At 39.2% G+C, this 72,089-nt stretch overlaps 2 long non-coding RNA genes across 2 annotated transcripts; both read left to right on the top strand.

Annotated features, from left to right (window-relative positions):
* The first annotated feature begins 12,340 nt into the window (after window positions 1-12,340).
* On the top strand, window positions 12,341-13,761 carry LOC110921834. Its single transcript, XR_002582679.1, has 3 exons — window positions 12,341-12,419; window positions 12,790-12,878; window positions 13,524-13,761. It is a non-coding gene; the product is annotated as an uncharacterized LOC110921834 (long non-coding RNA).
* Window positions 13,762-16,875: 3,114 nt separating this feature from the next.
* On the top strand, window positions 16,876-19,739 carry LOC110922175. The gene is made up of 3 exons (XR_004887373.1): window positions 16,876-17,195; window positions 18,309-18,397; window positions 19,502-19,739. It is a non-coding gene; the product is annotated as an uncharacterized LOC110922175 (long non-coding RNA).
* The last annotated feature ends 52,350 nt before the right edge of the window (window positions 19,740-72,089 follow it).

Genomic DNA, 72,089 nt, shown 5'->3' with positions numbered 1-72,089 from the left:
TAATTTTGCACTAGCCCTAAAATTTTCAGAATGATCGGAATCAGGATCAGGGCCCCTAAAACTCGAGGGGGGTAAACCCTAGTTGATAATTATCTTAATATAAACGTTGCTATGCTCTGATTTGTTGAAAATGTTGATTCACCAAGGCTAGTCCCGAGCCTAGGCAGCCTATAACTAGACTGCTTAGCTTACGGACCGTAAAGGGTAAGCCTTACGGACCGTAAGCCTACCGGACAGCCTTACGGACCGTAAGGAATAGGGCATACGGTCCGTAAGCGAAGCGAAATTCTGGCTATAAATAGCCGACCTTGGCACTTGAACTGTGGTGTTAAAACGTTACACAAAGCTTCTGTGAACGTCGAATTCTAGCTGTTATACTACAATTAAACACACACGATCACGAGGTGCTGCCGCAATCAGGGTAATAACTCGATCGCTATTACGATTCAACGTCCGATCGATTATAACTATCCAACGATTGTCCGAGTGCTGCTCAAATTGAGCTTGTACTTTGTTATTCATTGTGATTTCGACTTGAATGTTTGAGTGCTGTTCGAATTCGGACTATGCTCTGTCATTCGTTGTGAATCCATTGAATTGTTAAGTATCGCACTTGATAATAGTTGTGAGGGTTTAATCTCGTGAATTGACGTAACTGCTGAATTAGTTACTAATCCCGTTTGTGTGTGCATTGTTATTTAAATTAGGTTAAAAGGCTAATCAGTAAAGCTTATACTCTGCTCGTAAATCTGCAATGTGAGTCATTCTCTTTTTATCAACTGTTTTACAAAACTCCAAAGTTATTTTCAAAGTTATAGTTACAGTGATTAAGTCTATGTAATCACCAAAGTACAGCCGGTATGTGGGGTTTTGTATACATTACTTATTTCCCGTCACACTTGGACAACGAGTTAGCCAAGGGGTGATCTGACCACAGTCACAGACACCATTTGGACAACGAGATAGCCAATGGGTAGTCGAGTGACAAATACTGTGGGTAGTTGGTTTGATATCAGAAACATTGTAATTCCCCTTAATACTGTAGATTATAACAAATGTGTCGTTTTCAGTAAACTGAATGATTCACTCAGTATTTCCCCGCTGACAAAACCTTTTTCAAACATGTTTCAGGTGATCTGGTATGAGCAAAGAAAAGTGCCGTGGAGCACTCCCAGCTTAGAAAAGTGGCTCAATAAATGAACATGTTTTGAAAATAAAGATTTCCCTGAGAAATCACAGTATTGTAAATTTCGGGAATTTATCCCTAAATTATGAAACGAGCAGTTTAAATTATTAAGAGATCCTGTTTTAAAAAGACTTCCACTGTCGCCTAAATTAAATACCACGGGATTCCTGTCCCTCGGCTCCTGAAACGGGTCAAACCGGGTCGGGGGCCGTGACAGGAAAAGGTGGTATCAGAGCCACTGTTTTAAGCTTACTGATTAAGCTCATTGTTCTAATTAAATTAAGTTTATTGAGAAGTTTTATTTGTTATTCTGTGAATATATGCTTATTAACTGATTAATTGTTAAAATTACAGTATGGGTAAACAAAAGATTTCTGCTATCTATCGCAAATTAGATAGTACACCTAAAGAACAGGGAACCTCTTCCTCCAAATTTCCCACCAAATTAGAAGAGGGAATCTTTGTCCGTAAGGCCAATTATGAAAACCCACTTACACCGGAGAAAAGGAATTCAATCCTTAGAAAAGGTCAAGAGAAAAAGAAACCCTGAACCAAGAGAGTGAGGTTTAACCCAGAAATTCAGGAAATTAATAATAATCCACCAGGGGAAATTAACTTAGATGAAAAATGGGCAAATCTGTATCTACTCGCTACTGTAGCAGAAAATGCAAATCTTTAAACTTTAAACCTAGAAATATTTACTTCCTAGTAAATAAATAAATAAGATCTGAATGTGTTCTGTTTGCTGTATGTTGTACAAATTGGTATGCAATAAAAATGTTTATTTGTTAAGCTTTGTTCCAAAGTTTTAACTTAGCATTTTGTGCATTTTGCATATATGCCGTACAGCATGAATGAGACGTCGGAAGCATTTCAGAATCCTAACCTCTATCCTGTGCCGATTGAAGTCTCCCACAACTTCACTGGTTACATTGCTGACATAGAGGAACCTCTAGAATTCCAAGCTCCACCGCTGGAAAAAGCCAAACCTAAAAAGAAGAGAAGATATGTAGGGTGGCGAAAAGTGCGTAGAAGGAAACCTAGGAGACTCCCTAAAATAGAAAATCCTGTGAGTGTGAGCAAGGGAAAAGAAATAGAAACCGGAGAAAGTAACAAGCCAGCAGAAATAGGGATAGACCTAAAACAAAATGGAATAGAGATCGGAGAAAGCTCTAAACAGTCTGAGGAAACCACATTCCAGGACGAAATAGATCGCCTACTGGATAATTGTGATGTTTTAGAGCCTATCAACGATAATCTCTTCTCTTATCCTGCTACAGCCCAATTCCCAATAAACCTAGGACCAGCTATTCCAGACCCACTAGTTCACACCCGACCATTAGGCCAAATGGAGGAATGGTGGACCAATGACTGGCAATTCCAAAATATAGTTAATAGTCCCTATAGTTTTCTCCCACAGTTTAATCCAGAACCTATCCCTAATCCGCCAATGAGCTATGAAAATTTAGCTGAGCTACGTCAGTTTGGTGAAGAACTGATAGGCACCGGGAATAGGATCCGAGAAATGGGGGGAGCAGATTTCTTGGAAGTACGACGAGAGGGAACGTCGTTACTGAAACTGCCAGTAGACCAAAAGATAGGAAGGGTTGGAAAAGTTTGTTTGTATTATAACTAATATAGTAAAACTGATTCTGTAAAATGGGCAATAAAACACTGTAAGATAAAAAGTGTGTATTGAAGCAGGTATAATATATGAAACAAAACAGAAGTCGAGGCATCGACAATTTTGACTATGTTTGCATGTTATGCTGATCTATGTGTTTTTTGTGTATGTATCTGTAATTTTGATATTAATAATTAGACACTAATAATTTCTAATTAGCAGATGGAAAACGCCAATAGTGAACCAGTTAATGAAATAAATCAGTCTGAGCAAAATCAGGAAGATCAATATATAACTAGACAAGATATTGAACACTTTATTGCTCAAGGGATAGCTAATGCTATTCCAGAAATTGTGGCTGCTGTTCAGAAACCTGCCGAACCACAATTAATTCCTAGTAAACGTATCCCGGAAGATAACGACAGTAACAGCATAAACGGAGGCGGCAATCATGACGATCATGATCCGCAACAGGCCCCACTCCCTAAGAAAATGAAAGCTGCAACGCCTGGTTGCACTTACAAAGAATTTCTTGCCTGTAAACCCACAGAATTTGCAGGTAATGAAGGGGCAACTGCAACACTGCGTTGGTTAGAGAAAACCGAGGCAGTAATTGCAATTAGTAAATGTGCTGAAGAAGATCAAGTGATGTATGCATCAAACTTGTTCAAAGAAGGGGCGTTAGAATGGTGGAACACGGTGCTACAAGCAAAAGGAAGAAGGGTGGCTTATGCAATGAATTGGGAAGAATTTAAGAGTCTCGTCGAAAGAAAATTCTGTCCCGAATACGAGAAGGAACAAATGGCAAACAAGTTCCTGAGTCATCGTATGTTAGGTGTAGACTGTCGAGGATATACTTCGACATTCTTCGAATATGCGAGAGTGGTACCTTCCCTGGCTTCGCCAGAACCGGTACTTATTTCCCATTATATTTGGGGATTAATTGGAGAAATCCGTAACATCGTTAAAGCTGCGAGACCACGCACGATTGACGATGCTGTGGAATTAGCTAATACCTTAACCGATGAATTAGTCCGCACCAGAGAAGAAGATCGCAAGAAGGAATTGGCTCAGAAGATTACCCAAGGATTCCGCGTAGGTAATAATAGCAATAAATTCAAGAAAAGAGGAACCGGGCAATACTCGTCACCTCCTTTCTGTAGAAATTGCAAAAAAAAAAAAACACTATGGACAGTGCAATATATTTTGCAACTTCTGCAAGGCGAAAGGACATCGGGAAGAAGACCGCAGAAGGAAAACAAGAATCTGTTATAACTGCGGAGAAACAGGGCATATTAAACCTGAATGTCCTAAGTTAGCCCAACCAGCAGACAATAAAACTAAAACGGCCGATGGAATGACTAAGAAAAATGCGCGTGCATTCCAGCTGACTACTCAAGAAGCCGAACTCATACCAGACGTGATAGCGGGTACATTCTTAGTACATAACGTCTATGCAAAAATATTATTTGATTCTGGTGCAAACCAAAGTTTCATTAATACTGCATTCTGCCAAGCTCTTAACTTACCTCTAACTCACCTTAGGCAGATTTATACAGTTGAAACGGCAGATGGAAATTCTGTCAACATAGATAAGGTTTTGCAAGAAGTAAAAATAGAATTGTTAGGTCATAAGTTTTCTGCAAACCTATTACCTATGAATTTAGCCGGATTCGATGTAGTGTTCGGAATGGATTGGTTAATAACCAACCATGCTCGAATCCTGTGTGATAAGAATTCTGTAGAAATCCATACTCCCACAGGAGAAGTAATTCTAATTATAGGAGATAAACCTCGGAAGCCACTGAAATTCATTTCAGTATTGAAATTAGCTAGTTATTCAAGGAAACAAGAAATGGTGTATATGATTTCTGTAATCATTAACACTAAAAGTAAAGAACTCCAGGACATCCCTATAGTTTCAGAATACCCAGATGTTTTTCCTGAAGAATTACCTGGTTTACCACCTGATAGGGAAGTAGAGTTTAGAATTCATTTAATTCCAGGTACTGCACCAATAGCTAAGACACCTTACCGATTAGCACCTACTGAAATGCTAGAATTGAAAAAGCAATTAGATGAATTACTAAGCAAAGGATTCATACAACCTAGTTCATCCCCTTGGGGTGCACCAGTGTTGTTTGTAAAGAAGAAAGATGGATCAATGAGAATGTGTATCGATTATAGGGAATTGAATAAGGTTACAATTAAGAACCGATACCCATTACCTAGGATTGATGATCTTTTTGATCAATTGCAAGGAGCTAGGTATTTCTCTAAAATAGATTTAAGATCTGGATATCACCAGTTGAAAGTACAAGAGGGGGACATACCTAAAACTGCTTTCAGAACTAGGTATGGTCATTATGAGTTTACAGTCATGCCCTTTGGATTAACAAATGCTCCAGCTGCATTTATGGACATGATGAATAGGATCTGTAAACCATACTTGGATAAATTTGTGATCGTTTTCATTGACGATATACTCATTTATTCCAAAAGTCAAGAGGAACATTGTAAGCACTTGCATACTCTCTTAACTTTGTTAAGAAAGGAAAAGCTTTATGCCAAATTCTCAAAGTGCGAATTCTGGCTACAAGAAGTGCAATTTTTAGGTCATATGGTGAATCACGAAGGAATTCACATAGATCCTGCTAAAATAGAAGCAATCACGAATTGGAAAGCTCCACGAACAGCTATGGAAGTTAGAAGTTTTCTAGGCTTAGCTGGATATTATAGACGATTTATTAAAGATTTTTCTAGGATAGCTGTACCTTTAACTAAGCTAACCTGTAGAACCGTTAAGTTTGAATGGGGATCTAGACAAGAGGAAGCTTTTAGGATTCTAAAGCACAAATTGACAAATGCTCCAATTTTAGCTTTACCCAAAGGAACCGAGGATTTTGAAGTATACTGTGATGCTTCAAAATTAGGATATGGATGTGTGTTGATGCAACGAAAAAAGGTAATTGTGTATGCCTCTAGGCAATTGAAAAAGCACGAAGAAAATTATACAACTCATGATCTAGAGTTGGGAGCCATAATTTTTGCCCTTAAGATTTGGAGACATTATCTGTACGGAAGTAAGTTTACTATCTATACAGATCATAAGAGTTTAAGGTATATATTTGGGCAAAAAGAGCTAAATATGAGGCAAAGAAGGTGGATGGAAATCTTAAGTGATTACGACTGTGATATTCAGTATCACGAAGGAAAAGCGAACGTAGTCGCAGACGCCTTAAGTCGTAAGTATCATGAAAAGCAAAAGCGAGTCCGTGCTCTTAGATTAAATCTACAATTAGATTTAATGGAACAAATAAAGGAAGTTCAAGGAACGACAATCAAGGACGATGCCGAAGGAATGAAAGGTTATCTAAAAGAATTAGAACAAGGAAAATATGGAATTTGGAGATCCCACAAGAAACGAGTTTGGGTACCTAAGCAAGGAGAATTAAGAAATAAGATTTTAGAAGAATCTCATAAATCTAGGTATACTGTACATCCAGGAAATAATAAGATGTACCAAGATTTAAGAAATAATTTTTGGTGGATAGGAATGAAAAAGGATATAGCTGAATACGTATCTAAGTGTTTAACCTGTTCACACGTTAAAGCCGAACATCAGAAACCTTCAGGACTACTACAACAGTTAGAAATGCCTGTATGGAAATGGGAACTCATAACAATGGATTTTGTTACTAAGTTACCCAGAACCAGAAAAGGTAATGATGCTATTTGGGTAATTGTGGATCGATTAACCAAATCAGCTCATTTTCTACCAATAAAGGAAACCTTTAGCATGGAAAGGTTAGCCAAGTTGTATGTAGATGAAGTAGTATCCTTACATGGAGTCCCACTCTTCATTGTATCGGATAGAGATAGTCGTTTTACTTCCCGTTTCTTGACAAGTTTCCAAGAAGCAATGGGAACCTGACTTAATTTAAGTACCGCATATCATCCTCAAACGGACGGACAAAGTGAAAGGACGATACAAACCCTGGAAGACATGCTCCGAGCATGTGTAATTGACTTTGGTGGTAATTGGGATAGCCATTTACCATTAATTGAATTCTCCTATAACAATAGTTATCATTCAAGCATCGAAGCTGCTCCATTCGAAGCACTGTATGGACGCAAGTGCAGAACTCCAGTATGTTGGGCAGAGATAGGAGAAAGTCAATTATCGGGTCCAGAGATTGTGCAAGAAACTACTGACAAGATATCGCAAATCAAGGAAAGACTGAAGACTGCGAGAGATCGTCAGAAGAGTTATGCTGACAATCGCCGTAAGCCATTAGAATTCCAAGTCGGAGACAAAGTACTTTTGAAAGTATCTCCTTGGAAAGGAGTAGTACGATTCGGTAAGAAAGGAAAACTGAGTCCCAGATATGTTGGACCATTCCCAGTGATCCAACGAATAGGACCGGTAGCTTATCGTTTACAACTAGCAGAAGAATTAGCTGGAGTACATGATGTGTTTCATGTATCCAATCTCAAGAAATGTCTATCAGACGAATCCCTGGTAGTACCTCTTCAAGATATAGAGGTAAATGAAAAGCTGAAATTCGTAGAGAAACCACTACAAATAGAAGATCGAAAAATCAAGTTTCTCAAACACAAACGACTAGTGCTAGTAAAAGTCAAATGGGAATCCAAGAGAGGACCAGAATATACTTGGGAACTGGAATCAGAGATGAAGCAAAAGTATCCTCATCTGTTTCAGTAAATCTCGAGGACGAGATTTTTCTCAAGGTGGGGAGGATGTAACAACTGCCATTAAAATCAATAATTAGGACGATAATTAGTTAATAAGGAAACCCTAATTAAGACACCCAAGTAATTTTGCACTAGCCCTAAAATTTTCAGAATGATCGGAATCAGGATCAGGGCCCCTAAAACTCGAGGGGGGTAAACCCTAGTTGATAATTATCTTAATATAACCGTTGCTATGCTCTGATTTGTTGAAAATGTTGATTCACCAAGGCTAGTCCCGAGCCTAGGCAGCCTATAACTAGACTGCTTAGCTTACGGACCGTAAAGGGTAAGCCTTACGGACCGTAAGCCTACCGGACAGCCTTACGGACCGTAAGGAATAGGGCATACGGTCCGTAAGCGAAGCGAAATTCTGGCTATAAATAGCCGACCTTGGCACTTGAACTGTGGTGTTAAAACGTTACACAAAGCTTCTGTGAACGTCGAATTCTAGCTGTTATACTACAATTAAACACACACGATCACGAGGTGCTGCCGCAATCAGGGTAATAACTCGATCGCTATTACGATTCAACGTCCGATCGATTATAACTATCCAACGATTGTCCGAGTGCTGCTCAAATTGAGCTTGTACTTGTTATTCATTATGATTTCGACTTGAATGTTTGAGTGTTGTTCGAATTCGGACTATGCTCTGTCATTCGTTGTGAATCCATTGAATTGTTAAGTATCGCACTTGATAATAGTTGTGAGGGTTTAATCTCGTGAATTGACGTAACTGCTGAATTAGTTACTAATCCCGTTTGTGTGTGCATTGTTATTTAAATTAGGTTAAAAGGCTAATCAGTAAAGCTTATACTCTGCTCGTAAATCTGCAATGTGAGTCATTCTCTTTTTATCAACTGTTTTACAAAACTCCAAAGTTATTTTCAAAGTTATAGTTACAGTGATTAAGTCTATGTAATCACCAAAGTACAGCCGGTATGTGGGGTTTTGTATACATTACTTATTTCCCGTCACACTTGGACAACGAGTTAGCCAAGGGGTGATCTGACCACAGTCACAGACACCATTTGGACAACGAGATAGCCAATGGGTAGTCGAGTGACAAATACTGTGGGTAGTTGGTTTGATATCAGAAACATTGTAATTCCCCTTAATACTGTAGATTATAACAAATGTGTCGTTTTCAGTAAACTGAATGATTCACTCAGTATTTCCCCGCTGACAAAACCTTTTTCAAACATGTTTCAGGTGATCTGGTATGAGCAAAGAAAAGTGCCGTGGAGCACTCCCAGCTTAGAAAAGTGGCTCAATAAATGAACATGTTTTGAAAATAAAAATTTCCCTGAGAAATCACAGTATTGTAAATTTCGGGAATTTATCCCTAAATTATGAAACGAGCAGTTTAAATTATTAAGAGATCCTGTTTTAAAAAGACTTCCGCTGTCGCCTAAATTAAATACCACGGGATTCCTGTCCCACGGCTCCTGAAATGGGTCAAACCGGGTCGGGGGCCGTGACAGGAAAAGGTGGTATCAGAGCCACTGTTTTAAGCTTACTGATTAAGCTCATTGTTCTAATTAAATTAAGTTTATTGAGAAGTTTTATTTGTTATTCTGTGAATATATGCTTATTAACTGATTAATTGTTAAAATTACAGTATGGGTAAACAAAAGATTTCTGCTATCTATCGCAAATTAGATAGTACACCTAAAGAACAGGGAACCTCTTCCTCCAAATTTCCCACCAAATTAGAAGAGGGAATCTTTGTCCGTAAGGCCAATTATGAAAACCCACTTACACCGGAGAAAAGGAATTCAATCCTTAGAAAAGGTCAAGAGAAAAAGAAACCCCGAAACAAGAGAGTGAGGTTTAACCCAGAAATTCAAGAAATTAATAATAATCCACCGGGGGAAATTAACTTAGATGAAAAATGGGCAAATCTGTATCTACTCGCTACTGTAGCAGAAAATGCAAATCTTTAAACTTTAAACCTAGAAATATTTACTTCCTAGTAAATAAATAAATAAGATCTGAATGTGTTCTGTTTGCTGTATGTTGTACAAATTGGTATGCAATAAAAATGTTTATTTGTTAAGCTTTGTTCCAAAGTTTTAACTTAGCATTTTGTGCATTTTGCATATATGCCGTACAGCATGAATGAGATGTCGGAAGCATTTCAGAATCTTAACCTCTATCCTGTGCCGATTGAAGTCTCCCACAACTTCACTGGTTACATTGCTGACATAGAGGAACCTCTGGAATTCCAAGCTCCACCGCTGGAAAAAGCCAAACCTAAAAAGAAGAGAAGATATGTAGGGTGGCGACAAGTAGGATCCTCAAAACAAGAAAAGCAAGGATCCTCTTTCAAAAGCAACAAATTCAAATCCTACAATAGAACTGACAACCAGAACGTGCATGCTGTTGACCAAGAAGAGGATGATGAGGAATATCCTCCGATTTCTTAATACTGTTTTTCCGTTGATAACCATGAACTAATCCTTGCAATGCAGAATCTAGGAGAGAAAGCCAGATGGCCCAGAAAAAATGACAAACCAGCCGCAGCTAAAGACAAATCAAAATGGTGTGCATACCACGAGGATTTTGGGCATTTAACAGAAGAATGCATCGCATTAAGAAAGGAAATTGGATATCTGTTGAGCAAGGGGCATTTAAAAGAGTTGTTGGGAAGAAAAAAGCAAAGGACTCAGGATCCTGAAAGGATCCCTGAAAAAGCTCCAGCCCCTCCGGCAGACGCACAAGTGATAAACTTTATTTCCGGAGGATCAGACATTTGTGGTACATCCTTTTCAGCAGCTAAGAGGCATGCAAAGGAAGCTAAAATGGATAATGGAGAAAGACCTATTCGAACATCAAGTGTCTCGGAAGGAAAAATCATAACCTTTGATGAGGATGATAGAATTAACATCCAGGATCCTCATCATGATAGCTTAGTTATCACTCTCTTTATTTCTAACCATTTTGTCCGCAGGATCCTTATTGACGGAGGAAGTTCAGTAAACATTATCCAACTTGATGTTCTGAAGAAAATGGGTATTCCTGAATCAGACATCACACCAAGATCCTCCGTGCTTGTAGGATTTAGTGGTGAAACTAAGAAAACCCTGGGGGACATCAAACTCCCAATTTACGTGTAACACCCCGAAAACGGGTTTGGTAATCATACTCCGTTAATACTAAAGGACGGGTAAAGTGCCGTTAGTAGTAAAAATAACCCGGTAATTTATTTGGATTTAAATAAGAAATCCTAATATTAAATACAAACGAATCAAAGTTTTAAAAAAATTGAGTCTATAAGAGCCCGAGTTAACGGGACTTAAAATAAAAACGGGTTATAACTCCCGAGACCCACCAAGTAACTAGGAATATTAACCTAGTTAGTTGGCGTCTTGACATAATAGAACAAATATGGCTAAAATAACCAAACTATATGATTAACAAAAGTGGAGGGGCCTATGTTGTTAAAATTGAAACTTATATTATTAGTTTTAATTAAAAACAATACCAAACACCCCCATTTGGATGTCTGGTCGATCAAGAACAGGAGAGGGCGACCTCCCTCATCCTCAAAACCCTAAAATTCACTAAACCCACAAATTGAAGGCTCAATCCAAGTTGAAATCAAAATCTGAACAAGGAATGGTGATCACATCGTCAAAAGGAGTCATAAGGTATGTGAATTTCATGAGAAATCTCTAGTTGAATTTCTGGGTGATCTTAGAAAATTCGAAATTGATGGTTGCATGTTGTTATATGGATAGAATAGGAACATAGTAGTGTCTAGGAGTAAACCCTAGACAAGTATATGTTGAAATCATGCTTAGCTCAAGTTTTTGTTGATACCAAATTCATGTATGAGATGTTTTTAGGGTTTTGATTGCAAAATAATAGTGTTATGATGTCAAGAACAAGCTTAAACTGAAAGCTAAATTCAAACGATTCTTGATCAAAATTTACAGCCGATTTGTATTGGCTGTAACCTGGAAAAAACCTGATAAAATCATGTGTTTCTTGAGTCTAAAATGTAATTCCAGGAAATATCTTTAAAACCCCACTGGAATCGCATTTTTTCGACGAAAATTGAGCGTTTTATGAATTTTTCCGTATCAAAGGTTCAAGCTGCGTTTTCTGGCAGAATTTGCAGCCCATTACGAATGTCATAACTCAATTTAGGAATTGAGTTATGATCTCAAATTTGTACTGTAGAAAGTGCTAAGTGATTAGAAAAATCTCCAATTGGAATTTCGTCAATCGGATAAACGAGGAATTTTAAATGAATTTTTCCGTAAGCTGCAGTCAGAAGTGACGAATCTGATTGCAGCTAGTTAATGAACTTTTACGAATTTTTGGTAAAGAGTTAGATCTTGAAATTTTAACACAAGGTCTAACCCTCCGAGTGGTACACCACATAAAAAAATCATAATTTTTGAAGACTTGCAAACAGGTTAAACAGGTCAACAAAAACAGCCTATTTTCAGTGATACAAAACTTGATTGTTGATGTTATAAATTATGCCCACAATATTCATATGTCGAAACTATGAATGAAACACTTAATTTCCTAATTGATTCAATTAGGGGTGATACGTGATAATACGGAATCTAATCACAATGTAGATTTTAGTTAATTTCACGTATCATATGATTAGAGGTAGTTAACTAGTAGAAAGTTAAAATTAACCAATGACGAAGTCGAATAATGATTTCAACATAGAAAATACGTAAGGTGGAATAGTCGTATTAGTTAATGACTAATCTAACCACCTTGTGAATGATGATGTTAGTTTGATGCTAAACGAGCTAGGTGGAAGCTTGAGGACGAAGCGGGTCAAACAAATCAATAAGGAAAAGTAACGCATAGTTTGGATGCGAGGTAAGTAAAGCTTACACCTTTATCGTAGGATATGTATTTATTTATAGATTATAAATACGACCAGGTTATATTCAAATTATGATTTTGACACGAAAAGATACGGGTCGGAACGTATCAAAAGACGAAAAACCATGTTTAATGGTAAAAATGGGTGAAATGGTAATTTGGTCATGGGATGACATAAATAAAAATGAGTTTTTGAATGGCTACTTTCTAAGTAAGCTTAAACGAATAAAAAGGGTAAAATGGTGATCTAGTCAAATATAAGCGCGAAATGTTTGGTCGTTTAGACCAAACGGGTCAAATGGTAATGTTGATACCATTTAACAGTTAACGACTAATAAGTGTTTGTGGAGCTTTATGCACACAGGATAAATCGGCCTATGAATTAGCGATGCTATGAATTAGCGATTATTGAGACAAGGTATTAAAACGGGTCAATATGTTGATCCGAACCAGGTACGCATATTGTGGGTTATAGATAAGTATACAGTAGATTGTGCATAACCAAGGGGAAAGATTTAAACTTAAAAAGTTTAAATCTTCGAAATAGGTCAAAAGAATTATGTGCATAGATTGGGTACTAGCCGCGTAATTCATAAAATTTACAAACCCGAATTAAAGAGTTTGAGATAAACATGTTGATGTATGCTTAATGGTTAATTAGAAACAAGCTTGTGGTTTAAAAACTCGAACAGGTCAAAAGTCTTTAAAAATGAATTTTAAAGCCAAGGGCTCGAAGCCTATTAATTTGTGAATTCAGATGTTAAGTTTGAAAGCTACCGTAAGTTAAGGTAGCCACCGTAACTTACGGTAGCGAATAAATTGTTACGACAGTTTTCTACTGCCTTACGGCAGACCAGTTTTGCCCAGTGGCTACCGTAACTTACGGTGGCTACCGTAAGTTACGGTAGAGCCCAGTCACTTTTGCTGAATTTTGCATATCATAGTTAATCGAATCCGTTTTTGAGCATAGTTTCGATTACGGCACGCGACGGGTGTAAAACCTGCAAATCCTTGTTATTGTAATTGTTTGATACAGGGGACTTGTATTAACTTGTAAATAAACTATCAAAACTAACTTTTTGTTGGTTTTGATTCTAGGTGAATGTTATATGCTTCCGCATGAAGATCAAGCCACAAGCAAGAACCGAACACACCTCTCAATGAAGCTTCCGCATTCGATCTAGTTTTCTTTTAATAAAAGTGGATTATGTAAACACTTTTAACGATGTTTTGGATGTTGTAAACATGTTTAAATACTTATGATGTAAAAGTTTTTGTTAAGTGGCATTTTTCATATAAAATGCTTACTTTAATGTTATGTAAATGTTAAAAATTATTATGGGTGCTACAAGTTGGTAATCAGAGCCCAAGGTTAAAAGAATAAAGTGTTCGGTTCGAGGCTTGATTGCAAATCCGGTAAGTACAAGTATGTTAATGGTTTAGCGTATTAAAGTGTTGTAAACAACACATAGGGTTATCGTGTAATACATGTTACCCTAATTAAAATGATTGATATGGTTGATGAAAATACGCGCGTTGACGCGTATAGTAGAAAAAGCCTTGTATTATAATTCGGACGATTATTGAAGTTGATATTATTAACTCTTGTAAATGTTTTAGTTGAAGGACACTCGCATCTAAAGATAGCGGGAGTCTAACAAATTGCGGACTTGACGGGGGAACGGTCCAAAGTACGACAAGTAGAACATACTCACCAATGACCTAAATCACGTATCGATCGCGAACAAGGCTAATGGCAAGAGAAGCCCGTTAGGGCAAGCATTACCAGGTGCACATATTAAATTTAATTGCACAAATAGTAATATGCAACAAATACGTAGATATTGAAAGTTGCATATGTAGATTAAAAACTTGAAAAAACCCGGATAGAAAAATCTATCCGGGATATTGTTTCCAAGAGAAATAAATAGAGGTATTACTTACATGGGGCGTGATGTAAAAGTTATAAAAGGGCCATGTATGTCATGTGTTGATCGCCTACTCTGGCCAAGTAGGTAGTGAACACATGATACCATGAACTTATTATGATGAACACACTTACACCCGATGTAGTAAGGACGGGGTGAGTGGGACAAATTAAAAAGTACCCAAATGAATCAGATAAGCAAAATATTTGATAATAATGTAAACGCACAGCCGAGTGACGGAAGCGTATTACATTAGGATAATGAGCCCGAGTGAAGGGACAAAGAAACATGTAAAATGATTTAGACATGAATTGGGAGGGAGTGTACTTACACTCGAACCCAGAAAACGTAAACATGTAAAATGATTTAGACATGAATTGGGAGGGAGTGTACTTACACTCGAACCCAAAAAACGTAAACATGTAAAATGATTTAGACATGAATTGGGAGGGAGTGTACTTACACTCAAACCCGGAAAACGTAAACATGTAATATGATTTAGACATGAATTGGGAGGGAGTGTACTTACACTCGAACCCGGAAAACGCAAACATGTAAAGTGATTTAGACATGTATTGGGAGGGAGTGTACTTACACTCGAACCCGGAAAACGCAAACATGTAAAGTGATTTAGACAAGTATTGGGAGGGTGTGTACTTACACTCGAACCCGGAAAATACAAATATGTCCCTTTACGGGTCGTTTTGTAAAACGTCAAACTTAAGGACAAAGTCAGAAAAAAAAAATGAAGCGAGGTCTTAATGCATACTGGGAGGGTTGCAATAATAACGACTTCGGTAAAACAACCGGTTAATGGGTAAGAATTAAACACATGCGTAAACCAAGAAACGTGAACGCGGGTTAAAAATTCAAAGGACTTGGATTATGAATTATGACCATAAATTTCGTAAAAGAAATTTTGAATAAATATGTTCAACTATTTTAAAGTTGAACGGGTCGAATATAATATTATGCCGGACGACATGAGTAAACGCAAGCAGAATAGTGGTAGCGTTAAAAACAAAAGAATAATGAGCCCGATAATGGGACATAATCAAATATGAATGTATGTAAACTGGAAAATGGTGAGCATAAAATAAACCGACGCATAAGCGACGTGAGAAGTCATAAAGTCGGAAAATTTGTTCGAAAAGAAACGAATGTAGCCTTAGACTAAGGTCAAGGTCAAAGAAAATACCAAGGCGAAAATAAATGATTTTAAACAAAAAACAGGATGCCTTGACACCAAACATGTATTTTAAGAATGACATGAGTAAGGAATGATCTACGGGATCAACCTAACCTTTGGGGTTACAAATAATGGAAAGGTCTACGAGACTAAAACAACCGACGGGTCATGACTAGAAAGAAACAGATTATAAGGACCCCGCCTTAAAGAGGTGAAAGTCTAATAAAATAGCCTATAAGGCAAAGTGATAAAACCTACGGGTTAATTAGACAAAGCGAAGGAATAAATTGAGGATCCCCGCATAAAACAAAGACTGTAAAAGAATGAATTTTGGACTGTCGATATCCCGGTATGGATAATTGACAAAAGTTAAAAAGAAGATACTAAAACTAAAACTTCAGTTTTGATAAGAAATAGCGTTCTTACAAATATAAATTCTAATAGGAATTTAAATAGTAAGTATAAAGGATACAAGTCTTGACACTGATAGGCGCAAGACGATATATTCGAAAAGAGATATTTTCGAAAAAAAAAAATGAAAGGTTGATATAAATTAAACATGATGTGACACGATCACGGGCAAGAAAGGCAATGTGAAGTAGAATCACATTATAACCAAGCGAGCGGTAAAAAGTAACTGGACTAATAAGTCTAGTTAATGAGACCGGCTAAGGTCAGCAATTCAAATCAAGAAATTTGGTTTGCTCGTAAGCGGTAGATTTGGTATAATTAAACCTAATAAATAAATTTGAAAACAAAAGAATTTGTTGCTAAAAGTGAAAGATTTCACTAAAGACCTTAAACGGGTCAAAGTAACGGATTAATAAAGAATTCGATAGTATACGAAAGCGATGGATATCGCTAAGTTAACTAAACTAGTGGAAATAAAGAGATTACGTTATTTCAAGTTGCACTATGTCTTATGAGATACGTAGACAATTAGTGACCAAAAATATGTTACCATACTTATCTGGTAGTAATAACAATTGGTTAAAAGTGTAAGTAGTGTTTAAAAGATTTCTCGGGTCAAATACATTGAGTTTAAACTCAATGAATTATGTAAGAAAAGGTTTCGAGGACGAAACCTCTCTAAGGGGGGGGGGGGGGGTAGACTTGTAACACCCCGAAAACGGGTTTGGTAATCATACTCCGTTAATACTAAAGGACGGGTAAAGTGCCGTTAGTAGTAAAAATAACCCGGTAATTTATTTGGATTTAAATAAGAAATCCTAATATTAAATACAAACGAATCAAAGTTTTAAAAAAATTGAGTCTATAAGAGCCCGAGTTAACGGGACTTATAATAAAAACGGGTTATAACTCCCGAGACCCACCAAGTAACTAGGAATATTAACCTAGTTAGTTGGCGTCTTGACATAATAGAACAAATATGGCTAAAATAACCAAACTATATGATTAACAAAAGTGGAGGGGCCTATGTTGTTAAAATTGAAACTTATATTATTAGTTTTAATTAAAAACAAAACCAAACACCCCCATTTGGATGTCTGGTCGATCAAGAACAGGAGAGGGCGACCTCCCTCATCCTCAAAACCCTAAAATTCACTAAACCCACAAATTGAAGGCTCAATCCAAGTTGAAATCAAAATCTGAACATGGAATCGTGATCACCTCGTCAAAAGGAGTCATAAGGTATGTGAATTTCATGAGAAATCTCTAGTTGAATTTCTGGGTGATCTTAGAAAATTCGAAATTGATGGTTGCATGTTGTTATATGGATAGAATAGGAACATAGTAGTGTCTAGGAGTAAACCCTAGACAAGTATATGTTGAAATCATGCTTAGCTCAAGTTTTTGTTGATACCAAATTCATGTATGAGATGTTTTTAGGGTTTTGATTGCAAAATAATAGTGTTATGATGTCAAGAACAAGCTTAAACTGAAAGCTAAATTCAAACGATTCTTGATCAAAATTTACAGCCGATTTGTATTGGCTGTAACCTGGAAAAAACCTGATAAAATCATGTGTTTCTTGAGTCTAAAATGTAATTCCAGGAAATATCTTTAAAACCCAACTGGAATCGCATTTTTTCGACGAAAATTGAGCGTTTTATGAATTTTTCCGTATCAAAGGTTCAAGCTGCGTTTTCTGGCAGAATTTGCAGCCCATTACGAATGTCATAACTCAATTTAGGAATTGAGTTATGATCTCAAATTTGTACTGTAGAAAGTGCTAAGTGATTAGAAAAATGTCCAATTGGAATTTCGTCAATCGGATAAACGAGGAATTTTAAATGAATTTTTCCGTAAGCTGCAGTCAGAAGTGACGAATCTGATTGCAGCTTAGTTAATGAACTTTTACGAATTTTTCGTAAAGAGTTAGATCTTGAAATTTTAACACAAGGTCTAACCCTCCGAGTGGTACACCACATAAAAAAATCATAATTTTTGAAGACTTGCAAACAGGTTAAACAGGTCAACAAAAACAGCCTATTTTCAGTGATACAAAACTTGATTGTTGATGCTATAAATTATGCCCACAATGTTCATATGTCGAAACTATGAATGAAACACGTAATTTCCTAATTGATTCAATTAGGGGTGATACGTGATAATACGGAATCTAATCACAATGTAGATTTTAGTTAATTTCACGTATCATATGATTAGAGGTAGTTAACTAGTAGAAAGTTAAAATTAACCAATGACGAAGTCGAATAATGATTTCAACATAGAAAATACGTAAGGTGGAATAGTCGTATTAGTTAATGACTAATCTAACCACCTTGTGAATGATGATGTTAGTTTGACGCTAAACGAGCTAGGTGGAAGCTTGAGGACGAAGCGGGTCAAACAAATCAATAAGGAAAAGTAACGCATAGTTTGGATGCGAGGTAAGTAAAGCTTACACCTTTATCGTAGGATATGTATTTATTTATAGATTATAAATACGACCAGGTTATATTCAAATTATGATTTTGACACGAAAAGATACGGGTCGGAACGTATCAAAAGACGAAAAACCATGTTTAATGGTAAAAATGGGTGAAATGGTAATTTGGTCATGGGATGACATAAATAAAAATGAGTTTTTGAATGGCTACTTTCTAAGTAAGCTTAAACGAATAAAAAGGGTAAAATGGTGATCTAGTCAAATATAAGCGCGAAATGTTTGGTCGTTTAGACCAAACGGGTCAAATGGTAATGTTGATACCATTTAACAATTAACGACTAATAAGTGTTTGTGGAGCTTTATGCACACAGGATAAATCGGCCTATGAATTAGCGATGCTATAAATTAGCGATTATTGAGACAAGGTATTAAAACGGGTCAATATGTTGATCCGAACCAGGTACGCATATTGTGGGTTACAGATAAGTATACAGTAGATTGTGCATAACCAAGGGGAAAGATTTAAACTTAAAAAGTTTAAATCTTCGAAATAGGTCAAAAGAATTATGTGCATAGATTGGGTACTAGCCGCGTAATTCATAAAATTTACAAACCCGAATTAAAGAGTTTGAGATAAACATGTTGATGTATGCTTAATGGTTAATTAGAAACAAGCTTGTGGTTTAAAAACTCGAACAGGTGAAAAGTCTTTAAAAATGAATTTTAAAGCCAAGGGCTCGAAGCCTATTAATTTGTGAATTCAGATGTTAAGTTTGAAAGATACCGTAAGTTAAGGTAGCCACCGAAACTTACGGTAGCGAATAAATTGTTACGGCAGTTTTCTACTGCCTTACGGCAGACCAGTTTTGCCCAGTGGCTACCGTAACTTACGGTGGCTACCGTAAGTTACGGTAGAGCCCAGTCACTTTTGCTGAATTTTGCATATCATAGTTAATCGAATCCGTTTTTGAGCATAGTTTCGATTACGGCACGCGACGGGTGTAAAACCTGCAAATCCTTGTTATTGTAATTGTTTGATACAGGGGACTTGTATTAACTTGTAAATAAACTATCAAAACTAACTTTTTGTTGGTTTTGATTCTAGGTGAATGTTATATGCTTCCGCATGAAGATCAAGCCACAAGCAAGAACCGAACACACCTCTCAATGATGCTTCCGCATTCAATCTAGTTTTCTTTTAATAAAAGTGGATTATGTAAACACTTTTAACGATGTTTTGGATGTTGTAAACATGTTTAAATACTTATGATGTAAAAGTTTTTGTTAAGTGGCATTTTTCATATAAAATGCTTACTTTAATGTTATGTAAATGTTAAAAATTATTATGGGTGCTACATTACGTGGAAGGATTACATAATTATCAGAAATTTTGTGTTATTGACTGTTTGTCTTGTTGTAATGTTATCCTTGGCAGGCCCTGGATACACGATATGAAGGCAGTCCCATCCACCTACCATCAATGTGTGAAGCTCCCTAGCCCTTGGGGAATAATCAAGATCGATAGTGATCAACAGGAGGCTAAGGATTGTTACACCTCATCAATGAGACCAGCCTCGAGAGCAAGGGAGCAATAGCAATTAAAGTATCCTCCAAGGAGTGTCTTGGAGGCAAAAGAGCAGGATGTGGACGAAATCCTCTTGGATCCCGATGATCCTGAATCCAAAATCTATATCGGATCAGGGATCCTTGGACAAATGAAAGAAGACATCGTATCCTTCCTCAAAAGAAGAAAATCTACCTTTGCATGGAAACATGAGGATATGACAGGTATCTCTAAGGATATTATCACTCATAAACTTGGCATTGACAGGTCAGTTAAACCAATCCATCAAAAAAGGAGGAAGTTTGCACCAGAAAGAAATGCCATTATCCAGGAAGAGGTAGAAAGATTACTACGAGCAGGTATGATTAGAGAAGTAAAGTATCCAAAATGGCTGGCCAATGTGGTTGTTGTTCAAAAGAAAAATGGAAAGTGGAGGGTATGTGTTGATTTCACTGATTTGAATAAGGCATGTCCCAAGGATCCTTTCCCACTACCCCACATTGACTCCATGGTGGATGCAACGGCGGGTCATGAACTGTTGACCTTTATGGATGCATCATCTGGATTCCAACAAATTCAGATGGAACCATCTGACCAAGAGGATACGGCTTTTATGACCCCAACCGGTTTATATTGTTATATTGCTATGCCATTTGGATTAAGAAATGCAGGTGCAACATATCAAAGACTGGTGAATATGATGTTCAAGGATCAAATTGGACAAACTATGGAAGTATATATAGACGATATGGTGGTAAAATCCAAAAAAGCTGAGGATCACCTAAGGGATTTGGAAGAAGCATTTGATATCCTTGATAGTTATAACATGAAGCTTAATCCTTCAAAATGTCACTTCGGTGTTAAAGCAGGCAAATTATTAGGATATATGGTAACCCAGAGGGGCATTGAAGCAAGTCCAGAACAAATCAAAGCATTGGTGAATATCAAATCCCCTGCCAACGCTAAGGATGTGCAGAGGCTAACAGGCAGGATAGCAGCTCTAAACAGATTTATATCCAAATCCTCAGAAAGGTGTAAAGAGTTCTATGATATCCTAAGAAAGAACAAAAAATTCGAATGGACTGAAAAGCACGAGAATGCTTTACAAGCCCTCAAAGAATACATGTCCTCAGCTCCAGCATTGATGAAACCAGAAAAAGGAGATGTATTATCCTTATATCTTGCGGTATCCTCAAAAGCAGTAAGTGCAGTCCTTGTTAAGGATCATGAAGGTACACAATATCCTGTCTATTATGTAAGTAAGAGTTTACTTGATGCTGAATCCAGGTATTCACACCTTGAAAAACTTATTCTTGCACTAATTATGGCATCTACTAAACTAAGACATTATTTTGAAACCCATGTTATTGTTGTTAGAACTAATTTTCCAATTAAGAATGTCCTCAGGAAACCAGAGATGTCCGAAAGGATGGCTAAGTGGGCAGTAAAGCTTAGTGCCCATGATATAAGATATGAGCCTAGAACAGCCATCAAATCTCAAGCATTAGCAGACTTTGTGGCTGATTTCAGTAGTGATTTACAAAAGGAAGCCGAATTAGAAGTTCAGCAGCTGGATGAAACCAAGGATCCTTGGATACTACATACTGATGGATCCTCAAATGTCAAAGGCACGGGGCTTGGTATACTACTAAAATCGCCACAGGGGGACATAATACCCCACTCCATAGCTTGTGAGTTCCAAGCCACTAATATTGAGGCTGAATATGAAGCCTTAATCGCTGGTCTGCAAAATTGCTAAGCATATGGGGATCAGGTATCTTGAGGTATACGTGGATTCATTGTTAATCACTAATCACTTTAATGGATCCTATGCTGTTAAAGGTGAAAAACTAACCAAATATTTAGAGATAGTCAAAGAATTGGCACTCTCCTTTGCTTTCTTCAGTTTGACACAGGTACCAAGGGAAGAAAATACAGAAGCTGATGCATTGGCCAATCTAGGATCATCTTTGAAGATCCCAGAGGATATAAGTATCCCCATCATCCATATCCTGGCTCCTGCTATTGAAAATCAGGTGGCCATGGAAATAGAGGAGGATTCTGCAATGATCCCTAATGAGGGTACTCAATCTTGTTCAGGATCATGGATCTCACCAATCATGAGATACTTACAACACGGAGAGATTCCTATGGGAGAAAACCCTAGGGCTTTCAGAATTAAGGTATCTCAATTCACAATCTTAAATAATATGCTGTATAAGCGATCTCTTGCAGGACCATATTTAAGATGTATCGAGGATCCTGAAGTTCAAGAAGTTTTAAAAGATTTCCATGAAGGAGATTGTGGAAACCACACTGGGGGCAGGGCATTGTCCTCAAGGATCTTAAGGACAGGATACTACTGGCCAACTATGAAAAGGGATGCTGTGGAGTATGCTAAGAAGTGTGATCCTTGTCAAAGACACAACAATATCCTTCATCAGCCGGCTGAATTTCTACATCCTATACCATCTTCTTGGCCATTCATGAGATGGGGGATGGATATAGTTGGCAAGCTCCCTAAGGCACCTGATGGAAAAGTGTTCATGCTTGCTATGACTGACTACTTCTCCAAGTGGATAGAGGCTGAAGCTTTCGCCCAAGTCAGAGAAAAGGAAGTTATATCCTTTATTAAGAGAAATATTATAACTAGATTTGGCATTCCTTCTGAAATTGTATGTGATAATGGTTCCCAATTTATTGGGAACAGAACTACTAACTTTTGTGACAGCTGGGGGATTAAGATGATAACATCAACACCAGTCCACCCACAAGCTAATGGTCAAGCAGAATCATCCAACAAGATCATCATCAACAATCTGAAGAAGAAACTTGGATCCAAGAAGGGGAAATGGGCAGAGGAATTGCCTTATGTGCTTTGGGCTGATAGGACAACTCCCAAGAATGCTACTGGTCAAACACCCTTCTCTTTGGTGTTTGGGGCAGAATCAGTGATCCCAACAGAAATGGTGGTTCCAACTGCTAGAACAAGTACCCGTGATCCTGAGGAAAATGATCAGAACTTGGTTCAAGACTTGGATACTATTGAGGAAATCAGAGACTTGGCTAGGATAAGGATGGCTAGCTACCAACAAAGAATGGCTGGTGCTTATAACAAAAATGTCAGGATAAGGAAATTCCAAGTTGGGGATATGGTATTGAGAAAAGCATTCCAGAATACCACCAATCCTGCTGATGAGAAATTGGCACCAAAATGGGAAGGCCCTTATTTGATCGAAGCCGAAGCAGGAAAGGGGGCATATAGACTACTGACCATGGAGGGTAATTTGTTACCAAGAGCCTAGAATGCTGTCCACTTGAAGAAATATTTCATGTGAGCAGGATCCTTCTGGCACATATGATCCTTACATTAGAAGTATCCTTCAAGGATCCCTGAAGTATCGACGATCCTTACTCTGGTAATGTCCTAAGCTTGAACTCTTATTTACATATTTTCTCATTTAAGGATAAGGATCATGTATCCTTCATCCTTCTCTCACGAGATTTTGAGTTCTGATAGTCCAGGTATCCTTAGCATATTGTCGACAATCTTCAGAAGCAACTCAGATCCTTGGTGTTTTGGTCAAAAAGCACACAAGGATAATGCAACCAAACTTTATGTAAACGGGGTATGATGCTTGGTTTATTGAAAAAGTAAAGGATCACTTCAGTGTGAAATATGCAAAGACACAATGATTTATACGAGGAAAAAGCCCTTGATCAATGTATGATCTCCGGCATAAAAAACCTCGGGTGATGGCAACTACCGATCACCAAACTTCAATATATCAAAATATGGTTACAACTTCGGATGATAATGAGCTGAGTACAAGGATCACTATCGTAATGTGTGTCTAGGCGTGTGAGAATTGTGTTGTGTGTTCTTCCGAATGGGGAAGAGTGTTATATATACAAGTGTAGGTGACCTATTTTAGGTAAAAAGACTAATAATCAGCTCATTACCCCTTTAGAAATAAAAGTAAATCTAGCCTAAATTGTCGCCCTTGAATCATGCCAAGTTTCCATATCCTTTGCAACGTCCATCTCCGATTAAGCACATGCTATAATTGTAAAGACGCGTCCTTTGATCGTGATGCTAAGAGCGGATCCTGCTAGACATTCCTGCAAAATGACATTAAGTTCAACGAAAGCAACTGTTAGCATGAGGATCCTATGATGGTCCGTGATCCTGATCCTGGAACTCTGCTGAGGATCACTATCTGCCAAAGAGACAAGGATCACTGGTTAGGATCATACGTGAGGATCATGTATTGTAAAAATCCAGCCCTAACAATTGCCCCCAAAATATAAGGAGTTTATTGTAAATTAACGAGTTATATTTTGCTTTGATCCTATCTGTAACGGGCGACCCGGATAACTAGCCGTTATAACCGGACTAGCCGTTGCAACCTTTACGTCATTGAGGTGACATCCCTGCAAATCATGATTATAAATAGGAGATAGGGTTAGGATCAATCTGCATTTAAATTCAAGATATACTCCCTTTATAATCTCTACCGAAGATCGATCAGGTATTCTCCTCTCTTCCTTCTTCCTTCCTTTACTCTGTTTTTCTGCTCCTCTGTTTTCATTCTTCGGTTAGTATGTTGCTCCGGAATTCCCCTCATAACGATCACAAGAAGAGCAGCCCCCTGAAAAGCCAAGGGATCATTAAAGATTCTCCCACGGAGAGATGCTGCTTTACTGATGCTCATGTTGATAGGATCCGTCACTGTTTTCCGGCGGATACTGTCTTCAAGTCTTTTACTCCCACCGCTCTGAGTGATTTTGTTTCCGACGCCTGGGTGGCCTTTCCTGCAACTCCGTTTACCATAGGATATTCATATCCTTTTCCAGCCTTCACCCAATCCTTCTTTTCTCTGACCGGCATGTCCTATATCCAAGCCATGCCGATGATCTGGAGGGTTCTGTGTACCCTTGAGAGGATCATCGAGCAGGAGGGGATTGATTTAGGGACGTCGGAGCTGGCTGAGCTATATGATCTTACCACGTTTGGTTCCTGTCGGTACTTGTTGAAACGGAAAGCTGGGGAGGATCACCCTGTTCTTAAGGTCACCAAAAATGATACCAACTGGAAGCGACGATTCTTCTTTGTTAGGAGGGATACCATCCCTAACGGGGAGGATCTGCCCAAGGAGTGGGCTACTCATGGTAGGATAGAGGATCCTGGAAGGATCACCATCAGACTTGTTTCTTATGATGAAGATCACTAATGTTTCCTTTGTCTTTTGTGTTTATTGTGCAGCTATCTCCATTGCTCATCTCAAGTTAACCCCTGCTGCAAGAGAGAGGGTTCTAGCTTTCAAAAAGCTTGATCCTGAGACCAGAAGTTTTCAAGTCACCATCCCAGGTTCACAAGAAGTATCCTCCGCATCTGCCACAATGTCAAGTAAGTATCCTTACCAAAAAGTAAGTTCTATGCAAGACTGTTAAATTAGTTAAAGTACTTATCTTGTTTTGATTATGTAGGCGCTGGGAAATCTGTCAAGTCTGCCTCCAAGTTTGGTATTGACGAACTCGCCAATGTCAAGCCTTCAAGGAAGAAGACCCCTGCTGCTAGTCCCTCTGCTTCAGCCCCTAAAGCTCCTATTAGGGGTAAGGGAAAGAAGAGAAAGGCTTCTGAGGATCTTCAAGGATTTCCCCTGATCCGCCAGCAGTTTCTTGATTATTTCAACGAGGTTAGGATCACTGCCCCTGTTGGTTATCCTGACGGTTTTGAGGATCACTTGTGTCTGACGTCATATCTTGTTTTTCTTGCAGAAATTTACCGAAATAGAGACTTATGTTAACCATGTTGAAGATCAAGATCGCCAAATTGCCAACCTTCAACAGATGGGTGTGCTGAAGGATCTCAAGATAGCTGATCTTGAGAAGGAGCTCCGGGCTACCAAGGATGAAGCTGTCAAAGCACTGATCAAGTTTGACTACGAGAAGCATGATATCACCCAGGATGCTAAGGTCTCTGCTGCGATAACCATGTATAAGATCCAGCTGCAGATGGCTGCGGAGGATCAGGATCCTTCCTTTGACAAAGGCACATGGGATGTGGAAGGCTGGAAGGCAAGGCTGGCAGAGTTGGAGGATGATGATGATGCTGAGGATATCCCAATGCTGGAGGGTGGTGATGCTGGCAAGGATCAGGGTGGAGAAGCTAGTGGAGCCGGTGGTGATGGAGCAGCGAAGGGTTGAGCTGCAGGATTGGGCAATGATGGATATTTCGAGACTAGGCCGCAGCCCAATTTTTTAAGTTTGGTAGTGGTTTGTTTGTGGTTGTGATGTTTTGAAACAATGATGGTCTGTACTTAAACAATAGTTTTTAGGGTTAAGGATCCTGGATCCTTTGGACAATAGGTAGGATCGCAAATGGTGGAGGGATCCTCTGTTTGGGGGATGAAGCCTTTGTGATCCTGCCGCCTTTTAATTTCCTGCACCTGCTAAGACCGCATAGACAATGGACACCTTTGCCAACCCATGTGGACGGGCCACGTTTTGCTGGTAGAAATGTGGGTTGGCAATTTTTACAACTTTTTGAAAGGGTTTAAGATCCTTTCGTTAATAATATAACCTTAATCTTTCTGGCTTATCTCGTGTTGTTGTCCTTTATTTATCCTTTTTATTTTTCAGTTGTTTTAGAAATATATTTTTTAGAGTAACAAGAGTTGAGCAAACCATGTTTAATAAATTTAGGATATGATCCCAGATCAAATATCCTGACACTGAGGATTTTTGAAGCAATCAATCTCAAGGATCATAGGTTTAGTTGTCAAAGTGTAAGGGTTGTTCAGTATAATCAGAATAGTTAAGGATCATACCTGAGGATCCAAGTTAGGATCCTAACCTTTAATCAAGATAACCATAAGTGAAATTTTAACGGAGAATAAGGATTGAGGATCCTTATTTGTTTAACTTCGAGAACCTGAAAAACGGAACATAACTTGGGACTAAGCCAATGTAAAAGATAAATTAGTAGCTGGGGACATGCCCAAAGGATAACTGGGGATGATCCCAAAGGATCACTGGGGACAAGCCCAAAGGATAACTGGGGACAAGCCCAAAGGATAACTGGGGACAAGCCCAAAGGATCGTATGTAAACTGGAGTATGGCCCTTACTGGCGACTATCCAAACTTAGTGACATGAAAATGTCAAAACCTTAGCTAACGTGAAAACGTTAGAAACCTTAGGAACGGATGTATGGTACGTCTACCATTATACGTAGGATCCTGGGTATAGCCAGTACGATGAGGTTGTCAGCCCTGGAAGTGGGTACTGGTCCTAAAGACGTGAACTATATCAGGATCATCGTGCGCTGCTGGCGGAAACTGGGGATAATCCCAAGGATAACTGGGGTTGAACCCAAGGATCTGCATTGCTTTTGAAGATCTTTGACGATATACTGTAGATACCTGAACTATCATAACTCAAATGGTTCATGAGAAGAGGATGAAGGATACATGATCCTTATCCTTAGGTAAAAAGTAAGGAAATGCAATAGTTTTAAGATAAGGACATTACCAGAGTAAGGATCACTGACATCACCGGGATCCTTCGAGGATACTTCAATGTAAGGATCACATGCTTGAAGGATCATGTTCACATAAAGTATCTTTTTAAGTGAACAGCATTCCAGGCTCTTGGTAACAAATTTCCTTCCATGGTTAGCAATCTGTATGCCCCCTTTCCTGCTTCAGCTTCAATCAAGTAAGGGCCTTCCCACTTTGGTGCTAACTTCCCGTCAGCAGGATTGATAGTGTTTTGGAATGCTTTTCTCAACACCATATCTCCGACTTGGAACTTCCTTATCCTAACATTTTTGTTGTAAGCACCAGCCATTCTTTGTTGGTAGCTTGCCATCCTTATCCTAGCCAGATCCCTGATTTCCTCAATAGTATCCAAATCCTGAGCCAGGATTGTAGCATTCTCTTCAGGATCACGAGCACTTGTTCTAGCAGTTGGGATCACCATCTCTGTTGGGATCACTGCTTCTGCCCCAAATACTAAAGAGAAAGGTGTTTGACCAGTGGCATTCTTGGGTGTTGTCCTATCAGCCCATAGCACATAAGGTAACTAAGGTAACTCCTCTGCCCATTTCCCCTTCTTGGATCCTAGCTTCTTCTTCAGATTATTGATGATGATCTTGTTGGATGATTCTGCTTGACCATTGGCTTGTGGATGAACTGGTGTTGATGTTATCATCTTAATTCCCCAACTGTCACAAAAGTTAGTGGTTCTGCTTCCAATGAATTGGGAACCATTATCACATACAATTTCAGAGGGAATGCCAAATCTGGTTATAATGTTTCTTTTAATAAAGGATATAACTTCCTTTTCTCTGACTTGAGCAAAGGCTTCAGCTTCTATCCATTTGGAGAAGTAGTCAGTCATGGCAAGCATAAATACTTTTCCACCAGGTGCTTTAGGGAGCTTGCCAACTATATACATCCCCCATCTCATGAATGGCCAAGAGGATGGTATAGGATGTAGCAATTTGGCTGGCTGATGGAGGATATTGCTGTGTCTTTGACAAGGATCACACTTTTTAGCATATTCTACAGCATCCCTTTTCATAGTTGGCCAGTAGTATCCTGTTCTAAGGATCCTTGAGAATAATGCTCTGCCCCCAGTGTGGTTTCCACAATCTCCTTCATGGAAGTCTCTCAACACTTCTTCAATTTCAGGATCCTCGATACATCTTAAATATGGTCCTGCAAGAGATCGTTTATACAATACATTTTTCAAAATTGTGAATTGAGATACCTTAATCCTGAAAGCTCTAGGATTTTCTCCCACCGGAATCTCCCCGTATTGCAAGTATCTCATAATTGGTGAGATCCATGATCCTGAATAAGACTGAGCTTCTTCACTAGGGATCACTGCAGTATCCTCTTCTATTTCCATGGCCACCTGATTTTCAATAGCAGGAGCCAGGATATGGATGATAGGGATACTTATGTCTTCTGGAATCTTCAAGGATGATCCTAGGTTGGCCAATGCATCAGCTTCTGTGTTCTCCTCCCTTGGTACCTGTGTTAAGCTGAAAGAGACAAAAGAGAGTGCCAATTCCTTGACTATCTCTAAATATTTGGTTAGTTTTTCTCCTTTAACAGCATAGGATCCATTAAAGTGATTGGTGATCAATAATGAGTCTACATATACTCTAAGATACTTCACCCCCATATACTTAGCAATTTGTAAGCCAGCAATTAAGGCTTCATATTCAGCCTCATTGTTAGTTGCTTGGAACTCACAGGCTATGGAGTGGGGTATTATGTCCCCCTGTGGCGATTTTAGTAGTATCCCGAGCCCTGTGCCCTTTACATTTGAGGATCCATCAGTGTGTAGTATCCATGGATCCTTGGTCTCATCCAGCTGCTGGACCTCCAATTCGGCTTCTTTTTGTAGATCACTACTGAAATCAGCCACAAAGTCAGCTAGTGCTTGGGATTTAATGGCTGTTCTTGGCTCATATCTTATATCATGGGCACTAAGCTTTACTGCCCACTTAACCATTCTTCCTGACATCTCTGGTTTCCTGAGGACATTCTTAATTAGAAAGTTAGTTCTAACAACGATAGTATGGGTTTCAAAATAATGCCTTAACTTAGTTGATGCCATGATTAATGCAAGAATAAGTTTTTCGAGGTGTGAGTACCTGGATTCGGCATTAAGTAAACTCTTACTTACATAGTAGATAGGATATTGTATACCTTCATGATCCTTAACAAGGACAGCACTTACAGCAGTTGAGGATACCGCCAAATATAAGGATAACACATCTCCTTTTTCGGGCTTTGTTAATGCTGGTGCTGAGGACATATATTCTTTAAGGGCTTGTAAAGCATTCTCATGTTTCTCAGTCCATTCAAACTTCTTGTTCTTCCTTAGGATATCGTAAAATTCTTTACATTTTTCTGAGGATTTTGATATGAACCTGTTCAGAGCTGCTATCCTGCCTGTTAGCCTTTGCACATCCTTAGCATTGGCAGGGGATTTGATATTCACCAGTGCTTTAATTTGCTCCGGACTTGCTTCAATTCCCCTCTGAGTTACCATATATCCTAGGAATTTACCTGCCTTAACACCAAAGTGGCATTTTGAAGGATTAAGCTTCATGTTATATTTATCAAGGATATCAAATGCTTCTTCCAAATCCCTTAGGTGATCCTCAGCTTTCTTTGATTTGACTACCATATCATCTATGTATACTTCCATAGTTTGTCCAATTTGATCTTTGAACATCATATTCACCAGCCTTTGATATGTTGCACCTGCATTTCTTAATCCAAAAGGCATGGCAATATAACAATACAAACCTGTTGGGGTTGTTTTGGTTAAAAATCACACAAGGATAATGCAACCAAACTTTATGTAAATGGGGTATGATGCTTGGTTTGTAGAAAAAGTATAGGATCACTTCAATATGAAATATGCAAAGACACAATGATTTATACGAGGAAAAAGCCCTTGATCAATGTATGATCTCCGGCATAAAAAACCTCGGGTGATGGTAACTACCGATCACCAAACTTCAATATAAGAAAAATAGTTACAACTTTGGATGATAATGAGCTGAGTACAATAGTTTCGAGTGTCTAAGCGTGTGAGAGTTGTGTCGTGTGTTGTCGTGTCTTCTTCCAAATGAGGAAGAGTGGTATTTATACAAGTGTAGGTGACCTATTTTAGGTAAAAAGACCAATAATCAGCTCATTACCCCTTTAGAAATAAAAGATAATCTAGCCTAAATTGCCGCCCTTAAATCAAGCCAAGTTTCCATATCCTGTGCAACGTCTATCTCTGATTATGCTCCTGCCATAATTGTGAAGACGCGTCCCTTGATCATGATGCTAAGAGCGTATCCTGCTAGATATTCCTGCAAAATAACATTGCATTAAGCGAAGGTGACCGTTAGTATGAGGATCCTATAATGGCCCATGATCCTGATCCTGAAGTCCTGCTGAGGATCACTGTCCTGCCAAAGAAACAAGGATCACTGGTTAGGATCACATGTAAGGATCACGTATAATGAAAATCCAGCCCTAACAATTGCCCCCAAAATATAAGGAGTTTATTGTAAATTAACGAGTTGTATTTTGATCTTATCTCCAACGGGCAACTCCGAATAACTAGCCGTTAATATCGAACTAGCCGTTGCGATCATTACGTCATAGATGTGACAATCCCTGCAAATCATGATTATAAATAGGATATAGGGTTGGGATCACTCTGCATTTAAATTCGAGATATCTTCCCTTTATAATCGCTACCGAAGATCGATCAGGTATTCTCTTTTCTTCTCTTTTCATTCTTCCTTCTCTTGCTCTGTTTTTCTGCTGTGAGAATGTTGCTCCGAAACTCTCCCCATAAGGATCACGAGAAGAGCAGTCCCCTGAAAAGCCAAGGGATCATTAAGGATTCTCCTACGGAGAGATGTTGCTTTACCGATGCTCATGTAGATAGGATTCGTCATCGCTTCCCGGCGGATGCTGTTTTCAAATCCTTCACATCCACTGCTTTGAGTGACTTTGTTTCAGACACCTGGGTGATCTTTCCTGCAACTCCATTTACCATAGGATATTCGTATCCTTTTCCGGCCTTCACCCAATCTTTCTTTTCTCTGACCGGCATATCTTATATCCAAGCTATGCCGATGATCTGGAGGGTCTTGTATACCTTCGAGAGGATCATCGAGCAGGAGGGGATTGATTTAGGGATGGCAGAGCTGGCCGCGCTTTATGATCTTACCACGTTTGGTTCTCATCGATATTTGTTGAAACGGAAGGCCGGGGAGGATCACCCTGTTTTGAAAGTTACCAAAAATGACACAAATTGGAAGCGTCGTTTCTTCTTTGTGAGAAGGGATTCCCTCCCTGATGGGAATGATCTGCCCAAGGAGTGGGCCACCCATGGTAGGATAGAGGATCTTGGAAGGATCACCATCCGACTTGTCTCTTATGATGAGGATTACTAATGTCTTGTTTTTTGTTTATTGTGCAGCTATCTCCATCGCTCATCTCAAGTTAACCCCTGCTGCAAGAGAAAGAGTTTTAGCTTTTAAAAGGCTTAATCCTGAGGTCAGAAGTTTTCAAGTCACCATCCAAGATTCACAAGAAGTATCCTCCGCATCTGCCACAATGTCAAGTAAGTATCCTTACACCAAAGTAAGTTCTATGCAAAAATATTAAATTAGTTAGGAGACTTATCTTGTTTTGATTGTGTAGGTGCTGGGAAATCTGCTAAGTCTGCCAAGTCTGCCTCCTTGTTTGGGATTGATGATCTTGCCAACGTCAAGTCTTCGAAGAAGAAGACTTCTGCTGCTAGTCCCTCTGCTTCAGCCCCTAAATTACCCATTAGGGGTAAGGGAAAGAAGAGGAAGGTTTCTGAGGATCTTCAAGGATTTCCCCTGATTCGCCAGCAGTTTCTTGATTCTGTCAACGAGGTTAGGATCACTGCCCCTGTTGGTTATCCTGATGGTTTTTGAGGATCACCCGTGTCTGACGTCATATCCTGTTGTTTTTGCAGAAACTTACTGAAATAGAATCTTATGTTAGCCACGTTGAAGATCAGGATCGCCAGATTGCCGACCTTCAACAGATGGGTGTGCTGAAGGATCTCAAGATCGCTGATCTTGAGAAGGAGATCCGGGCTGTTAAGGATGAGGCTGTCAAAGCATTGATCAAGTTTGATTATGAGAAGCATGACATTACTCAGGACGCTAAAGTCTCTGCCGCGATAGCTATGTACAAGATACAACTGCAGATGGCTACGGAGGCTCAGGATCCTTCCTTTGATAAGAGCACATGGGATGTTGAAGGCTGGAAGGCAAGGCTAGCAGAGTTGGAGGATGACGATGATGCTGAGGATATCCCGATGCTGGAGGGAGGTGATGCTGACAAGGAGCAAGGTGGAGAAGCTGGTGGTGATGGAGCAGCGAAGGAGTAGGCTGCATGATTGGGCGATGATGGATATTGTTGACTAGGCCGGAGCCCAATTTTTTAGGTTTAGTAATGGTTTTTTGTGGTTGTTGATGGTTTGTGAACAATTATGGTCTGTAATCTTCGAACAATAGTTTTTAGGGTTAAGAATTCTGGATCCTTTAGACAATAGGTAGGATTACAAAAGGTGGAGGGATCCTCTGTTTGGGGGATGAAGCCTTTGTGATCCTGCCGCTTTTAATTTCCTGCACAATGCTAAGACCGCATAGACAATGGACACCCTTTGCCAACCCATGTGGACGGGCCACGTTTTGCTGGTAGAAATGTGGGTTGGCAATTTTGACAACTTTTTGAAAGGGTTAAAGATCCTTTTGTTTAATAATATAACTTTAATTTTTCTGGCTTATCTCGTGTTGTTATCCTTTGATTATTTTCTTATTTCTCAATTGTTTTTGTAGTATATTTGTTAAAGTAACAAGGGTTGAAAATATGTTATCCAAATTTAGGATATGATCCCAGATCAAATATCCTGATATTGAAAATTTTCAAAGTACTTTAATTCAAGGATCATAGGTTTGGTTGTCAAAGTGTAAGGGTCGGTTAGGATAGTGAGTATAATCAAAATGGTCAAGGATCATACCTGAGGATCCAAGTTAGGATCCTAACCTTCAATCGAGACAATCGTAGATAAGATTTTGATGGATAATAAGGATTAAGGATCCTTATGTGTTCTAACTTTGACAATCCTGAAAAACGAAGCACAACTTGGGACTAAGCCAATGTAAGAAATAAATTAGTAACTGGGGGCACGCCCAAAGGATAACTGAGAATGATCCCGGAGGATCACTGGGGACAAGCCCAAAGGATAACTGGGGACAAGCCCAAAGGATCGTATGTAAACTGGAGTATGGCCCTTTCTGGCGACTATCCAAACTTAGTGACATGAAAATGTCAAAACCTTAGCTAACGTGAAAACGTTAGAAACCTTAGGAACGGATGTATGGTACGTCTACCATTATACGTAGGATCCTAGATATAGCCAGTACGATGAGGTTGTCAGCCCCGGAAGTGGGTACTGGTCCCAAAGACGTGAACTATATCAGGATCATCGTGCGCTGCTGGCGGAAACTGGGGATAATCCCAAGGATAACTGGGGTTGGACCCAAGGATCTGCGGCGCTTTTGAAGTTCTTTGACGATATGCTGAAGATACCTGAACTATCATAACTCAAATGGTTTGTGAGTAGAGGATTAAGGATACATGATCCTTATCCTTAGGTAAAAAGTAAGAAAATGTAATAGTTTCTAGGATAAGCATATTACCAGAGTAAGGATCACTGATATCACCGGGATCCTTCAAGGATACTTCAATGTAAGGATCACATGCATGAAGGATCATGTTCACATGAAATATTTCTTTAAGTGAACGGCATTCCAGGCTCTTGGTAACAAGTTTCCTTCCATGGTTAGCAACCTGTATGCCCCCTTTCCTGCTTCAGCTTCAATCAAGTAGGGACCTTCCCATTTTGGTGCTAACTTCCCGTCAGCAGGATTGATAGTATTTTGAAATGCTTTTCTCAACACCATATCTCCGACTTGGAATTTCCTTAATCTGACATTTTTGTTGTAGGCACCAGCCATTCTTTGTTGGTAGCTTGCCATCCTTATCCTAGCTAGATCCCTGATTTCTTCAATAGTATCCCAATCCTGAGCTAGAATCGTAGCATTTTCTTCAGGATCACGAGCACTTGTTCTAGCAGTTGGGATCACCATTTCTGTTGGGATCACTGCTTCTGCCCCAAATACTAAAGAGAAAGGTGTTTGACCAGTGGCATTCTTGGGAGTTGTCCTATCAGCCCATAGCACATAAGGTAGCTCCTCTGCCCATTTCCCCTTCTTGGATCCTAGCTTCTTCTTCAGATTGTTGATGATGATCTTGTTGGATGATTCTGCTTGACCATTGGCTTGTGGATGAACTGGTGTTGATGTTATCATCTTGATTCCCCAACTGTCACAAAAGTTAGTGGTTCTGCTTCCAATGAATTGGGAGCCATTATCACATACAATTTCAGAGGGAATGCCAAATCTAGTTATAATGTTTCTTTTAATGTAGGATATGACTTCCTTTTCTCTGACTTGGGCGAAGGCTTCAGCTTCTATCCACTTGGAAAAATAGTCAGTCATGGCAAGCATAAATACTTTTCCACCAGGTGCTTTAGGAAGCTTGCCAACTATATCCATTCCCCATCTCATGAATGGCCAAGAAGATGGTATTGGGTGTAAAAATTCAGCTGGTTGATGAAGGATATTGCTGTGTCTTTGGCAAGGATCACATTTCCTGGCATATTCTACAGCATCCCTTTTCATGGTTGGCCAGTAGTATCCTGTTCTTAGGATCCTTGAGAATAATGCCCTGCCCCCAGTGTGGTTTCCACAATCTCCTTCATGGAAGTCTCTCAACACTTCTTCAATTTCAGGATCCTCAATACATCTTAAATATGGTCCTGCAAGGGATCGTTTATATAGCACATTATTTAAGATTGTAAATTGAGATACCTTAATCCTGAAAGCTCTAGGATTTTCTCCCATCGGAATCTCCCCGTGTTGAAAGTATTTCATGATTGGTGAGACCCATGATCCTGCATAAGATTGAGCTTCTTCACTAGGGATTACTGCAGTATCCTCTTCTATTTCCATGGCCACTTGATTTTCAATAGCAGGAGCCAGGATATGGATGATAGGGATACTTATGTCTTCTGGAATTTTTAAGGATGATCCTAAGTTGGCCAATGCATCAGCTTCCGTGTTATCCTCCCTTGGTACCTGTGTTAAGCTGAAAGAAACAAAAGAGAGTGCCAATTTTTTGACTATTTCTAAATATTTGGTTAGTTTTTCACCTTTAACAGCATAGGATCCATTAAAGTGATTGGTGATCAATAATGAATCTACATATACTTTAAGATATTTCACCCCCATATCCTTAGCAATTTGTAAGCCAGCAATTAAGGCTTCGTATTCAGCCTCATTGTTAGTTGCTTGGAACTCACAGGCTATGGAGTGGGGTATTGTGTCCCCCTGTGGCGATTTTAGTAGTATCCCGAGCCCTGTGCCCTTGACATTTGAGGATCCATCGGTGTGTAGTATCCAAGGATCCTTGGTTTCATCCAGCTGCTGGACTTCCAATTCTGCTTCTTTTTGTAGATCACTACTAAAATCAGCCACAAAGTCAGCTAATGCTTGGGATTTAATGGCTGTTCTTGGCTCGTATCTTATATCATGGGCACTAAGCTTTACTGCCCACTTAGCCATTCTTCCTGACATCTCTGGTTTCCTGAGGACATTCTTAATTGGAAAGTTAGTTCTAACAACAATAGTATGGGTTTCAAAATAATGCCTTAACTTAGTTGATGCCATGATTAATGCAAGAATAAGCTTTTCGAGGTGTGAGTACCTGGATTCGGCATCAAGTAAACTCTTACTTACGTAGTAGATAGGATATTGTGTACCTTCATGATCCTTAACAAGGACAGCACTTACAGCGGTTGAGGATACCGCCAAATATAAGGATAACACGTCTCCTTTTTCGGGCTTTGATAATGCTGGTGCTGAGGACATATATTCTTTAAGGGCTTGTAAAGCATTCTCATGTTTCTCAGTCCATTCAAACTCCTTGTTCTTCCTTAGGATATCGTAAAATTCTTTACATTTTTCTGAGGATTTTGATATGAACCTGTTCAGAGCTGCTATCCTGCCTGTTAGCCTTTGCACATCCTTAGCATTGGCAGGGGACTTGATGTTCACTAGTGCTTTAATTTGCTCCGGACTTGCTTCAATACCTCTCTGAGTTACCATATATCCTAGGAATTTACCTGCCTTAACACCAAAGTGGCACTTCGAAGGATTAAGCTTCATGTTATAATTATCAAGGATATCAAATGCTTCCTCCAAATCCCTTAGGTGATCCTCAGCTTTCTTTGATTTGACTACCATATCATCTATGTATACTTCCATAGTTTGTCCAATTTGATCTTTGAACATCATATTCACCAGCCTTTGATATGTTGCACCTGCATTTCTTAATCCAAAAGGCATGGCAATATAACAATACAAACCTGTTGGGGTCATAAAGGCTGTATCCTCTTGGTCAGATGGTTCCATCTGAATTTGTTGGAATCCAGATGATGCATCCATAAAGGTCAACAGTTCATGCCCCGCTGTTGCATCCACCATGGAGTCAATGTGGGGTAATGGGAAAGGATCCTTGGGACATGCCTTATTCAGGTCAGTGAAATCGACACATACCCTCCACTTTCCGTTTTTCTTTTGGACAACGACCACATTGGCTAACCATTTTGGATACTTTACCTCTCTGATCATACCTGCTCGAAGTAGTCTCTCTACTTCTTCTTGGATAATGGCATTTCTTTCTGGTGCAAACTTCCTCCTTTTTTGATGGATTGGTTTGATAGACCCGTCAATGCCAAGTTTGTGAGTAATAATATCCTTAGATATACCTGTCATGTCTTCATGTTTCCAAGCAAAGGTGGATTTTCGTCTTTTGAGGAAGGATAGTAAATCTTCTTTCATCTTGCCAAGGATCCCTGACCCGATTTAGATTTTTGACTCAGGATCACTAGGATCCAAAAGGGTTTCGTCCACATCCTGTTCCCTTGCCTCCAAGACGTTCCTCGGAGGATACTGTAATTGCTATTGCTCCCTTGGCTTCGAGGTTGGCTTCATAGATGAGGTATAACAATCCTTAGCCTCCTGCTGATCACTGTCGATCTTGATTATCCCCCATGGGCTAGGGAGCTTCACACATTGATGGTAGGTGGATGGGACTGCTTTCATATCGTGTATCCAAGGCCTGCCAAGGATAACGTTGCAACAAGATAAATAGTCAATAACACAAAATTTCTGATAATTATGTAATCCTTCCACGTAGATTGGGAGTTTGATGTCCCCCAGAGTCTTCTTCGTTTCTCCACTGAATCTTACAAGCACGGAGGATCTTGGTGTGATGTCTGATTCTGGGATACCCATTTTCTTCAGAACATCAAGCTGGATAATGTTCACTGAGCTTCCTCCATCGATAAGGATCCTGCGGACAAAATGGTTATAGATAAAGAGAGTAATAACTAAACTATCATGATGAGGATCCTGAATGTTAATGTGATCATCCTCATCAAATGTTATCGTCTTCCCTTCTGAAACACTTGATGTCCTAATAGGCCTCTCTCCGTTATCCATTTTTGATTCTTTTGCATGTCTTTTGGCCGCCGAGAAGGATGTACCACAGATGTCTGATCCCCCGGATATAAAGTTGATCACTTGTGCATTTGCCGGAGGTGCTGGAGCTTTTTCGGGGATCCTTTCAGGATCCTGGGTCCTTTGCTTTTTTCTTCCCAACAATTCTTTTAGGTGCCCTTTGCTTAACAGATATCCAATCTCTTTTCTTAAAGCCATGCATTCTTCAGTTAGATGCCCGAAATCCTCATGGTATGCACACCATTTTGACTTGTCTTTAGTCCCGGATGGTTTATCGTTCTTCCTGGGCCATCTAGCCTTTTCACCTAGATTCTGCATTGCAAGGATCAGTTCATGATTATCAACGGAAAAACAGTATTCTGAAATTGGAGGATAATCTTCATCATCCACTTCTTGGTCAACAGCATGCACATTCTGGTTATCGTTTCTATGGTAGGATTTGAACTTATTGCTCTTGTAGGAGGATCCATGCTTCTCCTGTTTTGAGGATCCTACTTGTCTCTCCTGGATCCTCTTGTCATCCTCTAGCCGGATGAACCTGAGTGCTCGAGTTCTTACTTCATCTAGATTCCTGCATGGTGTCATAACAAGATCATGATAGAATAATGAATCCTTAAGCAGTCCCATTTTGAAGGCTTCAACAGCCTTAGTCATATCCAAGTTGGGAATGTCCAAGGATTCCTTACTAAATTTAGTTATATAATCCCTTAATGATTCATTATGATTTTGAGTTATCCTGTACAAATCACTAGTTAATCTTTCAAATTTTCTACTACAAGAGAATTGGTTATTGAATAAATTAACTAAATTAGCAAATGAAGTAATAGAGTAGGGGGGAAGACTTAGCAGCCACTTAAGAGCTGATCCAGTAAGAGTGGATCCAAATCCTTTACATAGGCATGCTTCCTTCAACTTTTCTGGGATAGGATTGATCTCCATCCTTTCCTTGTATTGTGCTATGTGCTCCTCTGGATCCGTTGTACCATCATACAGCTTCATAGTAGGGATATGGAACCTTTTGGGTACCTCTGCATCACAAATTGGTGGTGCAAAGCGAGATACCTTATGGCTTCCATCTGCAATCTCTGGGATAGGCTTGACTACCCCTGGAACACTTGAGATCATATCTTTTAGCTTTTGCAACTCCCTGGCCATAGCATGATTGGTACCTGTATCCTGCATGAATCCATGGTTCGTGGCAGGATAATTATTTAAAGTGTTACCTCCCATTGGGTTCAGGTTAGGGAATCCATATTGCTGGGATTCTGGAACAACGGAGGGACCAGTGGAAGCAATGGTCTGCATTGGAATGAAGTCCCCTTGATGGACATCTAGACTTCCTGTTTGCAAACTTTTTAGGGATCCTGGCATCTGGAAGGATCCTGGTGTCTGGGATGATCCTGGAACGAAGGAGGATCCTTGAACCTGGGATGATCCTGGAACAAAGGAGGATCCTTGGCCCTGGAATGATCCTGGAACAAAGTAGGATCCTTGAAGCTGCTGTGCCCCCGGATAGGCTCCCGGATTCATGAAGGATCCCAAATGCTGGGGGTAGGATCCTGCCGGCTGGAAGTGTGAGCCTAATGCCTGAGTCATTGCTGTCGATCCGTGGTGCAATTCTCTTGATTCTCCCATGATTTGCACGTCTGGAATTCCTGATGGCTGAGAAGTAATCATTGGAGTATCAAAGCTCAAGGATTTGGGCATCAGTGGAGAATGATCCTCTGCCGCTTTCTTTTGTCTTTTGAGATCTCCAATTTCCCTGAGGATCCTTTCATTAGTTTCATCCTGCCGCTGCATACGATCCTTCATCTGCAAAATCAAAGTAAATACATCACTAGTACTGGGAATATAAGAATTCATAGCAGAAGGAGACGGAGTTTTAGAATTAGTAGGAGTTTGTCTCTTCTCAGCATTCTTCTGGGATCCTGCCGGTGGTGGAGGCAGAATGTTCTGGGACGAGGTGACTGCAGACATTACCGTGGACATGTTTTTCAATGATGAAGCCATGTAATTCTATGAAATGATTTCGAACAAAAGGTTTTCTTATGAATGAAGCACCAATTGCCCCATGGTGGGCGCCAAACTGTTTTGGTTAAAAATCACACAAGGATAATGCAACCAAACTTTATGTAAATGGGGTATGATGCTTGGTTTGTTGAAAAAGTATAGGATCACTTCTATATGAAATATGCAAAGACACAATGATTTATACGAGGAAAAAGCCCTTGATCAATGTATGATCTCCGGCATAAAAAACCTCGGGTGATGGTAACTACCGATCACCAAACTTCAATATAAGAAAAATAGTTACAACTTTGGATGATAATGAGCTGAGTACAAGGATCACTATAGTTTCGAGTGTCTAAGCGTGTGAGAGTTGTGTCGTGTGTTGTCGTGTCTTCTTCCAAATGAGGAAGAGTGGTATTTATACAAGTGTAGGTGACCTATTTTAGGTAAAAAGACCAATAATCAGCTTATTACCCCTTTAGAAATAAAAGATAATCTAGCCTAAATTGCCGCCCTTAAATCAAGCCAAGTTTCCATATCCTGTGCAACGTCTATCCCTGATTATGCTCCTGCCATAATTGTGAAGACGCGTCCCTTGATCATGATGCTAAGAGCGTATCCTGCTAGATATTCCTGCAAAATAACATTGCATTAAGCGAAGGTGACCGTTAGTATGAGGATCCTATAATGGCCCATGATCCTGATCCTGAAGTCCTGCGGAGGATCACTGTCCTGCCAAAGAAACAAGGATCACTGGTTAGGATCACATGTAAGGATCACGTATAATGAAAATCTAGCCCTAACAGGGGTCATAAAGGCTGTATCCTCTTGGTCAGATGGTTCCATCTGAATTTGTTGGAATCCAGATGATGCATCCATAAAGGTCAATAGTTCATGCCCCGCTGTTGCATCCACCATGGAGTCAATGTGGGGTAATGGGAAAGGATCCTTGGGACATGCCTTATTCAGATCAGTGAAATCGACACATACCCTCCACTTTCCGTTTTTCTTTTGGACAACGACCACATTGGCTAACCATTTTGGATATTTTACCTCTCTGATCATACCTGCTCGAAGTAGTCTCTCTACTTCTTCTTGGATAATGGCATTCCTTTCTGGTGCAAACTTCCTCCTTTTTTGATGGATTGGTTTGATAGACCTGTCAATGCCAAGTTTATGAGTTATGATATCCTTAGATATACCTGTCATATCTTCGTGCTTCCATGCGAAGGTAGACTTTCTTCTTTTGAGGAAGGATATCATGTCTTCTTTCATCTTGCCAAGGATCCCTGATCCGATATAGATTTTTGATTCAGGATCACTAGGATCTAAGAGGATTTCATCCACATCTTGTTCCCTTGCCTCCAAGACATTCCTCGGAGGATACTGTAATTGCTATTGCTCCCTTGGCTTCGAGGTTGGCTTCATGGATGAGGTATAACAATCCTTAGCCTCTTGCTGATCACTGTCGATCTTGATTATCCCCCATGGGCTAGGGAGTTTCACACATTGATGATAGGTGGATGGGACTGCTTTCATATCATGTATCCAGGGCCTGCCAAGGATAACATTGCAACAAGATAAACAGTCAATAACACAAAATTTTTGATAATTATGTAATCCTTCCACGTAGATTGGGAGTTTGATGTCCCCCAGAGTTTTCTTCGTTTCTCCACTGAATCCCACAAGCACGGAGGATCTTGGTGTGATGTCTGATTCTGGGATACCCATTTTCTTCAGAACATCAAGCTGGATAATGTTCACTGAGCTTCCTCCGTCGATAAGGATCCTGCGGACAAAATGGTTAGAGATAAAGAGAGTAATAACTAAACTATCATGATGAGGATCCTGGATGTTAATGCGATCATCCTCATCAAACGTTATCTTCTTTCCTTCTGAGACACTTGATGTTCGAATAGGTCTCTCTCCATTATCCATTTTTGCTTCCTTTGCATGCCTTTTGGCCGCCGAGAAGGATGTACCACAGATGTCTGATCCTCCGGAAATAAAGTTGATCACTTGTGCATTCGCCGGAGGGGCTGGAGCCTTTTCAGGGATCCTTTCAGGATCCTGAGTCCTTTGCTTTTTTCTTCCCAACAATTCTTTTAGATGCCCCTTGCTTAACAGATATCCAATTTCTTTTCTTAAAGCTATGCATTCTTCGGTTAGGTGCCCGAAATCCTCATGGTATGCACACCATTTTGATTTGTCTTTAGTCCCGGATGGTTTATCATTCTTCCTGGGCCACCTAGCTTTTTCTCCTAGATTCTGCATTGCAAGGATTAGTTCATGATTATCAACGGAAAAACAATATTCGGATATTGGAGGATAATCTTCATCATCCTCTTCTTGGTCAACAGCATGCACATTCTGGTTGTCATTTCTATGGTAGGATTTGAATTTATTGTTCTTGAAGGAGGATCCTTGCTTCTCCTGTTTTGAGGATCCTACTTGTCTCTCCTGGATCCTCTTGTCATCCTCTAGCCGGATGAACCTGAGTGCCCGAGTTCTTACTTCATCTAGATTCCTGCATGGTGTCATAACAAGATCATCATAGAATAATGAATCCTTAAGCAGTCCCATTTTGAAGGCTTCAACAGCCGTAGCCATATCCAAGTTGGGAATGTCCAAGGATTCTTTACTAAATTTAGTTATATAATCCCTTAATGATTCATTATGACTTTGAGTTACCCTATATAAATCACTAGTTAATCTTTCAAATTTTCTACTACAAGAGAATTGGTTATTGAATAAATTAACTAAATTAGCAAATGAAGTAATAGAGTAAGGGGGAAGACTTAGCAGCCATTTAAGAGCTGATCCAGTAAGAGTGGATCCAAATCCTTTACATAAGCATGCTTCCTTTAACTTTTCCGGGATTGGATTGATCTCCATCCTCTCCCTGTATTGTGCTATGTGCTCCTCAGGATCCGTTGTACCATCATACAGCTTCATAGTAGGGATATGGAACCTTTTGGGTACCTCTGCATCACAAATCGGTGGTGCAAAACGAGACACCTTATGGCTTCCATCTGCAATCTCCGGGATAGGCTTGACTACCCCTGGAACACTTGAGATCATTTCTTTTAGCTTCTGCAACTCCCTGGCCATAGCATGATTGATACCTGTATCCTGCATGAATCCATGGTTAGTGGTAAGATAATTATTTAAAGTGTTACCTCCCATTGAGTTCAAGTTAGGAACAGTGGGTGTGAATCCATATTGCTGGGATTCCGGGATAACGGAGGGACCAGTGGAAGCAATGGTCTGCATTGGAATGAAGTCCCCTTGATGGACATCTAGACTTCCTGTTTGCAAACTTTTTAGGGATCCTGGCATCTGGAAGGATCCTGGTATCTGGGATGATCCTGGAACGAAGGAGGATCCTTGAACCTGGGACGATTCTGGAACAAAGAAGGATCCTTGAACCTGGGACGATCCTTGAACAAAGGAGGATCCTTGACCCTGGGATGATCCTGGAACAAAGTAGGATCCTTGAAACTGCTGTGCTCCCGGATAGGCTCCTGAATTCATGAAGGATCCCATATGCTGGGGATAGGATCCTGCCGGCTGAAAGTGTGAGCCTGATGCCTGAGTCATTGCTGTCGATCCGAGGTGCAATCCTCTTGATTCTCCCATAATTTGCACGTCTGGAATTCCCGATGGCTGAGAAGTGATCATTGGAGTATCAAAGCTCAGAGATTTGGGCATCAGTGGGGAATGATCCTCTGCCGCTATCTTTTGCCTTTTGAGGTCTCCAATTTCCCTGAGGATCCTGTCATTAGTTTCATCCTGCCGCTGCATACGATCCTTCATCTGCAAAATTAAAGCAAACACATCACTAGTACTAGGAACAGAAGAATTCATAGCAGAAGAAGATGGAGGTTTAGAGAAGATAGGATTTGGTCTCTTCTCAGCATTTTTCTGGGATCCTGCCGGTGGTGGAGGCAGAGTGTTCTGGGACGAGGTGACTGCAGACATTGCCGTGGACGTGTTCTTCAATGATGAAGCCATGTAACTCTTTGAAATAATTTCGAACAAAAAGGTTTTCTTATGAATGAAGCACCAATTGTCCCACGGTGGGGGTCAAACTGTTTTGGTCAAAAATCACACAAGGATAATGCAACCAAACTTTATGTAAATGGGGTATGATGCTTGGTTTATTGAAAAAGTAAAGGATCACTTCAGTGTGAAATATGCAAAGACACAATGATTTATACGAGGAAAAAGCCCTTGATCAATGTATGATCTCCGGCATAAAAAACCTCGGGTGATGGCAACTACCGATCACCAAACTTCAATATATCAAAATATGGTTACAACTTCGGATGATAATGAGCTGAGTACAAGGATCACTATCGTAATGTGTGTCTAGGCGTGTGAGAATTGTGTTGTGTGTTCTTCCGAATGGGGAAGAGTGTTATATATACAAGTGTAGGTGACCTATTTTAGGTAAAAAGACTAATAATCAGCTCATTACCCCTTTAGAAATAAAAGTAAATCTAGCCTAAATTGTCGCCCTTGAATCATGCCAAGTTTCCATATCCTTTGCAACGTCCATCTCCGATTAAGCACATGCTATAATTGTAAAGACGCGTCCTTTGATCGTGATGCTAAGAGCGGATCCTGCTAGACATTCCTGCAAAATGACATTAAGTTCAACGAAAGCAACTGTTAGCATGAGGATCCTATGATGGTCCGTGATCCTGATCCTGGAACTCTGCTGAGGATCACTATCTGCCAAAGAGACAAGGATCACTGGTTAGGATCATACGTGAGGATCATGTATTGTAAAAATCCAGCCCTAACACTTGGGTTCAACCCCAGTTTACATACGATCCTTTGGGCTTGTCCCCAGTTATCCTTGGGCTTGTCCCCAGTTTTCGCCTGTAGCGCACGATGATCCTGGTATAGTTCACGTCTTTGGGACCAGTACTCGCTTTAGGGGCTGATAATTCCATCGTACTGGCTATACCTAGGATCCTACGTATAATGGTAGACGTACCATACATCCGTTCCTAAGGTTTCTAACGTTTTCACGTTGGCTAAGGTTTTGGCATTTTCATGTCGCTAAGTTTGGATAGTCGCCAGTAAGGGCCATACTCCAGTTTACACACGATCTTTGGGCTTGTCCCCAGTTATCCTTTGGGCTTGTCCCTAGTGATCCTTTGGGCTTGTCCCCAGTTATCCTTTGGGCATGTCCCCAGTTACTAACTTATCTATGATATTGGCTTAGTCCCAAGTTATATTCTATTTTCAGGTTTTCTAAGATAAACAATTAAGGATCCTCAATCCTTATTATCCATTAAAGCTCTCCCTCTGGTTATCCTGATTAAAGGTTAGGATCCTAACTTCGATTCTCAGGTATGATCCTTAACTGTTTTAATTACATTCATTATTTTGAATAACCCTTACACTTTGACAACTGAACCTATGATCCTTAAAAAAACTACTTTGAAAATTTTCGATTATAGGATATTTGATCTAGGATCATATCCTAAATTTCTTAAACATAATTTGCTTAACCTTTCTTACTTAGACAAGTATAAATCAAAACAATTGAAAGTTCAAAAGATATACAAGGATAACATCACAGGATAAGTCAAAAGTTAAAAGTTTTATTCATTAAATAACCCCTTTTTTAAGTTGTCAAAATTGCCAACCCACATTTCTACTAGCAAAACGTGGCCCGTCCACATGGGTTGGCAAAGGGTGTCCATTGTTTATGCAGTTATAGCAAGTGCAGGAAATTAAAAGCGGCAGGATCACAATGGCTTCATCCCCCAAACAGAGGATCCCTCCACCATTTGTAATCCTACCTATTGTTCACAGGATCCTAGATCCTCAACCCTAAACCTATTGTTCAAATACAGACCATAATTGTTTCAAAACATCACCACCAAACAAAAAAATTGGGCTCCGGCTAAGTCTCGAAATTTCCATCATTGCCCAATCCTGCAGCTCAATCCTTCGCTGCACCATCACCACCGGCTCCACTTGCCTCTCCACCCTGATCCTTGCCAATGTCTCCACCCTCAAGCATCGGGATCTCCTCAGCCTCCTCATCATCCTCCAGTTCAGCCAGCCTAGCCTTCCAGCCTTCGACATCCCAGGTGCTCTTGTCAAAAGCAGGATCCTGAGCCTCCGTAGCCATCTGCAGCTGGATCTTGTACATAGCTATTGCAGCAGAGACCTTGGCATCCTGGGTGATCTCGTGCCTCTCATAGTCGAAGTTGATCAGCATCTTGGCGGCTTCCCCCTTGGTGGCCAGGAGCTCCTTCTGAAGATCGGCTATCTTGAGATCCTTCAACACCCCAACCTGTTGAAGGTCAGCAATCTGGCGATCCTGATCCTCAACATGGCCAACATATGTCTCTACCTCAGCGAATTTCTGCAAGGAAGATAAGGAATGACCTCAGAAATCAAGTGATCCTTAGACTAGCAGGATACACAAGCAGGACAGTGATCCTTACCTCGTTGATGTAATCCAGACACTGTTGGCGGAGCAGGGGCAGACCTTGAAATTCCTCAGAGGCCTTTCTCTTCTTGCTTCCTTTTCCCCTGATAGGTGCTTTAGGGGCTGAAGCAGTTGGGCTAGCAGCAGGAGTCAACTTAAGATGAGAAACGGATATAGCTGCACAATAAGGAAACAAAAGAATGTCAGTGATCCTTATGCTGAAGGATAAGTTCTACGGTGATCCTTCCAGGATCCTCTATCCTACCATGGGTAGCCCACTTCTTGGGCAGATCCCTCCCATCAGGGATGGTATCTCTCCTCACAAAAAAGAACTGCCGCTTCCAGTTCATGTCATTTCTGGTAACTTTGAGAACAGGATGCTCTTCTCCAGCCTTTCGTTTGAACAAGTATCGGTGGGATCCAAAAGTTGTGAGATCATACATCTCAGCCAGCTCCGCCATACCCAGATCAATTCCTTCTTGTTCTATGATCCTTTCAAGGGTGTATAAAACCCTCCAAATCATCGGCATAGCCTGGATATAGCAGATGCCGGTAAGAGAGAAAAAGGACTCGGTGAACTGAGGGAAAGGATACGAGTATCCTATCATGAAAGGAGTGACCGGGAAAGCAACCCAAGTCTCAGAGATGTAATCGCTCAGAGCGGTAGGGCTAAAAGATTTAAAGAGGGTGTTCGCCAGAAAACAATGACGGATCTTGTCAATTTGAGAATCAGTAAAACAACACCTCTCGGTGGGGGAATCCTTGATGATCCCTTGACCCTTCAAGGGGCTGTTATTCTTAGGATCCTTGCTGGGAGAGTTCCGGAGCAACATATTGAAAGAAATAAGAAAAACAGAGCAAGCAAGAGAGAAGGTGAAGGGGAATACCTGTTCAATCCTCTAGTCGCGGTTATAAAGGGAAGAGTCCTTGAATTTAAATGCAAACGATCCTATCCCTATTTCTATTTATAAAGATGATTTGTGCAGGGCTGTCACCTCCATGACGTCAGATCGCAACGGATAGTTCATTCTTAACGGCTATATATCCGTTGAATTAGTAATAGAACTTCAGGATCAGGATCATGGATCATCCTAAGGATCCTCATACTAACGATTGTTCTCTTTGAATTTAATGTTGTTTTGCAGGGATTACGAGTTGGACCTGGTCTTGGCAACGTTATTAAGGAATCCTTCACGTAAATCTCGCACATACATCACCGAAAATAGACGTTGTGGAGAATATGGAAACTTAGCACAAATTACGGGCAATTAGTTAGGCTAAATTTACTTCTATTTCTAAAGGGGTAACGAGCTAGTAGTTAGGTGACTTGCCTAAAATTCAACCACACACGCTTATATAAATGGCACTCTACAGCATTCGGAAGACACAACACATTTCTCACACGCTCTAGCATACGATACTATAGTGATCCTTGTACCTAGCTCGTTACCATCCAAAGTTGTAAACATTGTTTGTTATATTGAAGTTTGGTGATCGGTAGTTTCCATCACCCGAGGTTTTTTATGCCGGAGATCATTCATTGATCAAGGGCTTTTTCCTCGTATAAATCCTTGTGTCACTTGTGCAATTTTCATTTAATTGATCCTTATCTTTGTTCATCAAACCAAGCATCATTCCCCGTTTACAAAGAGTTTGGTTGCATAATCCTTGTGTGATTTTTTGACCAAAACATCTAAGATGGCTTTAATCTGCTCCGGGCTTGCTTCTATCCCCTTTTAGTCACCATATATCCTAGAAACTTTCTTGCCCCCACTCCAAAATGACATTTAGCAGGATTCAATTTCATGTTGTATTGTTCCAGGATATCAAATGCTCCCTTAATATCCTGGAGGTGATCCTCAGCCTTCTTGTATTTTACTACCATATCATCGATGTATACTTCCAAGGTGTCCCCCAGTTTGTCTTTAAACATCATGTTCACCAGCCTTTGGTATGTTGCACCTGCATTTTTTAAACCAAAAGACATAGCAGTATAACAATAAATACATGTCGGTGTCATAAAAGCAGTATCCTCCTGATCGGAGGGTTCTATTTGGATCTGCTGAAATCCTGAAGAGGCATCCATGAAGGTTAACATCTCATGGCTAGCGGTAGCATCCACCATTGAATCAATATGAGGTAGAGGAAACGGGCCTTTGGGACAAGCTTTATTCAATTCTGTGTAATCCACACACACTCTTCATTTCCCGTTTTTCTTTTGCACCACAGCCACATTAGCCAGCCATTTGGGAAACTTTACTTCCCTAATCATTTTACTTTTTAGTAGCCTTTCAACTTCCTCTTGGATGATCACATTTCGTTCCGGAGCAAATTTCCTTCTTTTCTGCTGGACAGGCTTGAATGACCTGTCAATACCGAGCTTGTGTGTTATAATATCCTTGGAAATACCTGTCATATCCTCATGTTTCCATGCGAATGTCGACATCCTGCATTTCAAAAAGTTAGTCAATTGATTTTCAATATCCTGAGGGATATTGGTTCCTACGAGCACCGAGATATCCGGGTTATCCTGATCCAGGATAATTTTCTTTACATCCTTCTCAGAAGCCTCTAGAATATCCTGGACCCGCATCTTTAATTCCTATGCTGCATTAGGCTTGGTAGAGGATTTCATGGATGATGAGTAACACTCCTTCTCTTCCTGCTGGTCACTATCCACTTTGACAACTCCTCAAGGTGTAGGGATTTTGATGCACTGATGATAGGTTGATGGCATGACTTTCATATCATGAATCCATGGCCTACCCAATATAATGTTATAGCAGGATAGTGAGTCCATCACGCAAAAGCGTTGTATTGAATTGACCCCTTCAACATATACTGGTAATTTTATCTCCCCTATGGTATTCCTGGCTTCTCTACTGAAACCGACAAGCACAGTGGATTTCGAAGGAATATCGATCAGAGATACATTCATTCTTTTCAATGTGTCCAGTTGAATTATGTTGACGGAACTGCCGTTATCTACCAGTATCCTACGCACAAAATGGTTAACGACATATAATGTAATTACTAGAGCATCATGGTGAGTATCCTGAACAGTATCCATGTTATCACTATCAAAAGTGATCACTTTGTCAGTTGTGAGGGTCGTCATCCTGGTCGGCTTTTCTCCTCTTTCTGCCTTAGCTTCCTTTGCATGTCTCTTGGCTACGGAATATGAAGTCCCGCAAATATCGGATTCTACTGAAATAAAATTAATTATTTTGGCATCTGCTGGAGGTGATGCTGCTCGTTCAGGATCCTTCTCAGGATCCTGTCCTTTTTTCTTCTTTTTTCCCAGTAGATCCTTTAGATACCCCTTGCTCAGGAGGTAGCTTATTTCTTTCCTTAGAGCGATGCAATCCTCAGTGACAGGTCCGAAATCCTCGTGGAAGGCACACCATTTGGACATATCCTTCCAATCAGCTTTTTGTTGATTCTTTCGAGGCCACCTGGCTTTGTCTCTTAAACCCTGCATAGCATACATGAATTCAGGTAAATTAACAGAAAAACAATATTCAGACAACTCAGGATACTCCTCAGGATCCTCGTCTTCAACAACATTGACTTTTTTGCTATCATTTCTGCCATATGGCTTTGAGCAATATGGTTTATACGAGGATTCTGATTTCCTGTTGGTTGACTCATAGGTTGTGGACGAATTCATTCTCTCTTGCATCTTTTTATCATCCTCCAGCCGAATGTATCTTAATGCCCTGTTACGAGCTTCGTCCAGATTCCTGCTGGGATTCGTTACAAGATCCTGGTAGAATTGAGAATCTTTTTGCAACCCCATCTTGAAAGCCTGCACAGCTGTTGCAACATCAAGGTGCGGGATATCTAAGGATTCCCGGCTAAACTTGTTCACATAATCCCTCAAGGATTCCTGGGGTCCTTGAGTTATCCTGTAAAGCTCACTGGTTAGTTTCTCAAAACTTCGGCTGCAAGAAAATTGACTATTAAATAAATTAACCAAGTGAGCAAATGAAGTAATTGAGTAAGGAAGAACGTTTAAAAGCCATTTTAAGGCTGACCCCGTTAAGGTAGAACCAAAACCCTTGCACAGGCATGCTTCCTTGAGATCCGGAGGGATAGGGTTGATTTCCATCCTTTCCCTATACTGGGCAATATGCTCCTCAGGATCCGTGCTTCCATCGTAGAGCTTCATGTTGGGAGTCTGAAATCTTTTTGGGATTTCGGCATCACAGATAGGATGCGCAAACCGGGATATCCTGTGACTGTCCTGGGATACTTCTGGAATTGGCTGGACCACCCCAGACACACTGGATATCATGTCTTTTAGCTTCTGAAGCTCCCTAGACAATGCTGATGTCACACCTGCATCCTGCAAAGATCCAACACCGTTAGTGGCAAGAGTATTATTATTATTATTATTAGATACATTGCCGTCTTGGGGATTCTGGCCATATCCTGAAGCATATCCTGAGCTTCTCACAGTTGATACTCTTACTGAAGAAGGTATCTCAGGAGTATGATTCTGGGAATGGCTAGGCACAATATTCCCCTGTTTATCCTCAGTATAAACTGCAGAACTGAAGTTCAAAGCCCCGGGTTGCAAGGGAGTGACAGTATCTTCAGCAAGCCGACTAGGACCAGACTTCAAGAGTTGTATCTCTCTCATCAGCATCTGATTAGTTTCCTGCTGCTGCCTCATTTGTTCCTGTACACTACCAAACAAATTTAGAATTTCCTCATTAGCAGCTAAAACAGGACCAGATCCCTGTATATTGCGAGCGGGGATAACATTTCGAGCCACATGAATTTCAGTTCCTTGGGAAGAGGCTTGAGATCTCGGAGGAGGTGGTGGAAGCACCGAACCAATTGTTGCAGAGGTTGCGGCAGACACGGTGGAAGAGCTCATGTTTGATCTTGAGGCCATTGAAAATAGTGTATCAAAAAGTTTTGAAAATAGAAAACCAAGTAACAATTTTGCAAAAGCTTTTAGTAGAAATAGCACCACTTGCCCCACGGTGGGCGCCAAATTGTTTTGGTCAAAAATTTCTGAAGCAATTAAGTGATCAAATTAGTTAAGCGAGGTAGTGTGCTAGAAATGTGTGTTGAAAATATTCAAGTTAAGTTGTTTGCTAAAACAGTTTAAGGATACGGCTCAGGATATAGAGCTATATTTATGATCAAACAATGAGCAAAAAAGTAAAGGGTGACACAGGATATACGAGGAAAGCCCTTGATCAATCTAGATCATCGGCACAAAACCTCGGGAGCTGACAATCGCAGTTGCCTTGTTCTTCTATTACTTCAAATATCAGGATACAATGCAGGATATGATGCGGATCAACTAAGTGTTACAACGCGATCTGAATACAAGTGTTTGTGTGTAGTGATTGCTAGTAGCCAGAGAGCAAAAGTGTGCGAATGAGAGTGAGTGACTTAATCTGATCCGATCATTCTGTTTATAGTTAAACGAAACAACTGACTACCCTATTAAGCTGGGATGCTTCGAATATTCCCCAAGTAAACGTTGTAATCCACTTCTTCCGGGTTCAACGTCTCTTATATAACCAATTTGCCCGAGTCTCAAGGAGAAGAGGTCCACTTGACCGTTAAAGACTTGCACCTCCTAATTTGCACGTGGTTAAATCAATCATTACCAGGATATCGCATCAGGATGTTACCAACATCCTGATCCGGTATCCTGATCACAAATAAACAATCAAAAGCAGAATATTAGTCAGGATATATGTTCAGAAAATGGCCCATAACAATGGTGTTGAAATAAAAAGGGTTAGTCTTAATGCCTCCATCATTTACTTACTTGGGTTTAAGTTGGTAAGGATCGGGAATGTATCGTTGTGGCAAGTTCTAGAGTTGTAAGAACCAAGCGGCTATTCACACAAGAAACGAAAAATGAGCATTTAGCTTAAAGATGTATATTTATACGATCAATAAAGGCTCAAAACTCACTTTTTGTGGGAATGGGTTTTTATGTGATCAAGTATATATAATCAAATTTTAACTAGATTTGTCATGCGGTTTCATAATTTTCTTGTGTTGGTTCTTTTTATCACGACGCTATCGGATGTAAATTTGTAAAAATATAACCTTTTTAGAACTTGTAATTCCCAAATTAAACCAAGACAAGTAAAAAAATGAAAACATTTTGAAAAAATTTGGGGTGTTTAGCGGTTCCAATAGAGTTTTGTATAAGGCTTGTAATTAAGACTTGCAAAATTCAAGGTTTTAGCATCCCCCCGCACTTAAATTACACATTGTCCTCAATGTGTCCCAAAAATAAGTTTTTAGGTTGATTGAATGTGTAAAAGTGTGTTTAAAAACAATTTTTTATGTTACTGGGCATCTGGACACGGGCCCGTGGTGTCCGGGCACGGCCCCGTGTTCAGGTTGCCAGTAACCAAAATTAGTAAAAAGAAACAGAAGCCTGGGCACGGGGGCGTGTTCAGCGAACACGCCCTGTGTCCAGTTATCTAAACTGGGCGATTTTCTGCAGACGGTTCAGCACGGGGCCGTGTTGGCGGGACACGACCCGTGCCGAACTTGCTGTAATGAAGAAAATTTTGCGGGAGGCTCTGTTTTTGTGCATGGGGGTGCTGGTTTAAGTTTCCTTTGGTATCCTTCACCATCCCGAGTGTGTTTTACCCATTAAAATATCATCCAAACACCAAATAAAACCATCATTCATTCGATAGAGAAAGTTACATAATATTCCTAATAAATTAAAATTTTAGATAAATAGGTCAGAAAACACAAGTCTAAACCAAGAAGTTCTAGCCTAAAGTTTATTTTATTAGTAAAATTTCCGAAAAGATAATTCTTTCGGTTGGATGTGGCTCGAAGAACTTCTTCCTCCGGATATGGGTCCCTCACACGTCGGCGAGCAATTCTTCTATCTCCCTAGGGAGAAGAAAGGCGGGCTCATTGGCATCATCATTTTGAGGGGGTGTAACTTCCACCAGAACTTCTTGCAAATCGTCAAGAGCAGGCTCCGCGGGGATGTCATCCCATCCGGCGGGATTATTGACTCCAAGTGCTAGGTTCCAATCCTCTTGGGGGAGGATTGGTTCCATGGGAGGTGTCACAAGAATGTTCAACCTCTGGTGCAACTGGTTGATTTCTTGAAAACTGTTTTCCAACCCCACCGTAAGATAATTTATACGGTCTATGAGGACCTCCTCTACCGATGTCATCTCATCAAGAGCTTCACGTAATGCCATTACGTAGCGTACGAGAGTTGCTTCGATTGAAGACCTTCGTTCTCTTTGACTGTTTCTGGAAGGTGCTGACGAAGTTCCACTGTTTTGGCTCGACATTCAATGAAAATAAACTAAAAAAAGTTCATTTTAATGGAACAGTAACCTCAGACATGGCCCCGTGCTCAATGAGCACGGCCCCGTGTTCACCTGTCTGCAGATTTTCGAAATAAGGAATCTTGGAGTTTCAAATTATTTTTCTGTTTGTTAAAACATTTTTAAGCAAAAATAACTTAAAACAATGTTGTAGAACTTACTTTTTAACAAGATTTCTTAAATGAAAATCTAACAAACCTTACAATAAAGCTTGGAACCATGTTGATTGCAAGCTTTAATGGAGGTGTTTTGAGGTGAAAATGAAGAAGAAGGCAATAGACAAAAGTAGAAAAGATAAGATGGTTGTTGGGAACCTTCTTTAGATTATACCTAGGATGGTATGTGTGAAGATCCACAAAATCTCTGTCTTTTGGAGTGGTCCAAGTGTGCAGGAATCTTGGCTGCATTTATAGAAAACGACAGCATGCTGCACACGGCCCGTGTCAGCTGGACACGGCCCCGTGTGCAGAAAAAATCCTGACACATTTTGTCCATATTCTGACAAAAAGTCAGACGGAAATCTTTTGGTGGAAACGGGGGTGTGCTGACCTGGACACGGCCCCGCGTCTAGAGGCTGTTTATGAAGTTTTGTCTATTCCTAAGGAATTTATCCAGATCGGGTGGTTCCTTACTGGATGGAACAACCCCGAAGTGCCTGATATACCTTAATTGTTCTAGATTTAGACGAGAACGCAACAGGTTGTCGGTGAGGGTGATTCCTATGCTAAATGTAGGTGGACAAGTCCAACCCTTTCCCGGGCTCTCGTTAAAGAAGGTGTATGCCAAATCGCTCAGGTCTATGTATGCATCGAACGAAGTCGATGGGGAGTCCTTCACGACACAATCGACACAGGGACGACTATCGCTCAAGTCTTCGCCAGAGTCAGAGGTGATATCGGGAACAACGAAGTTGTTTTTATCCGAATGCGATCTGAACAATTCTTCTTGGGTATCGTCTTGGGATGAATTAGTGATATCCATCTCAAGTTCTTTTACCCAATTAAGAATTAGAGTTGAAATAATTCATCAAGAAGCATTTCTCCTAGAAGAGTCGATTGAGAGCATTCGAGAGAGAGATAAGGATTATTTTTACTTTCGCCCCTCTTAAGGCTACAGGAAAACAATGGGTCTATATAGTAGGGCTTATAATTTAGAAAATAGCATTCTAAATCTTTATGATTGCCACCACATATTTGACACCACGTACCATAAGAGGGCCGATAGTAAAAAAAAATCAGTATCACTCATGTTTGTGTCAGAAATTACCAACCGTCGGAATCTTACGGTTCTGTTTTCAGTAACTGATAATTAGGAACGAGGCATGTTGAGTGGGCACAGCCTCGTGTTCAGCTACTGTCTGACTTAAAACAGGATTGCTAGTACTAAAGATTGGGCACGGGGCGTGTTCAGCGGGCACGGCCCGTGCTGAGTTCTGCAGAAGCTGAAAACACGATATTTTAATAACACCAAAAACTTGATGCGTGTCTGGTGGTATATATATTTTATGTATATTTTTAGCCCTTTTTACACTTCATCAAGTTTTAAATTTATAAAACACGATATTTTAATAACACCAAACACACATATGGGCAAGTGCACCCATCGTGAGCGTAGTATAGTGTTGGTAAGATACCCAGGTCGTCCAAGGACACAAGAGCTTTTAGTACTGGTTTATCCTCAACGTCTAATCAAATCAAAATTTTAGAAAAATGTTTTAAACTAGAAAATAAAAACTAAAAATGCTGAAAATAAAAACAAAATAAAAACAGATAGACAAGATGAATCACTTGGATCCGACTCCCCTTTAGTGTAACCTTTGATTATTTTCGCACTTTTGCACTTTTTAAGAGATTATCTTAGTTATAGTAGTAAGCCCCTCTTTTGAAGGTGATGTTACCCTCAACCAAGTAGTTTGAGTCAGCAAGGATACAATCCTAAAGGGTTAGATTATTGAAAGATAATTAATTAAGTTATTAATGCATAATGTGGTAGGCCCCTCTTTTGAAGGTGACGTTACCCTCAGCTAAGTAGTTTGAGTCAGCAGGGATACAATCCTAAGTAGCCGGGTTAAAGTTTTAATAGTAGTTTACATATGAGGGGGTCAAGGAGTTCGGACCCCTGCCATCCAATACCAGTGGGTATTGAAGGAGGTCCTACTAAACTTGACCCAGGTCCTTGCAGGATCTATACACTGAACAAGGCTAGACTCTTACCAAACCATTCCCTTAACCCCCGACAAGGTAGTTAACATATCTCCATATAGACCGTGGAGATATGAATGGTGAAAATCTTTTATTTTATATAGACAGTAAAATAATGCCAAGACACCACGGACAAATGATAAGGAAGATTCACCTTCAACATAGGAAACTAGTTATTAAAGTCATTAATACATAACCAAATAAAAAGTGCAAAAACATTAAAAATAAAAAGTATTACACTAAACACTTGTCTTCACCAAGTGATGTAAGAGACTTAGGCAAACATGGCCTTTGATTGTCAAGAACTCTAACGATCAATCTTGGATCCCGAGACTACTCATACACTCTATGATGGATGATGGATGATGGTGGTGGATGTGGGTTGTGATGGTGGTGGTGGGTGGGTGAAGTGTGAGAGAGGTGGTTTGCCAAGGGATGAGTTGCAAGTGAGCCAAGCACCCCTATTTATAGCCTGCACAGAAGCCCGGACACGGCCCCGTGTCCATTAGGCACGGCCCCGTGTCCACCCATCTTGTCTTTCTTCATTAACTGCAGTTTGTTTGCATTAGTTGACCACGCCCCCGTGTCTGCTGGGCACGTCCCCGTGTGCAGAAGCGTATCTGTACTATCAACATTTGCCTAGATTCTGCGAATCTTAGCGTTGACCACGGCCCTGTGTCCGCTGGGCATGCCCCCGTGGTGGGTGATAGAAGCTTCTACAACTTTATCTTTTCTGCAGACACTTGGGCACGCCCCTATGCTCAGTGAGCACGGGGCGTGTTCAGCCTTCTGTTCTCTTGTTTTTGCTTGGGGAGATGCTGTCGAGGGATCGGACATGCCACGTTTGTTCCTTTTCTTGTATTATTGTTAGATTTGGCTGCATTTTTGCTTCTTTTGTCCATTTAAGCTCTTTTAACCCTGAAAATACAAAAGGAAGACAAAAACACACTTTTTCCAACATTAGTACTAAAAAAGGGTTAGTTTTATGCCACATTTGATGTAATTTATATGTTGCATTTTGTGCACATCAGATTTACTAACAGAATGTCACCTAGGTGTTGTTTTGCTAACTAGAATAAAACCCATCTTCCCTTTTCTACCAACAAGGGTAACTACTAACTAGTTCCATCGTTGCACATGAACACACTCATGCGATTGAACAACTTGTAGCCCTTCTGAACGTCTTAGGAAATTAGGTCTTCCATTCTATCACCACGATTGAGCTCTTCTAGCGATTGAAGCACTACAATCAACTGAATAAGGTCTGAGTATTAAGGTTTGAGAGTGATTAGGAGGGAAAACGAAAAATTTTAATTCTGATAGTTGCATAATCCCCTTTAAAACCACTGATGCCCAAATCAGAATATGCTTTTGAGAAATTAAAATTTTGTAACAATTTTTGGTATCATGTATTTAGGGCTGTTTACGAGCCGAGCTGAACCGAGCAGACCTTTTCTCGTGCTTGGCTCGTTTACAAATCGAACCGTGCGGAGCGGCTCATTTAAAACCGAGCCACAAATCAAGCGAGCATTTTTCGAGCAGTAAATGTTTCGAGCGAGCGGCGAGCGAAGTTCGAGCGAGGGCAAGCGAAGTTCGAGCGATTTAGACAACTGTGTCGCCCGATTTAAATTTGCTAAGAGAGATAGTGACAATGTAGAGTCTCAAGTTTTTATGTCTTAATAAACAAGCACATTTCATGGCATAATACTTTTCTTATGAATAACAATGTTGTGGCCAACGAGGCGATAATCATATTGCACGAACAATGATGTTGAGAGCAAGAGACGATTAACTTAGGGTAACGACATGAAACATTGAGTCGATGAGCAGACTGTCGTTTATCTGTTTAGGGTTTACCTTTTAGATTTGATATTAATTTTTAGGGTTTAACTTTTAGATTTGATGAGTTGACTATCGTTTATCTGTTTAGGGTTTAACTTTTAGATTTGATATTGGCGTGATCGTGTTAGTACGTATAGATATATTTCTAAATTTGTATATAGTTGACCAAAATTTAATAGAGTAGTATATATAAAACTATAAATTTAATTTATATTTAAGTATATATGTATGTGTGTATAAATATAGGTGTGTGTATATGTATAATTTATATTTGTGTATATACATGTTTATATATGTATGTGTATATGTGTATATATATATACTAACTAAAAATAATAATTTGAGCGGAACCGAGCCGAGCCGAGCGGACCTTTGCTCATGCTTGGCTCGTTTACAAACCGAACCGAGCAGAGCGGCTCATTTACAACCGAGCATCAAATCGAACGAGCATTTTCCGTGCAATTTCCGAACGAGCGTCGAGCGAGTAACGTGCGCCGAGCGGTTTGAACGTCCCTACATGTATTCCTTTTGCCCAACTACTAGGCTCGTTCAAATTACATATAACCAAAGTACGTATTTCATTTTAATATCAAACATTTTTCTGTATGTTATTTTCTTGAGGGATCTAACAATGGTTTCAGTGGCTGAGGCTTCTCTAAGTGCTTGAAGGGCAATCTTCTGAGCTTCCTGAAATGATATATTTTTATTCTCATACTTTAAATAACACAAATTGGAATCGATTTCTTGAATCTGAATACAATTTCAAAACTTTTAAATTCGAATAATCAAATAACCCGTAAATCAAATTGTAACTTTTGAAGTCTGTTTACAAGGCAAAAAACTCGAGAAACTCGACATGGGATTGTAAAAAGATTACCGTCCTTTGATTTACCTTTCTCAGAAAGCCAAGTTCTCTTAGTAAATTAAATGATATGTCGGCGTCCCCTATGTGAGTTTGAATAACCCTTCGTCTCCGAAGTCCGAATCAACACTTGGTGAAGACGACAGTCGTGTGTTTCGACAATTTGGAGGCGGAGTTGTGCCTCTCTTTTCCTGCAATAAAGAATTTCAATGTATTCAATATCAACTGAACTTGGTCACACTTCAAAAAGGTTACAAATAACAACTTATAACCATAAAGTTAAAATTATACGTACTATAATTCACGGAACCTAACCTTTGATCTCTTCAAAGCGATTCAATGTCGTAGGATTTGTTTGGCGAAAACATCAAATTGATAGTTTTAAAACGTAATCAATCAAAGGGATAACAAATTCTATCACGGTTTTCTTTTTTAATCCAATTTCTTAGACCAAAATAAATACAAACAATGTGAATATTGTGTAATATGTTGTGAAACTAGCCTAATAGCAAAAAGAACATAAAGAACAATATGGAGAAAGAGATTGATCTTATTGATTGAGGTGTCTTTTACAATGAGATACAATAGTGGTATATAAAGGTGTACAAAACTTGGAGAGAAAGCTAATCTATTTTTGGTGTTGATAACCACATTAATAATAAATATATCATAACACTCCCCCTTGGTTATCAACATAATACGCTTGATGCTACCTCGTTAAAAACCTTGCTAGGAAAACCCGATGGGACAAAACCATAGCTAAGAGAAAAAGAGTGCAGCGTGTAATGCGCATTAGTCCCCCTGATACTTCTAGATCAGGTATGTTGCCTCATTAAAAACCTTACTAAGAAAACCCAATGGGACAAAACTTAGTCAAGGGAAAAAGAGTGCAACTTAAATAAGTCTCCCCCTCATTTTAACATGTATCCTTTAAGTGACGTGTGCTCATCTTCCTTGAAAGTTGATCAAAGCTTTTGTAGTCAATGATTTGTCGCTCGATCCCTTAATGTGCAATCCTTTATATTGAGCAATGTTGTATACTCTTCCAACAAGACTTTAGGTCCCTCCTTTCAAAAAATATCATATGTCCACGACTGTGTGTTGTTACATTCCTGCATCTACAAGAGTAACCAAACTTGTTTTGACGAGTTAGTAAAATATAGCCACATATCATTCTTACCTTCAGGGTATAGACATATACCATTCCAATGTCTCATCATTGGGCAATGATATTTCATGTTGATTAATTCAAATAAAAGATACATACAATCATGCATAGCTGGAAAGAAATTATGGTACTTTTAGAATTCCTACATTGGTAGGATGTGATGATAATTATTTCTTATAGCAAGTGACTTACCAATCTTTAACATACTTAAAGGATAAGCTTTGTCCATACTAAAACGACCCGATATCTTCTAGATGTACCTATACATATGCTCGAACTACAGGTTGAGCAATAATTACATTATCAAGGTCTTTCAAAAATTCTCCATCTAAAAGCTCAACAGTTTCTCTCGACGATGTGTAAACATCATCACTGTAAACTGCGATTAAAGTGAACTTTTAAAAGTAAAATTTTGATAAAACATGGTTAATTTAATCAAACTTACATCTCTCTTTATGTGAACATCTCAAGTTGTACAACACTTGACCCAACTATTTTAGCCATACGTATTTTGTCAACTTCATATAGTACATTCTTGAGGTTTTTTTATATCAATGCTTCTGTCATTATCAATCCACGAGGGAATTCTGCTCATCTTATCCAAATATGCATGTGCATTCAATCTTCATGAGTTTTGCTACATAAACTTACCCATATAACACATAGGTATCTATATCATATGCAAAAATGTCATGAACACTTGCTTTTATCTCCAAAATCCACATTGTACCATGTGTGTACACTATTTATTGAGATATTACAATCACTGGGTACAAGTTTTCTATGTATGTTTCTTGGTGCACAAGTATTACATCATTAAGATGTTTTAATTAACCTTTCAAGCACTCAATTGCTTTAGGATACTCATGCAGAGTTCCAGTTATATTCAATTCGATAGTATATACATAAATTTGACAATTCAAATCCATCAAGAACTTTCATGTAAACTTTCAATATCAAAATGATACATAACATTTCTAATACGCATATCAATTTTCTCTTTATATTACCAGACTAATAAGATATTGGAAAGTCAATGCATCCACCACTAGAGAATGTGTCTCCTCATCATCAATCATGGGTCTTTGCAAATATTTTGTGCCACCAATTTTGTCTTATATCGCTTAATTTGATTTCAATTCATGATTCACATAAAAAAAACCCATTTGTATCCAATATGTTTTACAACTTCAGTTGTACGGACTGTTGGTCCGAAGACTTTCCATTTATAATAGAGAAGTCAACTCTGCCTCATTTGCATCTTCCATTTTGGCCAATCATTCTCATAAGCAGATCTTAAATTTTGATCCTCATCATTTCAAGCGCTATATTATATACATAGGTATAACGACGTCGATTTTTATTTTGATTCCATATATTTCTTAGACATGATACACCTTATCGAGATCTCATTAGTTTCAGGTACCTGGGGTTCTTCTTGAACCATCATGTCTATTGTCTCTTCAGGAGACCTTTTTAATATAACCTCGACTTGACCATCTTAATTAGTTGCTCCAACTTTCGAGAAATTTTATTATTGGAATCGACTGGTCTACCACGCTTTAGACGTGCAATAGACTCATTACAAAAATGTGGTGATTGTCCTTCTGGGACACTCATCTTAATTGGAGCATTAGCAATTGGTATATGTGACATAGTCACCTTTTTAAGGTCAGTGAATGCGTCTGGTAATAGATTCTCTAATCTTTGTAAATGAGTTATTATCTGAACTTTTGGTTCACACTTTTAGTTTTTGAGGATCAATGATAATTCATACCAACTCATTTATTTTCCAACTGCTTTTTATCTCCCCATGATGTTGGGAATATTAATCTATTGATATAGATGTCAAATAATTGAGCCGTAATTAAATATCTCCTCAATGGCTCTATTCATTATCATATATTCCCAACCACTTTTTAAGGTCCCATCTTTGTGCATTGTGGTGGATCAATTTCAATATATGTCGCACAACCAAAATCTTTGATGGGACATCTTTGGTTCCTGACCAAAAACCAATGATACGGGGACAAAGTATTATGACTTGTTGGCTTGATGTGAATTAATGTTGCATGTAAAATAACATGTCCATAACATATGAACTTCTACTCTCATGATCATAGGTTTTGCAACCAATCATAGACGTTTAGCGATCGTCTCAACAAAACATGTATTCCAATGATGATCAATAACTTGGGAATCCAATTCACTATTACAACCGAAATAAATATGTCAATCTGGAATAATATGTTTGTGATCATATTAGCTAAGACATAATCACACAAACTTTAGGTTGTGGATTTGATAACCGTTTAGACGATGCATCGATTTAAAACACTAAATGGTATCATGTTGGGATATGCATATCCTTTAATCATTTCCAGAATATTTAGGGATTCTTACCCTACTTTGGTTGGTGAATCATTAATTTCCCTTAAGAGCAAAGATGAAAAGTTTAACTATCAGCAAGAATCCTTTGATTCTTCGTTAAGTTTCACAACATCATCGACTCGGTGTGATCTAACTGGTCATGCCAACTAATTAAATAATCATGATGTATAAACTTCTAGTTTATAATCAATATGTATCACTTGCACTCATGATAATTCAAGACATAACATATGAGAGAAGACCGTATCATCATTCCAAACTATATATTCTCATATAACATTCCTTTAGTTTGACACTTTTGGTGGTCGTTCTCATTATAACCATCACTACAGTTTTAATAGTCAATCTCATTATTAACTTGACCATTATATAATTCTCATGGTCGATCTCATCATTACAATTTTATCAATTATGTCCATGATCAGTAATCTTTACAATGATCAATAGCTTTTTATTCTTTACTCACATTCACTTCTAAGAATGGAGTAGAACCAAAACAAGTTTCATAGTTTTCATTATTTTCCCATATATACGGATATTAAGTCACTTCAAAGCTTTCATACTCTTTTAATAATATTGCTACTTCAAGAGCATATTTGAGGTTTGACAAAAATTATTTTATCTGACTTTCCCTTGTAAATAATATTCTCTTTGCAATACACCAATTGAGAAGTAAATAAATGTCCGAGTCTAATAACATTTATCGGTCTAACTTCTTATGACCTTTTGTAACTTCATAATGAGATTCGAGAAGTGTGACACTTCTTGTGTCATAAATAAGCATATTATACTCTTTCATGTGTATGATAATGGAACAAATCATATACAATTGCAATAGTGATAATTTTTCAATAAAACCATTAAACATCATTCTCTATTTTCACCATCAATTAAGTGAATTTCAAAACATCATTCTTCGATTAAAGAAAACTGATGAAAGGCACCATGAAATCATGCACAATTGATTTCTAATAAAATCATAGAATACATTATATACGCATGCATATGAAATTCATAGTAAAATCTTAATTAATTCTTTATATTACACAAGTCACGTTGATGCATCAAATCTCATATCTATAGCTATCATAAAGTTTTGACTATTCATCAAACAAAAAGTACACCATGTTTTTTAGTTAAACCAAATGATTCGAACTTCAGAACTAAAAGAATGTGAGTATTATAAGTCACAGATATTAAAATGTTGATTTACTTGTAACCCACCAAATTTACAATCTTTAAATGTAAAGTGTGTATCTAGGCAATAGTCTAGCGTGTTTGCACGTGTAGATATGAAAAACAACTAATCAATTTTCTCTTAGGTGTTATATTCAATACCATAGATCAATAATAACATATAGAATAGAAGATGCACATAAAGTCAAAGTTATAAATCAGTGGCGGAACTAGCCCAAAAAGTTAGGGGTATCCTATTTCTTTTTTTAGGATAACGGGTATCCTTTATATAACAGAGACAGAGTTGAGAGGTATTTTTACACTACGGAAATGAAGTTAAGGGGTATTTTTACACTACGGAGACGGGGTTGAGGGGTAGCCCGGGCTACCCCTATTAACACACTATGGCCGCCACTGTTATAAATGCCAGGCGTTATCTAAAACGAGTTATTATAAAACTTTATGTAATAAGATTTTTAGCACTTACAAGAAGATACATATAATTTATAGATCAACCTATCATGGTATAACTAATCACATATATCTCATATAAAAATATTTTTCACTCTAACTTGTAACATAAAAAAAAATATCACAACCATCATAAAAGTTGCTACTTTTTCATTCAAAGATGTTCTATTTCAATTGCTATAGCAAATTTGTAATTAATTAATTATCTAGAACAATTTACAGGAAACTTCAAAGTACAATTTTTATCAATGAAAAGGTTCAAATAAATACAATGTCAAAGTAACTTTAGTATTTATACTATAATATAGATTAATACCCAAATTATGTTATATGACAAGATATCAATTTTTATCATTCGATGGTTATAATTTCTTGATAAAAAGAATGTTATAACTTTTTCCAAATATATATAACTAGTTAATTTAAATTTCGTACTTTTCAATAATCGATATATAAACGCGTATCAATAACTTCTATAATTTATAACTATGATATAGAAATAAACACATATATACGAATTTGTAGCCATATAATTATAATATTGTGATAGGATAAATCAAACAGAAAGTGATAAAACTAAATTAGGAATCGTCTCCTTCCTTTGACAACAACACAATAATGTTGGAAAACTCAAAACTTGAGGATTAAGTTATAAAGTTTTACAAACTGAATATGGTTTGATATTTTATAAATAGGTTTCATGGTTTTTAGAAACATGAATATTTTATAAATATGTTTTTTTATTATCTTATTTTCTGTTACGAATCACAACTTTGATGATATTGTTTCATATGTGTGTGTATAAATTATAAAATAATAGAGAGAAGGGATACGTTACCGGCTTGTGAACCCAAAGTTGATCAGGGGTGATTTATGGTATCAAATCACCATAACCGGCTGGACAACGACGGTACGTTGGTGGAGTCGGGGATGTTTGAGATGGCTTTGTGGCAGCGTAACTTATTGGAATGAGCTAGATCCAGCCGCTCCTTATTACTCGTACGTTTTTGTTGCTGAACCGACCATTAACCATAAATAATTTGAGAGAGCACTTCGTGCTGATAACGTGTTGTGAAACTAGCCTAATAGCAAAAAGAACATAAAGAACAATATGGAGAAAGAGATTGATCTTATTGATTGAGGTGTCTTTTACAATGTGATACAATAGTGGTATATAAAGGTGTACAAAACTTGGAGAGAAAGCTAATCTATTTTTGGTGTTGATAACCACATTAATAATAAATATATCATAACATAATACTCTATTTTGAAACGCAATACACATCTCTACATGAATCTTGAAAAGTTTCAAACTTTATGTAAGGTTTTTTTGAAAATTTTGTTGTTTTGAACTTTTATTTGGGTTTGTGGGGTTGGATAGTGAGGATCTTTCAATCTTTAACCAATATAAACCACTAACACATCAAAAAAATGGCAGCCTTTGCCCACAACATCAAAAAAGCAATGTGTGACTTGCAATAACTCTATCTTTGCTATCTCCACTAAGCCATTCACTTTGCTTGCTGCATAATGTTTTAATTTTGGGGAAAGATGTCCTGTGATTGCAGATGCTGGAATTCACATATACATTCCACTTATCTACCATCCTCAATATCTTCACGAAAGCATAAAACTTTGAATAACATCTGACCAACATTCTAAATCAGTAAGCAAAAAACCCTAGTTTCATTTGACCCTCTATGCAAATATTCAAGAATGATGGGAGTGTTGAAAATCACTATTCGATTATAAAAATACAAAAGCTTTAGGCTTTTATGTATAAAAATGTTGAAGCTGGTCCCTTTGCTTCACAACCTCATCAAGATGCATTCATAGTTGATGTTGATCTGGCTATGACCCGAAACCCCATCAACCGAAAAAAGTACACATTCACAACCTCTCCACCCTGATGCACCTTAACAATCAACAAATCTCACTCACCATATATCATCTCTCTCAAAAAAGTTCAAACAACAAAACATAACACCTCATAAATCAGTCACTCATCTCCTTGACCTCATTTAGCAACAAATTAACAACAACGTAATAACAAATCAAAACCCTTGCTATATTGAACTTTAACCTAAAAACTGACCTCGTTTCACCGTCGATGTAGATCTGGCTATGGCCGCGTTTGGGAGGATTGGGGATTCACCGTTCGTGATTCCGGTGGAAACACCATCACTATTTTCCTCCCTCCCCACGATGACCAAAATCGTTTTGACGGCCGGAAAATCACTGGTAACAGCAGGTGAACACCCTTTTTGGTACACAGATCCGTCGCCGTCATGGACGACTGGAAAATCACCGGTAAGAGCAAGTGAACAACCTTTTCTCTCTATAAAAAAGCCCCCTTATTTGGATTCTTGAAAGTGAGAGTGTGTCAAAGTTGGGCGGTGTTTTACAGCCATTACACCGCCCCTCCAGATGAAGCCACGCGTGTCTCATTAGTGATGATGCCACCACCGCCCAAAAAGGCCCAATCAATTTAAACCATGACTTTAGAACACTATTCATTTCACTTCTTTTATTAATAGATATTAATATTAATATTAATTAATTGTTATATTTTATCTTTATTGATATAAATTATTCTTATTGATGTACTTTGTTTTATCTTTATTGATATACATTATTCTTAAACTAGATCTACCATAAACTATGTATTAGAACAATGATTTATTTGATATATTTTTAATAATACTACTACAAAAATAACAATAACTGACTATAAACTATAAAGGAAGCAAAATACAACTAGAATAATTTTTTTTTGAAACTTTAACTTCATTAAAAACCAAAGCCCCCGACTAAGTTTTGAGAAGAAACACAGCCGGCCGAGCACAGATGATTAAATCAAAAAACGAAAATTACACCAATCGTTCCAGTCCACTACCACTCTTTTTTGTCTATGTTTGAACCAAAGAAAATTGTTGTCTTGATACTCGCCACAATGTCCGCCACATTGAAGCTCTTATGCTTGAACAGAAGTAGATTTCTCATACGCCAAATCCACCAACACGGTATAATAAAAACTCCCGAATGCTTCCTTCCTCGTGCTTGAATCAACACGTATATAATGAAACTCGAACAGATCTGTAACTGTGAAAGCGAACACCGTCGGGATTTTACACCAAGCCGAAATCCCTTGCAAACTCCTGTCGCAACACTGCAGCCTATGAACATATGTTCAATATTCTCCTCCCATTCGCCACATAGCGCACATTCCATATATCCACATCAATATTTCGTTTCAATAAAGCCGTTTTCGTCGGGATTCTATATAAGGATAAACGCCAAGCAAATATATTACACTTACTTGGAATCCACCTACGCCACTTGAACGTATAATTAACACTTGCATCCTCGGGTAAACCTTTCAAAAACAACTTCTTCAGCGATTTAACTGTGAAAAATCCGGTGTTATCGCTAAGCCATTTCCACGAATCCTGCGTCTAAGAAAGCACCACATTCTAAACCAAATTGCTGCATTGATTAAGCTCCTAAATCACCTCAATGTCGACCAAATCGATAGCCCAATTCCAATCCAAACAACCGGTAGTCTGCAGCCGATTACATCTGTCCGAAACACTGCATCCTTCTTTCTTTCAAGCCTGAACAACCTAGGAAACAGCATCTGCAGCGACTTGTCCGCAATCCATGCATCCAACCAGAAAAAAATATTATTTCCAGTCCCAACAGTCCCTTTAATATAACTGCTGACCCGATTGCCTGATACACACCACACATTTTCCCATCGAACCAAGGTATTCCAAGGACTGGCCAATGCCAATTTAGATGGAAACTGCTTGCACTTTCTTGAAGTTTCATGAATCGCCTTAGTAGCTCTTCTCCACAAACCTTGTTGATCCTTTTTAAACCTCCAAAACCATTTTGCTAAAAGCGAATTATTGCATTATTCAAGACGATTCTGTTAGAAAATAAAATTATAGGATCAGAAAAAATTCATCATTTCCTTTTAGGAGATTTCCTGCACCATAATTATCTCAATCATTTAGCCGTTGGGGACATATCCAGCTCATGTTTCCTTTTATTTTTGATCCTTATATCCCTATATATTGGGGCTGTTTGTTTTGTCTAAAAAACACAGCAATATTCAATATAATTTCAAGCATTCTCTGATTATCAAAACAATATGGTATCAGAGCAGGCCTGAATCGATTCAGGGAACTGCTCATCACCTACCCTTTCCGCTTTAAAAAACCATAGTCAAGGCCACCATGAATCCCGACGGTAGCCCCACTATTCAAAATAATACCGATCTTTCAACCCAATTAGCCAACCTTCTCAATGGTTTTCAATCATCCCAAAACCAAAACACCAAACACAATCTGTCCGATAGCCTCACGATCAGTCTTAAACTTAACAATCAAAACTATGCCCTATGGGCTCGTATGATTCGTGTAGCTATCGGAGGTAAATCAAAAACTCTTCTTGGTCATTTGTCAGGAAATCCGGCACCCCCCAAACCATCCGAAGATGGGTATGAGCGATGGGAACAAGACGACCTCGTAGTGTTCTCATGGCTTATACAAAATATTGAACCGACAATTGCAAGCAACCTGACCGAGTTTCCCACTGCCAAAGCCTTGTGGGATGCTCTCGTTACCACATACAGCAGTGGTAAAGATAAACTCCAAACCTTTGACTTACATGTCAAAGCGAACGGAATTAAACAAAATGGAACTCCCCTTGAGGAGTTTTGGATCATAATGCAAGGAATCTGGGGAGAAATAGATCGAAGAGATCCAAACCCCATGACATCCCCAGCCGATATTACCACTTACAACAAACTGAGAACAGAACAAAAACTGTTTCAGTTCCTTAATGCAATCGACAGACAGTATGATACTATCAAGAGGGAAATCCTTAGGATGGATCCGCTCCCCTCGGCAGAAGAAGCATATGCGGCGGTCCGGAAGGAAACTGCACACCAAAATATCCTTGGGACCACCGCCGGAACTCAATCAGGAATCGGAGCGGGGCTTGCTACTACTCGACCCGACCACAATGACAGAGCCCTAGGGCTTGCGGCCAGGGGGCAGACGCGCCGCTCAGATGTCCCATTCAAACCCAAAATCGACAAAACTAACCTCAAGTGTGACCATTGTGGAATGATGAGGCATACCAAAGATCAATGCTCAGAATCGTTGGCTATCCCGAATGGTGGAGCGATGGCCACAAGAAAGGTACTAAGAGTAATAAGGATGGAGGAAAAGCAGCGGTCGCCACCAACCGTACCGAAGATTCCGGCAGGGGCGGCGAAGATTCCGGCAGAAGCAACGAGCAGCACAGTGGAGGATTTGGTGGAGTTGCCTTCGCCGGAGAATCTGAGCCGAATGAAGGAGGTAATGGGTTTGGGAGACTAATCTCAGATCCCTCTTTATTGAACCGTAGATTTTTTGATTATAGATTTTTAGAGTTACTCAACAAGACTCCTCCTTTAGAATATAATGATATTGGTCAATTGGAAAGAACTAATAAAAGTTCTTTTAAACAAAATAATAATAAGGAACGTAAGAATAATATTTTTCCTAATATTTTTCCTAAGAAAAATATTAATAAATGTAGAAAATCTAGATTTTTTAAAACTAAATATTGTAAAGGAGGAAGACATGTGTCGAACTCCCAAGCCAATATAGCTAAAACTTGTGAAAACTCGGATGAATCCTGGATATTTGATTGTGGTGCCACTGACACCATGACATATGATTTATCCGATATTATAAATAAAAACAACCCTAGAATTGACCATATCAAAACCGCTAACGGGGGGGTTGTTCCTGTCAAAGGAGGAGGAACTGTTGAGATATCTCCTACTTTAAAACTCTCAAACTGTCTCTACGTCCCGTCCCTGTCACATAAACTATTATCCATTAGTCACGTTACAAAAGAGTTAAATTGCACCGTCTTGATGCATCCAACCTTTTGTATTCTTCAGGATATCAGGACGGGAATGATCATTGGGCGTGGCACTGAACGATCGGGATTGTACTATGTGGACGAAGTAACTCAACCGGGAAATGTGATGCTTGCCCATGGAACAACAAATAGGGAAGCTTGGCTCTTGCATAGGATATTAGGCCATCCATCTATTGGCTATTTACGTCTTTTATTTCCAAAACTTTTTTCTAATAATAATTTCCATTGTGAAACGTGTGTCTTGGCTAAAAGTCATAGACAAACCTATAAATTAAATAACACCAAAGTTGCGTTACCTTTTTCTCTTATACACTCAGATGTTTGGGGACCCGCTGAGGTCATTGGAGGACAAAACTTTCGTTTTTTTGTTCTTTTTATTGACGATTGCACTCGTATGACATGGATTTATTTTTTGAAAAACAAAAATGAAGTTTTCGAAAAATTTAAAATATTTTATACCATGATACAAACACAATTTAAAACTAATATTCAAATCCTTCGATCTGACAATGGAGGAGAATATGTCAACAATTCCATAAAACAATTTTGTCAAGAAAGAGGCGTTATTCACCAAAAAACATGTCCACATACTCCCGAACAAAATGGCACGGTGGAACGAAAAAATCGAATCCTCTTAGAAATCACACGCGCCCTATTGCTTGAGTCAAGGGTTCCTACATCTTTTTGGCCTGAAGCCGCTTCTACGGCCACCTATTTGATCAACCGTCTCCCAACTAAAGCTCTTGATTCAAAAACTCCCATACAAGTTCTGTCCGAGTTTACTAAAATTCCTCCACCTCTCACGTTACCACCACGAGTTTTCGGATGCACAGTCTATGCCCATATACCTAAACATGATCGAGGCAAACTTGGCCCGTGCGCTGAGAAGTGCGTTTTTGTTGGCTATGGGGTCGATCAAAAAGGATATCGATGCTATAGTCCAAAACGGCGACATATGTACACTACCCTTAATTGTGACTTTCTTGAAACCGAATACTTCTATACCCCCCAGCACAGTGGTCCGGGGGAGAAGACCTATGACACACTGAGCTGGCTAACCAAGATTTTTTCACAAGAAGTCAGTCATAATAAACGGGATGAGGCTCCAGCACCTACTCCTAGTCCACAAATCGATCCCACCGTTAGTGCCACTAACCAAGATTGCCCTCATCCAGATACTGAGGTAAGTCACGTCGAAATAAATGAAACTCAAAATACTGAAACTAACAACAATGAGAGTACTGCAGATCAAAATTTGCAGGAAGAGTCTATACAGGAACAAGAAGAACCAACACAGGAACAAGAAGAACACAATATGGAAGAGGAAACAACAGGAAAATATGTCTTGCCTCCAAGAGCGAATAGAGGGATTCCTCCAAAACGATACTCTCCAGGAAAAGAAACGAGGCCATCTAGATATCCCATGGCAAATATTGCAAATGGGAACTTATCGAAAGAAGCCAAAGCCTTCACCGCTTCCTTATACAAGGAGCAACTACCAACCTCCATAGAACAGGCCTTGAATTCGAAAAATTGGAAAAATGCTATGGAAACAGAAATGTAGGCCCTCAAAAGAAACGATACATGGGAAAAATGTGTTCTCCCCTCAGGAAAAAGACCAGTAGGATGTCGTTGGGTCTTTACAATCAAACACAAAGCTGATGGAACCATTGAAAGATATAAAGCTCGACTCGTAGCGAAAGGCTACACCCAAACATATGGGATTGATTATTCCGAAACTTTTTCTCCTGTTGCTAAAATTGACACTATTCGTGTTCTTTTCTCCATCGCTGCAAATGAAGGATGGCCCCTTCATCAATTTGACGTCACAAATGCCTTTCTACATGGAGAATTAAAAGAAGAAGTGTACATGGAGGCTCCTCCTGGTTTTGCCAAAGACTTTAAAGCTAATGAAGTGTGTAGGTTAAAAAGGACTCTTTACGGTCTTAAACAGTCCCCTCGGGCCTGGTTTGGCAGATTTACATTAGCAATGAAAGGATATGGCTTCCGACAAAGCAATTCTGACCACACACTTTTCCTCAA

This window comes from Helianthus annuus, chromosome 17 (genome assembly GCF_002127325.2).
Source record: "Helianthus annuus cultivar XRQ/B chromosome 17, HanXRQr2.0-SUNRISE, whole genome shotgun sequence".
In the NCBI taxonomy this organism is placed as follows: Eukaryota; Viridiplantae; Streptophyta; class Magnoliopsida; order Asterales; family Asteraceae; genus Helianthus; species Helianthus annuus.
Note: the sequence above shows the minus strand (reverse complement) of the source record. Positions and strands in the feature narration are given on the sequence as shown.